General features: G+C 50.9%; 3 protein-coding genes across 6 annotated transcripts; 2 read left to right on the top strand and 1 right to left on the bottom strand.

Moving 5' to 3' along the window:
• Positions 1–7,249: 7,249 nt before the first annotated feature.
• Positions 7,250–14,569, bottom strand: MPST (mercaptopyruvate sulfurtransferase). 2 transcript variants are annotated; one of them, XM_027107535.1, is made up of 3 exons: positions 14,446–14,569; positions 10,067–10,688; positions 7,250–7,837 (listed from the first exon to the last, which is right to left on the bottom strand). In XM_027107535.1, the coding sequence occupies exons 2-3, from the start codon at positions 10,659–10,661 to the stop codon at positions 7,539–7,541; spliced, it is 894 nt and encodes a 297-aa protein (XP_026963336.1). In that variant the 5' UTR covers positions 10,662–10,688; positions 14,446–14,569; the 3' UTR covers positions 7,250–7,538. The 2 variants fall into 2 exon arrangements, with proteins under 2 accessions (XP_026963336.1, XP_026963335.1); XM_027107534.1 differs by having other exon boundaries at positions 14,350–14,455.
• On the top strand, positions 13,783–22,358 carry TST (thiosulfate sulfurtransferase). Of its 3 annotated transcripts, none has more exons than XM_027107538.1 (3): positions 13,783–14,324; positions 15,487–16,102; positions 21,889–22,358. In XM_027107538.1, the coding sequence occupies exons 2-3, from the start codon at positions 15,508–15,510 to the stop codon at positions 22,185–22,187; spliced, it is 894 nt and encodes a 297-aa protein (XP_026963339.1). In that variant the 5' UTR covers positions 13,783–14,324; positions 15,487–15,507; the 3' UTR covers positions 22,188–22,358. The 3 variants fall into 3 exon arrangements, with proteins under 3 accessions (XP_026963339.1, XP_026963338.1, XP_026963337.1); XM_027107537.1 differs by lacking the exon at positions 13,783–14,324 and adding an exon at positions 14,718–15,048; XM_027107536.1 differs by lacking the exon at positions 13,783–14,324 and having other exon boundaries at positions 14,718–16,102.
• A 12,349-nt stretch (positions 22,359–34,707) lies between these two features.
• Positions 34,708–46,177, top strand: CIMIP4 (ciliary microtubule inner protein 4). Its single transcript, XM_027107532.1, has 4 exons — positions 34,708–35,747; positions 37,615–37,759; positions 45,722–45,832; positions 46,028–46,177. The coding sequence occupies exons 1-4, from the start codon at positions 35,118–35,120 to the stop codon at positions 46,117–46,119; spliced, it is 978 nt and encodes a 325-aa protein (XP_026963333.1). The 5' UTR covers positions 34,708–35,117; the 3' UTR covers positions 46,120–46,177.
• The last annotated feature ends 14,771 nt before the right edge of the window (positions 46,178–60,948 follow it).

Raw genomic sequence — 60,948 nt, 5'->3', positions numbered from 1 at the left:
AATTTTGCCACTGACGGGGTGGGGTGGGGTTGGTGGGTTGGTTCAGGCGGTGACTTGAGCGATGGGGAGCGACGGGGAGCGGCAGATGAAGCTTCACTGGCCCATCCACCGCTCACCTCCTGCTGTGCCGCCCAGTTCCTAACTGCGGCCCAGGGGTTGGCGACCCCTGCACTAAACAATAGCTTCCCCTCCCCCCTTTTCTGTATCCTTTTGACACCTGCCCTTCACTTTTGCTGTGCCAGAACTTCCTTAGCTTCTGGGCAGCAAAACGATCCAGGCTCACACTGAACTTTCCCCACCCTAGCACCTCCCGTTCCTTTCGATGCTAACAGTATTTAGAGCCAAGGTAAGTTCTAGCTAGGCTCTTTGCTTCCAGGCCCTCTCATGGAATAGTTCCGGTTAGGAAACATGTGCGCATGCGTGCACGCGTGCACACATGTCTATTCGTATCTCTATCTCAGAAATCCTGAGTTCACACTGATACCTCCAATTCCAATCAGGCACCACGGATTTCATTCTAGCCTTCAGCCTTTCCGTATTTGTTTTCCTCTCTCCAATACGGAAAATGTCAGTTCCCCGTATCTGCAATATATTTACTTATTTGCTCAGTTGTAATAGTTTCATAACTGGTAACCCATAACGCTGTGAGAAACAAACTTACTAACAAGAGTTCAATATTTATTTTCAGGTTTTTTTTTCTCCTGTCTTTTGACTGAGAGGATATATATATTCGAAATAGCCAAAATACCACATTCAGGGAATTCCCTGACGGTCCAGTGGTTAGGTTTCAGTGCTTTCACTGCAGTGGTTCGTGTGCAATCCCTGGTTGGGGAACTAAGGTCCCACAAGCCGCGTGGCACGGCCAAAAAAAAAAAAAAGCCATGTTCAAGAGTTACTTGGATGGGTGGGGGGAGTTACTGGGTTAGTTCTCTTCCCCTATTCAGTGTGGTTATATTATCCATGTGAAGTAGAGGTAGGTTTACTTGTTCTATTGGTATTAACATTTTATTCCACCCATCCTTGTTAATCTAATAAATTTTTGAGTGCGCAAAACATAACATAGTTCTCAAGGTCAAAACAATGCAAGAGGGCTTCCCTGGTGGCGCAGTGGTTGAGAGTCCGCCTGCCGATGCAGGGGACGCAGGTTCGTGCCCCGGTCTGGGAAGATCCCACATGCCGTGGAGCGGCTGGGCCCGTGAGCCATGGCCGCTGAGCCTGCGCGTCCGGAGCCTGTGCTCCACAACGGGAGAGGCCACAACAGTGAGAGGCCCGCGTACCGCAAAAAAAAAACAAACAAAAAAACAATGCAAGAAATCATATACAGAAAAGTAGAAGGTGTCCCCCCCGTCTGTGCCACACTGTTCCCACCCATCCCCATAGGTAGTCAGTCTCATTAAATAGAGTTTCTGGTTTATTCTTCCTGTATTCTTTTTGCAGGAATTACAGATACACGCATATTTTCTTATTGCCCCTTCTTTCTTACACAAAAAGTAGCATCTTTTCCACTGCCGTTTTGCACTTAACAATACAGCCTAGAAATCAGGCCGCATCATTTTGTAGAGATCTTCCTCACTCTTCTCACATCTGTACAGCTCTCCATTGTGTGGATGTACCAGAGTTTATTCAACCATTCTCCTATACACGTATATTTAGGTTGTTTCCAATATTTTACAATGACAAATACTGTACTGCTGTAACAAGTAACCCAATTCTGCATAAGTGTTTTCCTATTGTTGGAGGTGTATCTTCAGGGAAAATTCCTGGAAGTGGGATGGCTGGTTCACAAGGTAAAGGCATATGCAGTTTCATTTAGTACCTATGTGATTTTTCAAGCCTTTCATGGTTCAGAAATGGGGAAAAGCCGCAAGAGGCAGGAGTGAAAGGGAGTGGAGGCTGACAGGGGAAGAAGGTGAGAACAAAGAGTGGACAGGAACCAGCCTCCCTAGGGGGCTGCACCATTGCACTGGCTCCCAGAAGCCTCCCTGGTACCCAGCTCACCTAGGAACTTCTGGAAGCCCCTCCCACCTCATTCTGGGCCACAAAATTCTGCAGTTTATCACATGCTTGCGCCTAATTATTGTGCATGGTTTTTAGCACTCAGTGATTGCCTCCATCCTTGCATTCTTCTCTACCAACTGCTACTATGTTCTTTAAAGAGAGGAAGTACATCTTTAAAAAAATATATTTATTTGGCTGTGCCGGGTCTTAGTTACAGCACGCAAGATCCTCTTTGTGGTCTGCGGGATATTTAGTTGTGGCATGAGGGCTCTTAGTTGTGGCATGCAGGATCTAGTCCCCCGACCAGGGATCAAACCTGGCCCCCCTGCATTGGGAGCGCGGAGTCTTAACCACTGGATTTATTTGGCTGTGCCGGGTCTTAGTTACAGCACACAAGATCTTCATTGTGGTCTGTGGGATCTTTAGTTGCGGCATGAGGGCTCTTAGTTGTGGCATGCAGGATCTAGTCCCCTGACCAGGGATCGAACCTGGTCCCCCTGCATTGGGAGCACGGAGTCTTAACCACTGGACCGCCAGGGAAGTACATCTTTTATAGAGTCCTGGAGAAACGTATCAGAGTGACATGTAGCCTGGCAAGCCAGTTAGGCTCTGGTTCCATTATTCCTCGCCTGTGAGCAGAGGTGTGAGCATGTGTGCATGTGTGAGTGTGCTTGTACGGGGCTTCTGAAACTCCCCACCCGGACAGAACCCCCACTCCCGCATCTAGGACCCCCTCCCCAGTTCTGTCTCACAATGATGAAATCATTCCATCCAGAATTCCAATCCCAGCCCTACCCTTCCTGGGACCTCAGGCAAGTCACCTGACCTCTCTAAGCCACCATCTTCCTTACCTGTAAAATAGGGGATATGATAACACCCATTTCTCAGGGTTGTTGGATTAAGTGGGTACAGAACACTTAGCATCCTCCCTGGACGTGGAAAGTGCTAGATAAAGAGGGATTATTAGGGTCTTTCTTAGCCTGGCCGGGATATTTATGTATAGGTCAAACAGGGACTTCCCTGGAGGTCCAGTGGTTAAGAATCTGTGCTTCCACTGCAGGGGGCACAGCGAACTAAGACCCCACATGCCATGCAGCGAGGCCAAAATATAAATAAATGAATATGTATACGTCAAACATCTGTGAAGCCCTAACCTGTCACTGTGCTGGGCCAGGAAGAGAACCATGAATAAAATATGTTACTCTCAAGGCGTCCAGGCCAGCACAGGGAGGCAGGAGCGACCTGAGGAGGACAGAATCTTAGCAATGAATAATGCATGTATGTAGGGCTTACTGTTCAGGCTCTGTTCTCAGTGCTCGTATGAATCTGATCCTGTAAGGTGGGTACTGGATTATTCCATTACAGATGAGGAAATCAAAGCACACTCACAGCCAGGGAGCTGGAGGTCCAGATCCCTCCAGAGGCTGTGCTTTGAACCTTATCCCCTGCTGCTTCTCTGCATGGAGTGAGGCGGAATGGTCCAGGGGATTCGGAAAGGGGCTACTGGCCTGTGCAGAGCTGCTTCTCAGACCCAGAACAACCGGCTCCACCCTCTCCTGTTCCATTTCATCTCTGATACCCCTCGCCACACCTGCCATGGTCTGTCTGTCCGCCCCTCTCCACTAGGACAATTCCCCCCTCAGAGTCTGTCTTTATCCTCCATGCCCCAGATCCCGGTACAGGGCCTGTCCCTGTGGGTGTGTGCTGGAATTAACAATTGGACAGGTTGCATCTATGTGTCTTGGGCATGGGGCCGGGGGGCGGGGTGGCGGTGACTCGGACCAAGGCAGTGGGAATAGAGGCGGAAATCACGGGCCGGGGTGTTGATTGGCTGTGGGGAAGGGAGACCAAATCTGGAGAACTGGCTGCCGGGTCTGGGCACAGGTGACCCCTGTGTGGTGGCCATGCACACTGAGACAGGGGACATGGATAGAGGACCAGGGTGAGGGGCCCAGCAGGCTGCTGGAAGCCCTGGTTCAACACAGCGGTTTAAGGCCTAGAATAGGGGGCATTATACCGGGGGAGTGGGCCCACCTAGAAGCAGGTGGAGACTCTGCAGAACACAGATAGTAACTAGGAAGGACAGTTGGCAAGGATGATTTGGAGTTGCAAGGATTCGAGGACTGGAAAGTCACAGCAATGGGGGCCATTTAGCTTAGGGGCAAACTGCGGCCACAATAAAGTGATGAAACAGAGCTACAGAGAGTTCGGGTAACCTCAGTACACTGTGTCCCACCCTCTGTTAAATTTGGGGGTGCTTAAAATTATAAAGCTTCAGTTAACCTGAAAATTTCATCTTTTCCCGAATGACTCATTCTCCATGTGTTAAGGATAATAAGCTCCATGCTGCTTATATAATGACTAGCTGGGGTTATTTCCAGTAGGAATGACCTACAATAGAAAACGCCTTAAAGCTTTCCCTTATCTGACATCACACCCACCCTGGGTGTGACAGGGCAGTTTGCTCCCATTTTCCAGATGAGATGACTGAGGCCCCGACCGGAAGGGGGCCTCGAGCAGTGCCAGGACCAAATAAGCGCCTCGCTCTGTTGTTCAGCCCACTGTGTGGGGTGGGGGCTTCTTCGGGCCATGATCCCTGGAGGCAGCGAGCCAGGGAGTGGACACAATCCAGTGCAGCTGGTGAGACAAGGTTGGCAATCTTCTAACTGTTCCTGACACCGAGGGGGTGCTCAGCAAATATTTGCCAAGTAGACAAAAATTTCATCATCCCCGCTGTCCGATGTTGCAAGTTCCTGCCTGGAACACATGGGGCGGGTGGGACAGGTGCTGGCAGAGGCCTGGACTCTGCAGGGAGTGGTTAAATAATTATTCTGGGAGTTCAGACATGCAGGAGGCAGGGCAGGGCTCAGGGTGGCCCTGGGTCTCTCCTAGCCAACTCCTGCAAAGTTAAACCAAGCACAGCTCCAAGAAACCTAGAAAGGCACGTCTCCATCTCCCTTCTCCCGCTTCTGAACCTGTCCAGATCCATGGAGAACCTTCCCAGGAGGAAAAAGCCCCAGCTCAAATCAGCTGGGGTTCCTTGCTAGCGGGGTAGGGATGGTGGGTCTGGGGAGCGGGGTGGGGGCCTAACCGAATCTCCTTGCTTCAATCTCATGACTCAGCTCAAGGTGTCTCCTTGTGGAGGCTGGGAGACACTTGGCCACCTTCCATGAGCTTGCCATGTGTGTTTCCAAACCTGAGTTCCACTCCCTTCTCCCTTTGATACTGAAATTGGGAAAACCAACTCAGGTTTTCCTAACCCACTGGAGAGGCTCCTACCCTGAGAATTCTAACTCCAGTTAGGCTCCTCTCTCAAAATAGCTATGTGCCCTTAGGCAATCACTCAACATCTCTGAGTCTGTTGTAAAATAGATCATTTCACGATTTCTCTCTAAAAATATACCACGGGCCAGTTTCTCCTTCCTGGCTGGGAGGCTTTTCCAGGGCAGGGACACAATTCTCATACTCACGTTCCCTGCCCCGCCCCCCGCCCCCCGCCCCCCCCCCCCCACACAATGCTGGAGGTACAGGAGGCACTGAACATGCTGAATAAGTAAAAGCCCTTTAAAAAATAACACGAACACTTGATACTGACTCTGTGCCTGCCACCAAGCTAAACAGTTTCTATGGATTCTCTCACTGAACCCCCATATTGCTCAAGGAAGGTACGATTACTCCCATTTTAAAGATGAAGAAACTGAGGCTCAGAGGCTCAGCCATGTGTCCAAAGTCAGGCAGCCGTGCGTGGGGCAACAGAGCCAGAAGCCAGATCAGAGCCTCACGTGTGTTTGCTGACAGACCAAGCTCCTTGAAGAGGCAGAGACGTTTCCAGCAGAGAAGATGAGGTCTGTCTGAAACCAGTGTGAAAGGAAGGAAGTTTCTAAACTGTCAAATTCAGCCCCCAGGGGAAGGGGTTTATGATGGGCAGACAAGGGTCCCCTCCACGTGGGGATCCCTGTCTACAATGGTCCCGACTGCTGTGGTCAAGTGTGGCCACTGCTCCTACAGCATTGGTGCTTAACTGGGGGGTGAGTTTTGCTTCTCGGGGGATATCTGGTCATATCTGGAGACATTTTTAGTTCTCACAACTGGTTGGCGCTGCTGGCGTCTAGTGGGTAGAGGCCAGAAACACTGCTAAACATCCTCCAATGCACAGAACAGTACCTACAACAACAAAGAATGATCCAGTCCAAAGGTCAGTCATCCTGGGTTTGAGAAACCCTGAGCTGGAAAGATGGGACTCAGCACGGGGCTCCTGGCCAAGTCCTTGTCTGAAATCCCTTCTTCTGAAGTACGTATTGTTCCCATTTTATAGATAAGAAAGCTGAGGCTCAGAGAGGTGGGGGACAGGATTCTGTCCTGTTGGTCCCCCACAGATCCTGTGGTCTTGGGAGACACAACTCAGCCTCAGAGGAAATGTGCTGGGGACTGTAGGTGAGAAAGAGTAAATTCTGAGAAATCTGGGTCTGGTTCCAGCTCTGTTGTGAACCCATCAAGTGACCTTGGGTAAGTCACTGCCCCCTCTGGTTTTTTTTCCTTCTAGGGTTCCCCCCAGTACTGGCTGACACCTGGCCCTTTGCTACCAAGAGGGGCCCCGGGAGCTGGAAGATGGGGAGGGGTAACCCAGAACCCAGGTTCTGACAGGGGGACCCTGGGGCCTTCTCAGACACCCATGTCTACCTCTGCACAAAGACAAATGCAGAGGGAGAACAGAGCCCCTACTGGGGAAGCCTTGGGGGAAGGGTTCTCCTTGAGCAGAAAGGATCAAACCCCCAGACTGCCCACCCCCGTGGAGCTCCCAGAGCTTGGCCTCCAAGTGTGACTCTCAGAGTCGAGAGCTAGATTCTCCTCCGATTTGGCTAAACTCTGCCCTTCTCCGGAACATCCCGGCTGGGCTGACAAGTACTCCACAGCGTGGGACAGCTTCCCATTAAGTTCTGGAACCATCTCTGTCTTGAAATGAGATGTATGGCTTACCTGCAGGGGGTGTTTGGGTGTGATTCCAGACAGAGCACAGCAGATGCACCTTAAATAGCCCAGAAGCCAGAAGGGAGACCCCAGCCATAGAAGGAGAAGTAGAAGACAGTTCGCTGGGAGACATTCAGTCACAGGACTGGAAGGGCTCTGGGACCCCAGCACCGCTCAGAAGGCAGGGACAGTGTCCTCAAGACCCTCCGGCTCCACGAAGCTCCCTTGCTGGGCATGTTGGAACCACTGGCCAAAGAGCCGAGGACAGCTGAGGCAGCCTCAGTTAGAAGGATTTAGCACTTGACTGTTTTATTTCCTCAATAGAGGGGAGGTAGGGCTCCAGCTCAGCACCACGTGGGCAGCTCCCCTCCCCCTGTTCCCGCCACCACCTTCTCTGCTGCCTCCACTGAGAGCCCACGAGGCAGCGGAATTGCTGGCCTCTGGGATGTCACCCTATGCGCCACCTGGGTTGGAGGAAGAAACCCTATACTGGTCAAAGCAGAGTCAGAACCACCAGGCTGGGCACTGCTGGTGGCTGGGTGTCACCCGAGCTTCCTGTGTCCCGCCAAGCCTCAGTGGGTCTTCCCCCGGCCCTCGGAGATGACATCCTCGGGCTGGGCGCGCATGTACCACTCCACCCAGGAGCCGTCATAGAGGGGCACATCGGGCTTGCCGCAGAGGTAGGCCCCCAGTGCCACATGACAGGCTGTGACGCCGGAGCCGCACGTGGCCACCAGGGGCTGGGACAGGTCCACCTTCTTGTCCTGGAAGAGACGGCGGATCTCCTCGGGGCTCTTCTCCAAGCCCTCCTTGGTCATGAACTCCGTGAAGGGGATGTTGATAGTGCCAGGGATGTGGCCGGGTTCGATGCCTGCAGCGGGAGAGCGAGATGCAGGGAACAAATACAAGGGCAGTATGAATGGCCCCTGCAGTACTGAGAGCCTTCCATGCGGCCGCGGCCCTAAACCCTCTGTAAGCATCGTCTCATGCAGTCCTCACAGCCAGGAAGCCGGGGCACTGTTTACAGGAATCCCCGTTCTACAGGCGGAGATGCTGACGTTCGCAACTGTCCAAAGTCACGCATCTAGCAGACTGCTGCCTGGAATTTGAACCCAGGCCTCAGCTCCGAACCCAGGGTGGCTACTGTCAGAGGAGGGCTGTCCCCATACCTCGAACCCCACCAAGCAAGGGAACCTCCCTGCCGGACGGATGTGGCAAATTAGAGGCGCGCTTGGCCAGGTCTGAGGCTGTGGAGTGGGGACGATGGGGACGGTGATATTCTCCACTGATTCAGATGGAGCCTGTACACAAGTCAGCTCAGCCACCCTGACAACAGGCCTGCTGGCTGTTTACTGTTAGCTCCCGTTTTACGAATGAGCAAGCCTGCTTGAGGTAAGCGTTAAGCACCCCTGTAAAGAGCCAGAGCCAGGGAAGCACATGTTAATTTTATCACTTCCCGTTTCTTGAGTGCATCCTGTGTGTGCAAACACGGAACTAAGTGCCTTACACACTTGCTCTCATTTGACCCTCACTTCATCCTTTAAGCTCTGTGCTCTGCCCTGACTTTGACATGCAGAAGCTGCAGTTCCGAGATTAGGTGACCTGCCAGACTTCACACAGCCGCTGCGAACTGGGGCAGGGTTCTGAAGCCAGGTCTGGCTCTGGTTCGCTGCCCTATGTTGCTCCACCCCCCCCAGCCCCATCCCCACCCAGGAGGCTGAGCTGAAGTGCCCCACAGGTTCAAGGCGGCATCCCTTAGGCTGAACCGTCGTGAACTGCCACCAATGTAGGTTCTAAAATGGTTGGCTGGCATAGCACGGGGAGATCAGCTCGGTGCTTTGTGACCGCCTGGAGGGGTGGGATAGGGAGGGTGGGAGGGAGGGAGATGCAAGAGGGAAGAGATATGGGGATATAGGTATACGTATAGCTGATTCACTTTGTTATAAAGCAGAAACTAACACACCATTGTAAAGCAATTATGCTCCAATAAAGATGTTAAAAAATAAAAAATGGTTGGCTATCAGCCGTTTCCTGCAGTTTGACCTTATGTCAACAGCTCTGCGGGGTTCCGTGTAGCAGGGACCTTGTGAATTCACCAGATCTCTCTGGGGTATCGACTCCGTCCAGCTACCGGGTTAGTCTTCAGGATGCGCTGGGAGCATGGTGGCCCTCAGGTCACCCCAAACGGTGCTAGGACAGGGTGAACCCAAGCTACTCTAGAAACAAAACAGAAGCTCCATCCGACCCCAACGCAGGGGAATGGGGGATGCCCTTCAGGGAGAGCTTCCCAGAGGAAACGGCAACATCCTCGCACCCGCCTCGAAGCAGACACGAGACAAACGGCTGGGGGATTACTGGCTGTTCACTGCAGGTAAAGGTACTGGAGTTCAATGCCTGGCTGCTTCCTGAGATCTGGGGCAAGGCAGCCATTCTAAGGTTCCATTTCCCCTTCGGTATGATAACAGTACCCGTCTAAAAAGCTCACACCAAAGGGGCCACTGACCCACCTGCGTTGTGGGGACCCCTCCCCACCTCTGCTCCTTGCCCGGGGAACCCAGCCCATGGGCAGAAGGCCCTGCCCCAACCCAGGCGGGCAGCCACACTCTATTCAGTTTCCGCTCCAACCTGGGGCAGCTACCTCTCTCTCTACTTAGCGCCCCTCTATCCTGCCCTCTGCAAGGCTCTGGTCCCTCTGAGGGCCTTTCACTCTCCACCCCAGACTCCACTTCCCCGGCTTCATCCTCCTCAGAGATGGTCCTACACCCGGTCAAGCCCCCTCTCTTTGGGGCTCTTCCTCAACTGGGCCTGCCCACCCCTCCTATTTGGCAGTGACCCCTATATCCATAGGACTGGGGTGGGGCTGTTTGGGTTCTCACACTTATACTGGGCCCCCTGGGTTCCCAACTAGTTTGGGGTGGAGGTGGGACAAGTATTATTGCCCGTACTTTAGAATAACGCCAGTGAGGCGACTAGAAAGCAATTCTCGGCCCCCACCCCACACGGTGGGCTTTAAAGGCAAGGGCGAGGCGAGGGCAGTGCTCAGGGTGCGCCTGACCCCGAACCCCAGGGACCTCCCGGGCCCCTCGCACATCGGGGTTACCTTCTCGGGGCTCGGGCTCGGTGCCCCGGAAGCGGCCAGCGGCGCGGGCGTCCACCACCTGGAAGCGCCGGGATTCGAGGTTCTCCTTGATGTCCTCGTACGTCTTGACGTAGGCGGGGTCCAGCACCGCGTGGAACTCTGAGGGCTCTGGGCGGCTCTTGCCTGCACTCAGCGGGAGGCCCTGGCGCAACCAGTTGCGGAGGCCGCCGTCGAGAAGCGACACGGTGCGGTGGCCGAAGGCGCGGAACATCCACCAGACACGCGGCGCCGAGTAGAGGCCCTGATCGCTGGCGTCGTAGACCACGACGTGGGTAGAGGCGCTCACGCCCAGGCGGCCCGCGTACTCGGCAAAGTGCGCAGCCCTGGGCAGCATGTGGTCGTAGGGCGACGTGCGGTCGCTGCACTGGTCGATGTCAAAGAAGGCGGAGCCCGGGATGTGTCGCTCCTCGAACTCGCGGTGCGCGTCGCGGCCCAGCTTGGGCAGGTACCAGGAGGCGTCGAGCAGCTGCAGGGGCTGCCCGGCCCGCGGGGCCCGGAGCGCTTCGGCCACCCACTGCGCCGACACGAGCGCGCGGAAGAGCTGCTGCGAGGCCATGGCGGCGGCGACACCGGGGCTGCAGGTCTGGCCGACAAGGAGGATGTCAGGAGGGAATCGAGTTAGAGGCCGGCCGGGCCGGGGGTGGGAAACGCCTGTGTCGTTGGGACTGGGGCGGGGCTGTGGCCAGGGCCGGAAGGGGCGGTGGAGCCCAGGGAGGTCAGAGTCCAGGGAATGCGGAAAACCAGCGGTGGTGAACCCGGAAGCAGACGTCGGTCACCGGGACCTCCTCTCTGTTTTCCTGCCAAGCCTTGTATATATACACAGAGCAGTGACCGAATGAACGTGACCCCTTGGCGGGGGCCCTCACCGGTGCTTGCTGCAGGGTGGGTAGGGAGAGGGCCCAAGCAGGGGAAGGCCCCACTGGCACTTTAAGGCAAGTAGGGGCAAAGTCCCTCCCTAAGACGTAGCTCAGCTTTGCTTGCAGTCAACCAAGGTCCCTGGTGGAATTCATTCATTCATCAATCATTTATATAAGCAGCCTCAGAGGAATAGCAGCTGGAATTGCCTGAGTCCTCCCTATGTGCTCTTTAATTCTCACACCTTACACCACTGCAGGACACAGGGTAGGCTCTCAATTATCTGCTGCATGAGTAGCCTCAAGAAGGTTGCTTTTCTCCTCACTGTTTCACAGAGGGGACACTGGAGTTCACAGAAGTGCACTAACTTGACCAAGGTCAACAGCTAAGAAGTAGTGGTGGTGCCAGGCTTCACACCAGGCAGTCCAGCAAGGTCAGATTTTGCCCCTGGAGTTTCCTCTCTGGAAATAGTGACTTAGGGCCTCACTCCCTCCCCGCCCCTCCTCTCCCTTGCGGGCCAGTAGCGCAGAGTACAGCAGTTCACCAGCGCACCATGACAAGTCAACTCACGGCCTTCCAGGGCAGAGGTGCTCCAGAGATGCCCCAAACGTGCAAAGCGCCTAGGCAAGCACCTCCCCCCACCCCCCACCCCGCCCACCGTCCGCCCTGTCCAGTAGGTGCCTTTGGGCAGGGTAGAGAAAGGTGCCCCTTCAGCCAGGCAGAGGCACAGCCTCACCAGGGCATGGGGCTGGATGAGTGGAGTGTGAGCTGCAGGTCAGCTCCACTCAACCCCCAGCCATGCACCCCCTGTGCAGGGCGCAACCTTGCATTTGTACCGGGCAGCCCTGGCGCCAAGGGGAAGGGGGTGGGTAGAGAACAGAGCGTGTTGCGGAGTGCCCCTGCGGGCCATATACTAATGAGCACCACAGCCTTCAGTAGTGACTGTGGGGTTGCCTGTTTCTGAATAAGACCACTGGTGGCTAGAGATATGCCTTGCCCTCGGTCACAGATCTGGTCAGGGGCAGCCTCAGGATTTGCAACCAGGTTGCAACTTCTCAGGCTAGACTTCTTCCCCAGCCCCAGGTCAATGACGACCAGGGCCTAAGGAGTCCACGGCGGATTACCTGGTGCCCAGCGCCCTCCTGCAGTCTCGCTGCAGCCTGGCTTTTGGGAACCATGTTTTCCACGTGGCCAGGCCCTATGCTGGACACTAAGAAACTCTTGACTTTGTCCGGCCCTGGGAGTTAAGGCAGCCACAGGCCTGCTCAAGAGACAACATAATTGCAGAATTTCTGGAATTCAGTGGGAGCACAGGGGGGCCGCTAGCTCAGCCTGGGGTGGGAAGGCGGGGGAAGGTGGGAGGAGGGGAAGTCCAAACTGATTTGCCGCAGTCAAACTGGAAACCACAGTTTGACCTTCAGGGTGAGGCTGCCGAAGAGGCTTTGGCTAAGGGGCGATCTCAGTGCAGTGCCTGTGGATTCCGCCGCAGCTAGATAATTTTGGGGGATACAGCGGGCCCCTACTTGAAGACCCCATTGTGAACCACAGCGGCCCCTGCCCCCTCCCCATTCTTGGGGCTCCTTGCTGTTTTCCCCGAGGATCCATTTAGAGTGGAAAGAACCCTGATTTTGGAGCCAGAGCCCCTCCAAATCAGTGCAAATCCACTCCCCTGCTTAACTAGGAGTGTGAAAGCGGGCATGTGAGGGTCCTTGCGCCATTTCCATTTCTTATAGTGGAGCTTCCAACCTTCACCTCTTACAGTGAGGGTTAAATAATGAACGTTGAGGCGCCACCATAATGCCCTGCATATGGCTGGTTTTAATCATCATTAAAAACAGCTTCGGGCTTCCCTGGTGGCGCAGTGGTTGAGAGTCCGCCTGCCGATGCAGGGGACACGGGTTCGTGCCCCGGTCCGGGAAGATCCCACATGCCGCGGAGTGGCTCGGCCCGTGAGCCATGGCCGCTGAGCCTGCGCGTCCCGAGCCTGTGCTCCGCAATGGGAGAGGCCACAACAGTGAGAGGTCCGCGTACCGCAAAACAAAATCCCATTATTTCTTCAAAGTTACTTCATAGGTGGCTCATCCTGCCACACAGACACACAGACACACAGACACACAGACACACACACACACACACACACAAACACACACACACACACACTGCCCCCTATGCTGGATTGGCAGTTCTCAGAAAGGACCGTGGGAGGTAGAGGAGGTTCCGGAAGAGCAGGCTGTGTGTGTCACTGAAGGGTGTGGACCAGGTCCCCAGGCCCTGCTCCGGGAGTCGAGGACCCCAAGACAAGCAGGACAGCCCCAGGCCCGTCTCCAGAGTGTACACAACTGTGCTAGGGGAAGGGTGAGTCCCAGGCTGCCATCTGGGGTGGGCCCTGGAATAAGAGGGCTCCAGTCAGACTGGGCATTCTGCAAGGCCTTCCCCAGTCTCGCCCTTCCTGGCACCCTCTCTCCCTTCACTGCAAAGCACAGAGCTCAGAGGACTCCCTGGGTAAATGCTTATCAAAGTATGAATGTTTGCAACTTTCGGTGAGAATATAATTGTTTCAGAATAAAAAGCATTTTTTAAAGGGGGATGAGAAGAGCATTCCAGGCATGTATAACAGCATATGTAAGAGCTGAGTAGGGGCAGTGGTGTCCCCGCCAGCTCACAAGAACCAGTTGTTAGATTTGCAGGAATTAGGCCAACTGGCTGTTAAACACAGCCACCGTTAAAAATTAAATTATGTACATTCACAATGAAATAGGTTAAATTAAGGACAAAGGCAGTGTTTTAAAAGTACGTGGCTTCAGGGATGAGCAAGGTAAACAAAAGTAGCCCCTGCCGGGTGGGTTTCCCATCGGGTTTAACAAGCAGCCTGGCCTCACCGCCACCGCGGGCCGCTAGGCAACTCGCTGGGCCTCTCTCTCTGGTCTTTAAATAAGTTTCTGGCCTACTCCGCAGGGTTGTTGTGGGAAGTAAGCGACACCCGTGGGAGTACCCAGTGAAGTGCCTCGCCAAGCAGGCCTTGACAAATGTTAGCTCCGTTTCACTCTAGCAAGTTCTTTGCCAGTTTGTCCTCCTGGAGCCTCTGGGTCAGCTGGCCTCCCTGGCTTCTCCGTCAGGCTTTATTAGTCCTCCTCCCTCCTACCCTCTCCGCTAGCACCAGGTGATCCCGCCCCCCCGTCCCCCTCCCCCTGCCACTCACCCCGACCCCACCCTGCGGGCCGCCCCCAGCTGCCGCGGACAGCCGTCTTTAGAGTGAAGCCAGGGGCGTGCCTTCCCTCCGAGACTGCGGCCCTCTGCTCCGCTCAGGCCCCGCGGGGGAGCCCTGAGCCGCGCACCCGGACGATCGACCTCCCCCTAAAGAAAGGCAAGCGCAGCGCCGCAGCAGTTACCCCAGTCTCGGGCTCCCGGCTTCCGGGTTCGGCCATGGCCCAGCGCAGAGCACCCCCTCCCCGCGCTCTCAGCTGTCCCCCGCTCCCGCCACCAACCTGCGGCCGGCCAAAGGGAGGAGACTCCGGCACAGCCCACCCCGAGGCCACTCGGAACCCTCAGCTGCCGGCGCCTTCCACTGGCCAGGCCGTGGGGGGGGGGGGTGCCCGCGCCGCCCAGCCCCGCTCCGCACCGCCCCCGCGCCGCCCGGCGCCCCCGGCGCATCCTCGGGGGTCCGAGAGGCGGCACGAGCCCGGGGGGTGGCCGGGGGCGGGCGCGGCGCGGCGTCGGGGGCGCGGGGCAGGGAGGGCGGCGCGCGATCCACCCCCAGGCGGCGGCGCGATGGTGTGGGCCTGCCGGGGAGTTGCGGGCTCAGGGTTTGAACCTGCCAACTTCTCCAGCCCGCAGGGGTGAGCGCCGGGGCGGCGGCAAGGGCGAGTGAGTGCGGCGGCGTGGGGCGGAGGCAGGCGCCCGGGCCGCTCGGGATTGGGCCGCCGACCAGACCACCTGCCACCCGGGGAGGGTCCCGGTGGCGAGATCGGGGTGGGGTGGTGGGGTGCCCCGGGAACCCTGGACCCAACTGGGGCAGAGGGCACTGGACCGGGCCGGACTCAGGCATTCAGGAGGCGGGCGAGCCCAGGTTGCTGAGAGGCCGCAGGAAGGTTTGCTAGACGAGAGGCGGGGGCGAGGGCGAGGGCGTGTGCGAACCCTTCCCCATGCGCCCACTCCCCTACCCTACCAGGAAAGGGGGCTCGAAGCCCAAGATGCCTTCTTCCCCCATCTTGGACATCTTTTCGCCGCACTCTCTGGCAGGATCCTGAGGGCGAGTATTGTAGCTTCTGGGGCTAGACACCCTCCCCGCCAACTCGTCCATCTGGAGCCCGCTTGCCCCAGCCCCTTCTGCGCGGGAGGGGGTAGCAGAGAGCGGCGGAAGCAGGCTTTCCTTAGGGAATCTGCAAACCTAACCCCACTGCCTGATTGCTGTAAACACGACACCCGTGGGGGAGTGCAGTGGGCAAAAAGCTCCTCCTCCCAGGCCCCACCCCACTGAACCCACAGTCCTCATTGCCGGTCTCTTTCCTGGTTCCCACCCGCGCCAGGTGATACGGGGAGCTGAAACCATGGTTCAGCAGGTGCTGTACCGGGCGCTGGTCTCCACCAAGTGGCTGGCGGAGTCCGTCCGGGCTGGCAGGCTGGGCCCTGGCCTTCGAGTGCTGGACGCCTCCTGGTACTCGCCGGGCACCCGCGAGGCCCGCAAGGAATACCTAGAGCGCCATGTGCCCGGCGCCTCCTTCTTTGACATAGAGGAGTGCCGGGACAGAGCGTCGCCCTACGAGATGATGCTGCCCAGCAAGGCGGGCTTCGCCGACTACGTGGGCAGCCTGGGCATCAGCAACGACACGCACGTGGTGGTGTACGATGGTGACCACTTGGGCAGCTTCTATGCGCCGCGGGTCTGGTGGATGTTCCGCGTGTTTGGCCACCGCACCGTATCCGTGCTCAATGGTGGCTTCCGGAACTGGCTGAAGGAGGGCCACCCGGTGACATCGGAGCCCTCACGCCCAGAGCCAGCTGTCTTCAAAGCCACACTGGACCGCTCCCTGCTCAAGACCTACGAGCAGGTGCTGGAGAACCTCGAATCGAAGAGGTTCCAGCTGGTGGATTCACGGGCCCAAGGGCGGTACCTGGGCACGCAGCCGGAGCCAGATGCAGTAGGTAGGTGTCCCCGTGGTGGGGATGGTCCCTGGGGAGCAATGCCCAATGGAGAGATGGGAAGTAGGATGTCTGAGACCCTCTCCAGGTTTTGCCCTCAGTACCCCCATGCGGGCCTCAGTCTTTCCATCTGTAAAATGAGAGGGTAGAGCCCAACCTAAAGGCTTTTCAAGCTCTGATGCATGAGGACGTACACATGTGTTCCCATAGCCACATGCTAAGGCGCGACCTAGCATCTGTGTGGAGTGGCATCAGCAGAGGTGACTGATGACACATCCACCCACATCCATGCCCAGGCGCTAGCTCCACCACATGCCCAAAAGTGTCCGTGAGCCACACATGCGTCGCTGAACAGAAGCTTCCTCAGGACCTCTCTAGTTCTTCAGAAATTCTTAGAGACATGAACAATGCTCTTCCCCAGCACCCCATCCCTCCCTCCAGCTCTCCTGGACCCCCTGACCTTCCTTAAGTTACTTGCTCAGTTAAGTGGCAGTGTTAGGATTTGAACCCAGTGCTGCCTAGTTTCAAACCAGTGCTCTAAACCAGAATGTACCATCATTCTGTCCACTCCCCACCTCCCAGGGCCAGTAGGGAGCCCTTCTGCTAGGCATCTTTAGGGAGATGGCTCATGAGTTCTCTCCTTTGGACAAAGGGTGTGTGTGTGGGAGGAGGGTTCTACACTGCTGGAGGTGGGGGGAGTCTCAGGAGAGGAAATGCTGAGTTCTAGCTAGAAACTCCTAACAGAGAGAACCACAGAAGTCTTGCCATCACCCCTTCTGGGCACCCTCCAGCCCCTGCCTGGACACCTCTGGTGGCCAGGACCTCACTGCTCTCAGGGCCTCTCGGGGCCCAGGCTGGCTGAGCCCTCAGGATGGCTGGAGGGGGCTGCGGCTCTGTCCTCAGTCAGGGCGCCTCTGTGGAATCCAACTGCTGTGCCACGTTTGGACTAACTTGTTGAAAAATTCCTTCCTTTCTGCGCCTCTGAGGAGAGAGCGCTGTGAAAGCTGCTTCCAACACTCTTAGAGCTGGAGGGCCTGAAAGGTCACCTCATCTGTCAGAAGAGAGGCTGCCGTGCACAGAGGAAGGAGGAGGTCAAGCCCACTTGGGTAGTTAGTGGAAAGCGCAGGGCTCTGCCCTCCTCATCCTGGCTTTCTCCGAGCCCCGCGTTCTTCCTGCCCAGCTTGCTCTCTGAAGTTCTGGAGTTGAAGATTCAAGTTTGTTTAGCACCTTCCAGAGACTCCTGGCACGGAGCTCCTACGGCCTCCTCCTGGCCTTGGTTCAAGGCACCTTCACTCCTTGGGACTTAAGCTGCCGCTGGAGGGAGGAGAGGTGGAATTGTTTCTCTGGCTGCTCCCCATCTTGCTCTGAAGCAGACAGAATAAGTAAAGGGAGAGTTTAGAGATGCCAGATCCCATCTCCTTACTCCCATTTTAGAGATGAGGAAACTGAGGCTCAGAGAGGGGAAAAGCCTGCGGCTGCAGGTAAGACCTCCTGAAAGCCCCGAATTCTAAAGTCCCTCCCCGTCTCCGTGGCCCGCTTCCCCCCTCCTCCAGTTCCCATCTGGAGACCAGGGAGCATGGACCCCAGTTTAAGCCCTGCTCCTCCTCTGTGCTGGGACCTCAATCAGTTAATTGCTTGGCCTCTTTGGGTTCCCTTATAAAATGAAAAGAGTAATGCCAGCCCTACCCACCTGGCTGTGTATGTATTAAATGCAGCAGTGGCTGGAAAGGTATTTTGAGAAGGATGAGGACCTGTGCAAAGGCCGGGCTGCTGGAAAGCCTCCCGTACAAGACATTTGGGGAATATTAGGGCCCGTGAGGCTCTGCTGAGTTCACAGTCCCCCGCTTGTGGTGGGATCACAGAGGCACCCCGTGGGCTCAACTGTCCAGATGTAACATCCAGGGAAGTGTGGGTGTCCCTGGAAGGAAAGACCCCCAAGAGGAGCTGGAAACAGGGCCTTAGAAACCCGACAGCCACTTCCTGCCGCTTTCAGGCGAGTAACTTCCCCTCTGGCCTCAGTTTTGTGCCCCCAGTGCCTTCAGTCCTGTTTGTAAGGGGCAAAAGGTGAGAGTCAGACAGACCTGAGTTTACATCCTGGTGTGGCCTCGGGCAGTTCCCTCCACCTCTGAACCCTCCTCCTAATGAAAGGGACACCACTTACCTTGTAGGAGCCTTGGGGAAAGGGAGGGAACAGAGGTGGGAGTTGATCCAGCTCAGTGTCTTTATAAACTTATTCTCTTTTCCTCCCCACCGCCCACCCCAGGTGGGGGGTCCATGAGGGTGAAGAGGGAGGGTATTGACCCCCTAATGCGTACTATTATTTGCAGGACACTTTATATACGTTCTCCCCCGGGTACCTACAGCAGCCCGACAGGGGAGGCAGGCGGGGGTTCAAAGTGGTCCCACTTTGCAGGTGGGGAAAGGGAGCAGAAACTTCTCTGTCCAGACACAGAGGCCAAGACTTGACCCCAGTCGCAAGATCAAAGTGGTGTTATTTCCCAAGGCCACTGCTGTGTAAGCAAACACGGGGATGGGGTTGGAGGGTGGCGGGGAAAGGTCATAGCTTCCAGGTGTTGCTTCATGTTGCATCATGGGGTTGTATGGCTCCTGCCTGTGTCTCCTCCCAGGGATGGGGACTGGGGTGGGGGTCAGGGAGAGTGCGGAGCAGCTTCCCAGCCGCCAGGGTTGGGGGCTGCCCACTGGGGCTGCCTGCACTGGGTTCCTTAGTGTCTTTAGGACGAAAGCAAGAAAGAGCTGCACAGGTTTTCCTGGCCTTGAAAACCCATACCTGTCAGTGACCCGAGGGATGCTAGTTCACCAACTAGACTAGCATCTCCTTGCCCAAAGCTGGAACATCAAGTCCCAGACCTCTGAGCAGGCATCAGGAGAGGTCATCTCAGCCATTCCCCTGCTTCAGCCACTCTTTCCAGGAAGGCTCAGGCTTTGGGGTTGGGCACACCTGACTGCACATCACACCTGTGCTGTGTGTCATGGGGCAAGTTACCTCACCTCTCTGGGCCTGGGCCCCCCATTCGTGCCAGGAGGCTCATCTCTCTCCCCAGCTCAGTGAGGATTGAGGACGATAAAGTTCTTGAGCTAGCCCATTGTCTGGTGCCCGAGGTTTTGAGCGTGGTGGCACGCCTGCTGGGCCAGGGAGAGCCACAAGCCTGCAGCTGGAGCCCTTGTCCCTGGGCGCCAAGCGCCTTTCCCCTCGTTGGCTGTTGGCTGTTCTCTGAGGTTCTCCGGCCAAGTTCATCTCAGCCCTCCCCCCATGAAGGCGGCCAGTTCCTGCTCATTTAAATTCCTCAGACAGGTCCTGAGCCTTCCCTGGCAGAAAGGGAAGGCTCCCACCTCCCGATGCTGGCCCAGTGTGGGGGCTGGAGTCTGTAGAACGCCCTGCCCCCAACTTCTTTACTCAGAGTGGTGCCTTTTATTAATTAGAAGAAAACAATAAAACTGTTTCATCAGGGATGGGTGGAAAGAAACAAAACAGCGTTCAGGACTCAGCAAACACTTGTGCTCTTCAATGCACTTAAATCCAGCCCATGGCCTGGGTACTGAAACTTTTTCTTTTTGTGGTGGGATTTCAGTTCCCCGACCAAGGGTTGACCTGGGCCCCAGCAGTGAAAGCATGGAATCCTAATCACTAGGCCACCAGGGAACTCCTTGAAATATTTTAAAGTTGGGTTTCTTGGAAAAGAACACCTTTGAAGCCAACAGACCAGTTGCCCTTCATTGGTAGGGTCAGTACACATCTGATCTTAGATCAAAGTTTCCTGACAAAAAGTGAAATCACAACAGGAAGAAATCACTATAATTTTATAAGTCAGGGGACTTCCCTGGTGGCACAGTGGTTAAAAATCTGCCTGCCAATGCAGGGGACATGGGTTCGAGCCCTGGTCCAGGAAGATCCCACATGCTGCGGAGCAACTAAGCCCGTGCGCCACAACTACTGAGCCTGTGCTCTAGAGCCCGTGAGCCACAACTACTGAGCCTGCGTGCCACAACTGCTGAAGCCCGCACGCCTAGAGCCCATACTCTGCAACAAAGGGAAGCCACTGCAATGAGAAGCCCGCGCACCGCAACAAAGAGTAGCCCCGCTTGCCGCAACTAGAGAAAGCCCGCGCGCAGCAACAAAGACCCAATGCAGGCAAAAAAAAGGAAAAAGTTAAAAAAAAAAAAAAGGGAAATCCTTTTAAAAAAAAAATTTATAAGTCAGGACATCTAGTCAATCAAACGAGCGCTTGATTCGCGCCAGCAAATTTTGAATCGTCTTTGGCCTCGGGGTGAGGAGAATGGGACTTTGCTGGCCTGATTGCTCGCCTCCTGGGTGCCCACCGTCATTAGGGGTTTTCATCTGCAGAAGCTGACTTCCCAACAAGCCTGTGAGGAAGGTGGACTTATCTCCCCATTTCAAAGGTGGGGAACCGAGGCTCAGACGTGCAGGACATGCCTGGCTGCACGCTGGTGCCCTGATTACCCCCGGTCAGGTCCTTTCCCTCCCACTGCTGCCCAGTCTGGTCCTGCCCTGCCCCACAGTCTGGGTTAAGTGGGGAATTTTGGAGGAAGGGGAGCCCAAAGAGACACCCCAACCTTCCTCGGGCCCCCCTCCCAGTGCCCAGTCTGCCAGGGTGTAGGGCGCTTGGGGACAAGGAGTGACCTAGGCCTTGGGTCTGCACGTGGCACCAGCTCTGGCCATGGCCCAGCCCCATTTGCCCCACATGCTGGCTATTCTGAAGCCAGATTTGGCAGGAGGCCTTCCTGGGTGCAGAAAAGGTTCTGGAATGGACCCTGGAGCTAGCCTAGCCCCCATTCTGCTTCCGTCAAAGCCTCTCAGGGCTGCTAGGAAGGTCCTGAAGGGACCACACTGCCCCCATTCTCACCTGTCCCCCGTCGTAGGTGGGGAAGTGGTAGAGAAGCAGCAGCATCTGAGGGTGGCTCGGCCAGCTGTAGTAAGTCTGTGCTTTACCCTATACAACAGCCCTTACACACGCAAACACTCATTCCCACTTTACCCACGGGGACACTGATGCTCAGAGAGGTTATGTGACTTGCTTGAGGTCACCTTGCCAGTAAGTGGCAGAGCTGGGATTTGAACTTACGTCTAAAACCAAGTCACAGGCTCTTTCCACACTGTGTGCTTGACAGGAAAACCACGGGCCTCGGTGTAATCTTGGATTTGCCTTTACCTCTCTCTGTGGCCTCAGGCTAGCCTTTTCACTTTGCCAAGCCTCGGTGTACTCATCTGTAAAATGGCGTGACATTATATTTAGTGAATTATGTGGTTATGTGTTTAACCTCTATCTTCCTTGCTAGACTAACCTCCCTGAGAGCCTGGGCTGTGTCTCCCCTTCACCACTGTGTTCTCAGCAATAGCCCATAGCATTTGCAGTCATCATCCCATTTGCTGTTCTCCACAACCCTATGAGATAGGTACGTACCACTGAGCCCATTTTACAGATGAGAAAACTGAGGTTCAGAGAAGTGAAGCAATTTGCCCAAGGTAAAGGTTAGTAGATGGTAGAGCCAGGACTCCTCCCTGTCCTCTCAAGCAGGTAGGACATTCCTGCTTCAAGGCAGATTTTGGTGTGGGGGGGTGGTGTCATGAGCACTGGATGTAGGTAGCGCTGGAATAAATTGAGCTCTGAGAAGGGCAAAGATGTTATTTTTATTTGCAAAGCTCCCTCTCCTTATAGCCACGGTTGATTGTGACCTCCAGGCCCCACTTACCCCCATCCACTGTGTCGCTCCTAACCCTGTCCTTTCCTTTGTCCTCTACCCCTGCCCAGGACTGGACTCGGGCCACATCCGAGGCTCAGTCAACATGCCCTTCATGGACTTCCTGATGGAGGATGGCTTCGAGAAGAGCCCGGAGGAGCTCCGTGCCATGTTCGAGGCCAAGAAGGTGGACCTCGCAAAGCCCATCATCGCCACATGCCGAAAGGGTGTCACTGCCTGCCACATCGCCCTGGCCGCCTACCTCTGTGGCAAGCCCGATGTGGCCATCTATGACGGCTCCTGGTTCGAGTGGTTCCACCGGGCCCCCCCGGAGACCCGGGTGTCCCAGGGGAAAGGCGGGAAGGCGTGAGCAGTGGCCTCTCCTACCCTCGCCTACAACTCCTGCCAGTGGAGTGACCCCAGCGTGGCCCACAGCTGGTCCATGCCTCATCGGCTAAGGAGATGAACAAGTTTTTAGAGTTAATGGGTAGAGCGCTCCTTTTCCCAACAACACTGGAATAAAACTGGCCTTTTCCGAGTAGCTGTGTGAGCCCGTTTCTCCCTTGGTTCCGTCCTTACCCCATGTTTCCTTCTCCTTCAGATTCCTTAGAATCCACCGAGGAAGGGAACCTCCACACCCACCCACACGCTGGGGACACTGCTTTATTACTTAGTTTTGGCAAAGGAAGCCGCCTGTCAGATGGAGCACGCTGGGACCTTTCCTGGAAGGGGTACCAGGAAGCCAGACAGAGTGAAACCTAGGTTAGCCAGTGCACCATCCCTTCCTGCTGTGGGTCCAGCCCTCTAGGAGGAGGGGGTGGGAGGGGAGACAGCTGGTCTTCACCTGAAATGAGTGTTCAAAGAGGTGTCCCACAGGCCCTGGGGCCTTTCAGAAGAGGCGATGCTCAGAAGCAACTCGGTGTTCACTGCAGCACTATTTACAATAGCCAAGACACGGAAGCAGCCTAAATGTCCATCAGCAGAGGAACGGATAAAGAAGCTGTGGTACATGTACACAATGGAATATTACTCAGCCATGAAAAAGCATGAAATAATGCCATTTGCAGCAACATGGATGACCTGGAGTTTATCATACTAAGTGAAGTAAGTCAGACAAAGACAAATATCATATATCACTTATATATGGAATCTAAAATACGATACAAATGAACTTATTTACAAAATAGATACAGACTCACAGTCTTCGAAAACAAATGTATGGTTACCAGAGGGGGAAGGTGGTGGGGGGATAATTTAGGAGTTTGAGATTAACATATACACACTACTATGTATAAAATAGATAATCAACAAGGACCTACTGTATAGCCCAGGGAACTCTACTCAACATTCTGTAATAACCTATGTGGGAAAAGAATCTGAAAAAGTGGATATATGTATATGTATAACGGAATCACTTTGCTGTACACCTGAAACTAACACATTGTAAATCAACTATACCCCAAAATAAAATAAAAATTCAATTTTAAAAAAAGACACAACATTGTAAATCAACTTATGCCAATAAAATTTTTAAAAAAAGAAAAAGAAGTAGGCCAAAGGAAGGTGGTCTCCACCTTGGGTGCCCTTCCTGGATCAGAATAAGACCCTTTGGGGAGCGATGGGGGGAGGGGCTGGAGAAGCAGCATCAGCCCCTGGGAGAAGGTCTTTGAGCTCTGGCAGCGGGAATCAGGAAGCTACAGGGAAGCAAGTAACCTGGTAGACTGGGACCTATGTGACTGCATTTGGAGTTTCCCGGAAACAGGCTGTCTAAACCCTCCTTTGGGGCTTCAAGATGATTCCAGGCCCCACTTAATGGGGATTCTCTGATCCCAGCTGGCCAGTCTTCCTGGGTTAAGTTTGGACAAGAGGAGTAGGGCCAGGGACCGAGGTTGTCAGTGATGGATCCCAGCCCCTAACCCAGCGTTGGGGCAATCAGGTGCTCTGTTACTGCTGCGGGTGTTGGGTTAGTGGCAGGGGGCTGAGGGCCCATGGGGTCTGCAGTGGAAGAGGGCTAGGGCAGTCTGGAACCCTCTTGCCTCCATGCCATCCTTCTCCTACCAGCTTTAGGTCCGTTATTGGAGCCCTTAGGGGCCAAAGAGCCAATCTCAGGGGATGAAGACTCTCCCCCCACCCCTTCCTCCTTCTCCAGTCCCAGAGCTCATTCCATCAACATGTTTACTGAGCACCTACTGTGAGATGGGCACTGGTCCAGGTGCTGGTGACATGGCAGTGAACACAATCTCCCTCCTCATGTGTGCTTCACATCCTACCTGGGGGAAAGAACAAATGTACATATATATATATATATGATATAAGATGGTGACACAAGTGCTGTGGGAAAAAAGAGTAATAAAGGGAATGGGGAGTGTGGGGTGGGTTACGATTTTTTGTTTTTAAAGGGTGGTCTGGAAAGGTGAGCAGAGTCCCAAAGGAGGTTGGAAAAGTAAGCCACATAGATATCTAGGGAAAGAAAGTTGAAGCAAAGCGAATGGCCAGTGCAAAGACCCTGAGGCAGGACTGGGCTTGGTGTGTTCAAGAAACAGAGGAGACCAGCATGGCTGGGGCCAAGGGAGTGATCAGGAAAGGGGGAGGAGATGAGGTCAGAGAAGGGGGTGGACATCTATGGTAGGGCCTTGCAAATCAATGGAAGGACGACAGGTTTTACTCTGGTTGAGATGGGAAGCTACTGGAAGGTTTTGATTAGAGGGGTGACATGATCCAAATAAGTTCTAACAAGATCACTTGGCTGCTGAGGTAGGAAAGAGACTTGGTGGATAGACTCTAGGGTTGTCCGCATAATCTCTGCCTCCTGACGTCCACCCCCTGTGCCATCCCCTCCCTTGAGTGTGGGTGGAAACCGCAACTTGCTTTTAACCAACAAAATATAGCAATGGTGTGGGATGCTGTCTCATCTTGAGCTGCTATAACAGGACTGGCTGGCTTAAACCACAGAGGTTTATTTCTCACAGTTCTGGAGGCTAGAAGTCCAAAATCAAGGTGCCAGTGGATTTGGTTCCTGGTGAAAACTCTCTTCCTGGCTTCTCATTGATTGTGTCCTCACATGTTGGAGAGAGAGAGGGGAAGAGCGGGAGAGCAGTGCTCTGGTCCCTCTTTCACTTCTTCTAAGGACAGCAATTCCGTCGTGGGGACCCCTCATGACCTCATCCAAACCTAATTACTTCCCAAAGACCCTACCTCCAAATACCATCACATTGGGAGTTAGGGCTGCAGAACATGAATTTAGGGGGGACACAAACGTTTAGTCTATAATAGTTGACACTTCTGTGATTACAGTACGTGAGATTATAATGCCCGTCTTGTGCTGGGCATTTTCCTTTGCTGGCTTGGATGAAGTGAGTGACGTGTTGGAGGCCCACATAGCAAGGAACCGAGGATGGCCTCTGGCTGAGCCCCTCAGTCCAACAAACCATGAGTAACTGTGTCCTGCCAACAACCTCATGGTCTTGGAAGCAGATCCTTCCCCAGTCGAGCCTCAGAGGAGAGCACAGCCCCAGCCAACACCTTGACTGCAGCCTTCTGAGGCTCCAAAGCAGAGAATCCAGTTAAGCCATGCCCAGACCCTGACTCACAGAAACTGTGATAAAGTATGTTAGGCTGCTGAGCCTGTGGTAATGCTGTTACGGAGCAGTAGATAATCAATGCAGGGCACAGGAGCAAAAGAAGGAGACCAGGGAGGAGGCAAATCTGTTAACCCAGGCAAGGGGTGGTGCTGGCTTCTACCAGGGGCCAGGGGGGATGTGGAGGTGGGTAAAGGGGTCTGAGTTTGGTGTATTTTGCAGGACTTGCTGATGAATCACTTATGGGGTTGGCTGAGAATTACAGGTGACACCTCACTCTGTGCCAGGGAATGTGCTGGGCATTTCACAGAAATGACTAATCACTCCCTCTACTTAATGCTTTGTAATCCCAAGAACATCCTTCACACCTGATGGCGTCTGAGCCCTCTCTGCCTGGCACGGAACCCGGCCTGTGGTTCCGTGGGATGAGGACATTTCACCACCTGACATTTTTAGGGGATGAGAGAGTAAACAACACCTGAAGCCCCCTGTTGCCCTCTTAGTACTGGCTCTCCCTGGCCTCTGTTCCCCAGGGTGGGCCTATCATTCCGCTGAGGTAACAGAGCCCTGTGTACAGTGATTGCCATGGCAACTCCAGTGCACGTGGGGGGCTGCCCTCCAGCAACCATCCACTGGTCTCCAGCAGCAGTTGTGCTGCGCAGATCTGCACTCCTGGGTTTCCGCACACACCAGGGTGGTTCACGGTTTTCTGACATTATGAGAGAGAGTGGAGAGGTGAGGCAGGGACCTTGAGGTGGGCCAGGGGTCTGCCAGGACATGGGGCTTCATCTTCCTTCTCTCTATTCAGAGTTGCTTGTGAGTGGAATGCTCAGACCGTAACAGGATCTACTTTCCCTCCCTCCTTGACCCGACGTCTCTTGGGATTTTCTCTCCAAATCAGAAACTGACGTGAGTCTACACTTCCGTTCAAGCCCGTCCAGGCCACTCTGGACTGAGGGTGCTATTGGGGCAGATGGGCAGCTCCTGTGGACACACCAGGTGGGTGGCTGGGGATGGGGAATGGGGACAGGAGCAGAAAGAGAACTTGAAGGAGATAGAGGTGGGGCTTGGTGTCAGCACCACCTGGGTGAGGTCCTATTTCTCTTCTGAGCCTCATTTTCTCCAACTGTGAAAGAGGGTGAGTTAATACTTTCTCCAAACACCTCACTGAGTCCTTGTGAAGAGAGACTAGTCTACTAGATGTGAGAATACTTAATACATGAGCTGTATTTGTCATCTCCTGCTGTATAACAAATCACCCCAAACTTAGTGACTTAAGAAAGCATTCATAATCTCATAGTTTCTGTGGGTCAGGAATACAGATCTAGCTTCAACGGGCCATCTGTCTCAGGGTCTCTCACAGCCTGTGATCAAAATATTGGCCAGGGCTTCGGTCTCATCTCAAAGCTCAACTAGAGAAGGGCCCTTTCCATGGCCAGGATTAATTCCTCAGATTGTTGAACTGAGGGTCTCAGTTCCTCTCGAGTTGGTGGCAAGAGGCCCTCAATTCCTTGCCACGTGGGCCTCTCCAGAAGGCGGCTCACAACAAAGAAACTGCTTCCATCAGTGCAAGAAGAGCCGAGAAGAGCCAGAGAGAGTGTGAACAAGACAGAAGTCACAATCTTATAACCTCATCTTGGAAGTGGCATCCCATCATTTTCACCATATTCTACTGGTTAGAAGCAAGTCAGTAGGTTCAGCCCATACTCAAAGTGATGGAATTACACAAGTGTGTAAATACTGAGGAATTAAGGGTCACTGGGAGCCATGTTACTGCCCACCTCAGTCCACCCTCTAGCCTCCGATGATAAATATCCCTTCCACATGCAAAATACATTCATCCCCTCCCAAGAGCTCCAAAAGTCTCATCCGATTACAGCATCAGCTTCAATTTTAGAATCTGGCCCTAGAAATCGGGTCCGGGTGTGGATGAGGCTCCTTGTGTGTCATTCTTCTCTATCAGTAGATCTGTGAAACTAAGCTATCTGCCTGAACGCACCCAACGTACAATGGTGTGGCAGATATAGGATAAGAACTATAGATATTCCTGTTCAGAAATGAGGAAAATTCAGACGTGAGGTATCCACTGGTCCATAGCAATTCTGAAATCCAGTCAGGCAAATGTTGGACTTCCCTTGATTTGGTTTCAAGGTTTGGAGATAATTGTCCACGGCTCTCTGCTCTGCCATATGTATGGACTCTTGCTTTTACTTGATACAATATCTTTTTTTTTCTTTCTTTCTTTTTTTTTTTTAAGGGAGCACATGTTTGCAGCTGAGTAGTTTTCTCAGACTGTTTTCTGCCAGTAGAATTTGGGAGTTCACTGATCTCTTTTCCTTTTGTACTCTCTCTGTCCCTTTCACTCCATGTTGTCAGTATTTTCACCAATATACTTTTCTCAAAAGCTGTGAAACTTACAGGGATTCTCTCCATTAGCCAAAAGTCACATTCTTTTCCACTGGGGCTTCTGTTGACGGAGAGCATCCTTAAACTTGTGAGAGGCCCTATTCCATTAAGAGGATTTGTGAGGCACGTCCTTATCTCTTTAAAGGGCCTTTTGTGGGACTGAATAATACTCTGATCTTTCATCTTTCTAAGGATATAACAAACAGTCACAGCCTTGGCTACATTTTACCAACAGTCCTCTGAAGCTATTTCTTAATTTTAGCATCTTTTGACATCTGGAGAGGATGAGAATTTCCAGAATGACTAAGTCCTGCCTCATTTTTATTTAACAGTCCTTCCTTCAAATTTCTCTCTCTCTCCTTACATTTCACTACAAGCATCAAGAAGAAGCCAGGAGGCACCTTCAATACTTTGCTTGGAAATCTTCACTGGATCACCCAGTTCATTAGTCACTTATTCTGCTTTCCACATAACTGCTGATGACAGAGTCACCATGTTTCTGCCACTACGTAGCAGGGACCAGTCCTCCTCCAGGATCTAAGAACATCTTCCTCACTTCCTTTTGTGCCTGCACTGGCAGCATCCTCTAAGACCAGACTTCTACTAATAGTCTGTTTAAGGCAATTTGGGCTTTTTCTATCATGTTGCTCAAATTCCTTCCAGGCTCCACTGACTGCTTGGTTCCAAAGCCACTCCCACATTTTTAGGTGTTTGTTACAGCAGCATCCCACTCTTGGCACCAAAATACATATTATCTATTGCTGCATTTAAAAAATCACCACAAAGCTTAGCGGCTTAAAATGGTGGCTTAAATGCTTAAAAAAATACAAATTTATTATCTCACAGTTTCTATGGATCAGGATCCTGGGTGTGGCTTGACTAGGTCTTCTGGCTCAGGGTCTACCATAGGCTACAATTAATGTGTCAGGTGGGCTGTATTCTCATATCAAGGTTCAACTGGGGAGGAACCATTCAGGTGGTAGGATTCATTCATTCTTTTTTTTTTAATTTTTATTTATTTATTTATTGGCTGCATTGGATCTTCGTTGCTGTGTGCACGCTTTCTCTAGTTGCAGTGAGCAGGGGCTACTCTTTGTTACAGTGTGTGGGCTTCTCATTGTGGTGGCTTCTCTTGTTGCAGAGCACAGGCTCTAGGTGCGTGGGCTTCAGTAGCTGTGGCTCGCGGGCTGTAGAGTTCAGACTCAGTCATTGTGGCACAGGGGCTTAGTTGCTCCATGGGATGTGGGATCTTCCCGGACAGGGCTCGAACCTGTGTCCCCTGCATTGGCAGGCAGATTCTTAACCACTGCACCACCAGGGAAGTCCCTCATTCAGTTCTTTGAGGACTATTGGAATAAGGGTCTCTGTTCCTTACTAGCTTTGGCCAAAGGCCACCCTCAGTTCTTTCCACATGAGTCTCTTTGTAGGGTACCTCAGAACATGGTACTGCTTCCATCAGAGCGAGCAAGGCAAGGAGACCAGAGGAAGAGTGTGAACAAGACAGAAGTCACTAACCTAATCCTGGATGTGACATCCTCTCACTTCTGTCATATTCTTTTGATCAGAAGCAAGTCACTAGGTCCAGCCGCCCACACTCAAGTGTTAGGCGGGGAACATAGTGTATGAATACCAGCAGGATAAGGATCATGAAAAGTCATATCAGAAGCTGCACAATCACCAAACAAGTCAGAATTAATAGGGTGTTTTGCCTGGTGATTTTTCAAAATTCATCTGATTCTTAACCTGCTCTGAGTTTACCGGCAGACCAACTTGCTGGGTGACCTCAGACAAGTCACTCCTTCTCCCTGGGACCTCAGTTTCTTTACCTGTAAAATGAAGGGACTGGGGCTTCCCTGGTGGTGCAGTGGTTAAGAATCCGCCTGCCAATGCAGGGGACATGGGTTCGAGCCCTTGTCCAGGAAGATCACACATGCTGTGGAGCAACTAAGCCCATGCATCACAACTACTGAGACCCCCCACCACAACTACTGAAGCCCGTGTGCCTAGAGCCCTTGCTCTGCAACAAGAGAAGCCACTGCAATGAGAAGCCCACACACTGCAACAAAGAGTAGCCCCCGCTTGCCGCAACTAGAGAAAGCCCTTGCACAGCAACAAAGACCCAACACAGCCAAAAATAAAATAGATAAATAAATTTATAAAAATAAATAAATAAAACGAAGGGACTGGATTAGCTAATCTCAAAGATCCCTTCCAGCTCTGACTTGCTGCTTATCCAATTATACAATAAACTGTCTTATCCTAGTTGAATTACAAAATTCACAGAAGCCTTTAAAAAAACACATGCAATAAAATAAGAGAATATGAATAAGAAAAAGATGACCTAGGAAAAAGGAACCCAAACTTGAAAGCTGCAGGGGCTTCTGAAGATGCCAGAGCTGGCACTCTAGTTTGACCCAAAGGCCTGTTCTTTGGAGGAAAGGCTGAGATCATCCCAGAGTCCGTTCCTGCTCTTGGCTCTCCTCCACCTTGGCCAAGCTGGTTCCTTTCCTTGAATGACCAGCTGGTAAAAGAACGGGCAAAATCCTATTTGCAGAGAGGCAAACAGTCACCAGGATGGTGGGCTTGGGGCAATGCCCCTCCCAGCAAGGGGTCTGCTGGGGGCTCCTAGGGGAGTGTTGGGTGGTACAGATGGGGAAGAAAATATTATAGAAGAAAAGGATTGCAAAGGAAGAAGGGGAGTCCCAGGCCCCCAGTCTGTTTGAGAAGGGCCTTTGAGGCACAGGTGATGGGTGTGACCAGGGCTTTCCACAGACAGCACAGCCTGCAAGGGTCGAGGAAGCAGGCCCAGTGCCAGGGGTGGTGGGTGGATGGGGCGGGGGCTCCTGGGTACCTGAGAGCACTGGAAGCAGCACGGAGGGACCTCTGGTCAGGGGCTGGGCAGACGGTCACAGGCCGTCCTGTTCAGCCCTCTCTGTCATCTGAGATGACCGTGTGTATTTCTTTGTCTGCAGAGCTAAGCTTGGAATTACCTGTCGCAGAGCAAGAGCTGATGGAGCTGGACCACAAAGCAGGTAGGACGGGGGACCAGGGACATGCTGAATGCACATGCAGGACTTCCGGAGGGACCCCCTGGGGGCAGCAGAGACCAGCCCCCTCCCCCTCTCCCTCAGTCTTGCTTTGGCCTCCAGACCCACCACGTGGCCCTAACTTCCTCAGGGCTTCCGTTCGAAGACAGAAGGAAAAGAGAGGGCACGAGTATTGCTGAGCTTCTCCCATCTGCCAGGCCTGGGGGTTATGACCCCACTGCAGTGTCCCCTCTTGTAACCGAACACAAGTTCACGTGCCCGAGGCACAGGGAGGCCATACGAACCGCAACATCGGAGTTTGGAGCAGAGCAAGTTTTATTGCAGGGCCAGGCAAGGAGAATGGGTGGCTCTTGTTCAAAACCCCCAAATTCATTGATGGTTTTCAGGGAGAAGTTTTTATAGGCAAAATTTAGGGCGAGGGCTGCAGGGTGTGTGGCTTCCTTCTGATTGGCTGGTGGTGAGGTAGCAGGGCGGTGCTCCAGGAGTCTTGTGCTTGGCCTGAACTTACCGTCCTCCACCTGCGTTGGCACCTTAGTTCCTGAGAAGAACTGGAAGATATTGTTATGTACATCGCTCGAGGAGGAACTAGGACCCTGCTTTAATCACTGCACTATTGCTCTTTTCTTTTTTTTCGCTGCACCACGTGGCTTGTGAGATCTTATTTCCCGGACCAGGGATTGAACCCGTGCAAGGGTGCAGAATCCTAACCACTGGACCTCCAGGGAATTCCCTGCACTATTGTTTCTGGATGGTTCCTCCTTTGTTTCCGCATTCCTTCCTCTCCCTGAGTAGCAGCTGTTTGAATCTGCCCTTAGGAACTCAGGGAAGGTCTAGGGTGGCTGAAGCCTTTAACTTGCAAATAAGAAATGGGGAACCCAGAAAGGCTTTTGTGCCCAGGAGGGCCCTACAGGGTCCTGCTGGCTTCACTCTCAAGGCTCAGGGGCAAAGCAGCAACCCTTTGTGCACCAGAAAGGCAGGATATGGGAGAACACAGCAGGGGCCTGGTCTCTGTGAGTGGAAGGTCCATGTAGGTCCTGAGTGAGCCAAAAGCAGGGAGTGGTGTGGCCCAAGGAGGGGAGAAAAGCGCGTCCCAGGCCTGCGGAATAGTGTGGGCAAAGGTCTGGAAGTTAGAGTGGGCTGGTGATTTGGTGAAGCTGAATGAAATTCAATATGGCTTGAAGGTTGGAGAAGGGAGGTGGGCAAGGAGGCTGGGCTGGGGTCCTGGGACCGATCCCAAGGGCAGGGCCTCTGCCCTGAGGACGAGGGGAAGGGTTTCCATGTAGGAATGACTGGGTCAGGTCAGCTCTGAGAAAGGTCCCCACGGGTGAGGGGCTGGCGGCTGGGGCTGGCGGGTGGGATGTGGAGAGAGGGACGCTGGGGCAAGGCTCCTGCTGGAAGCTCTCTCCAAAGACCCGAATGACCTGGAGGCCTAGTTAAACACTCAAATCCCAGCCTCTCACAAGAAGATTCTGCTGCAGCAGCTCTAGGAGGGGCCCAGGAATCTGTATTTCTAATGAGTGCCTGCCGGGGATTCTGATAAATGACGCAGCTTGGAGAACTCTGATGACTGATCGCTTGATCCTCACAACAGCAAGCAAAGTAGGATGAACTCTGCCCATTGTACAGGGGAAGGGAGTGGAGGAAGCGTGGGACCGCACTGAGATTCTTGGAATGCCAGCTACAGACATTCATTCATTCATTCCACAAACATTTAAGCCCAAGAGGATGGGGGCTGACCCAGTTAGCTCACTGTTGGGGCCCCAGTGCCTAGCACAGCACTGACACACGGTAGGTGCTCGCCTGATGGCTGAATTGGTGAAGGTATTGGCTCTCTGAGCCAGGGGACACGAGACACGGTCCTGGCCATTAGAGCGCTCCTAAGCCCAAAGGGCAGGTGGAGGGTGAGCAGACAATTTACATTCGCTGTGCTTAGAGGCGGGCAGGAGCATAGCCTGGGAGAGATGGGAGCACGGATCCTGGAGTCCTGAGCCCTGAGACCTACGGGCTCAGGAGCCCAGGCTTGCGCTGGGCTTCAGTCTCCCCACGAGCACAGGGAGGGGCCGTGGTTGACCAGGCTGGTGCTGACTGCTCTTAATGCTCTCCGCCTCCATTCTTTTGAGAAGGGTCACTGTCCCCATCCTGGAAGCCTTAGTTGTCCCCAGAAGCGCCCCTTTGCTTGGCTATCTGCTTGTGGGGGCAGAACCCAGGATGGGAGGGAGGGTAGGCAGTCTGGTCTCTGGGGAACAGGTTTTTCCTCTTTTGTGTCTATGACAGAAGGTCAAGAAGAGGATCCTCCGACTTCAGCTCCATGGGGTGAGGATAGGGGGGAGGAGAAGGGTGAGGAGGAAGCGGGCAGGCCTGGACCTCAGCTTTCTCTGTCTCTACTGCCCTGGGGAAGGGTCTGCAGCCCCCACGGGTGGGCAAGGGGGGCTTGAAATAAAAACCTCTGTGGCTGGCAAAACCTGCCATTTCCAGCGGCTTTCTCTGAAAAAGAAACCTGGACATCCACCGGCAGGGCAGTCGCTAAAGCCTGCACGGTTTGAAAGGAAAGTTAGGTGTGTGTTTGTGGCCAAGAAGAGATCCCCAAGGCACAGTGTTAAATTTTTAAACAGCAAGTTACAAAGCAATACATGGAATCTGATCGCATTTGTAAACCAAAGTGAAGCCAAACTATGCATCTTTCAAAAGCGCTAGGACCCACCTAGAACGTCTGGGAGGGAAGCTCTTCAAAGAAGCTTACAGCTATAACCTGGGATTGAGGATTGTGGGCATGGCTGGAAGTGGGGAGAGGGTGGGGACTGACTCGTTTTCTATATTTTGCCCAGTAAGAAAGAGTTTACATATTACTTGGGTATTATAATGTGTAAAACATTATTCAAAATGTGTATTTTAAGTCTCCATCCAGTGGGTTGTAAGATGCACTGTTACTTACCTGTCACTAAGAAAGAAAACATCGCTGGTTAGACCAGGGCCCATTGATTGTCAGACACAGCCTGTTGTCAGCGATGCTAACATGAGAAGGAAGGACGTTTTAGAACTGATGGGGTGCAGGGTGACCCTGGGTCTGACACCCCTGCAGCCATCTATTCATTCACTCGCTCACTGATGGGTGTCACCAGCATCTCTGGTACACAGGGCTCTGGGGGGTGCTGAGGGAGGCCCAGGACTGACTCACCTGTGGACCTGCCTCAGTGACTCCCCTGCCGCATGGAGGAGAGAAATGAGAGGGTTTGTAGCTCACAAGGATGGAGAAGGGGAAAATCCAGACAGACCTGCAGAGCGTGCTGGGGACAGAGTTGTGGAGCTGAGAGGAGGCGATGGCCCTGGCAGCTTGGGGTGGGTGTCAGGGAGGACTTCCTGGTGGGGCTGCGTTGGAAGGAAGCAGTAGGATTTTTTTTTTTTTTTTGCGGTACGCGGGCCTCTCACTGCTGTGGCCTCTCCCGCTGCGGAGCACAGGGTCCGGACGCGCAGGCTCAGCGGCCATGGCTCACGGGCCCAGCCGCTCCGCGGCATGTGGGATCTTCCCGGACCGGGGCACGAACCCGTGTCCCCTGCATCGGCAGGCGGACTCCCAACCACTGCGCCACCAGGGAAGCCCAAGCAGTAGGATTTTGACTTAGGGAAAAAGAGGGGCTGGCCTTCCGGGCAGCGAACTAGCCTGAGCAGACGCTGGGAGGTTGGACATCGCAGGGTGTGGTGGGGAAGAAGTGGCGGTCTGTTTGGCTGGAGCCAGGGATGGGGGAAGAGAATGAGGAGAAGACCTGTAAGCTGGGAACGGGAGATCCTCGGAACTGGGAGTCAGGGCAGGAGTGGGGTGGGGGGAGGGGAGGGGAGCGGTTGAGGTCCGAGAGCCCGGAAGCAGCTGGGACGACACCGCTCCATTAGCTGGAGAACAGAGGAGGGAAGTGGGGCTGGGGAGCAGCTCTAAATGGGGAGCAAAGGCTGGCTCAATCCAGCTCTAGTACTTTTCCAGCCGTGTGACTTGGCCACGCTGAGGGATGCCCTCTGCCAGCTTCCACAGCTGCTGGTTTTCCTGACTGGATTGCTGGGGGGGTTCAAGGTGGGGAAGGGAACTGCCCAAATGGAGCCAGGTTCACTAAAGCACAGAGAGGTCACAGCCCTTGCTGATGGTCACACAGCTAGCCCCAAGGCTGGTCAGGCTTGGGCTGCAGTCCCTATTGTCAGAAACAATGAGGGCTGCCCTGTACAGCGGGAGGCTTGGCGGGCTGAACTACCCTCTCCCTTGGTCTCTCTCCTGATTTCTCACCCATGCTTCTGGCTCCCATGACTTCTTTCCGTACCTGCCTTTTTTCCTGCTCTGGATCTCTGCGGCTCCGTGTCTGTCTGTTCCCCCCACCCCCACCCCCATCACCGTCTTCCTTCCTGCCCTCCACTCTCTACATCTGTCTGTCTCCTCTCCTTCCTTCCTTCTCTCTTCCCTTTTTAGGTACAACCACTTTGACCAGGGCCCATCTGAACAACAGCAAGGAAGGCCAGCAGGACACGGACCCCCGGAGAACTGCCCGTAGCCCACTGGATACCTCCAAGTTCAAGTACCAGCTCCCAGTCTCCCCACAGCCATCCATGTACCAAGGACACAGCCCCCGGGGCAGCTCCCTCGGGCAGGCCTCCCTGGAGGAGATCCGGTCTCCACCCCTGAAGGCTGTCAGCCAGGACTCTCCCCAGAGGGACTCACAGCCGGGGTCCCTGAAGAAGGAGAGCTACAGACCCTCCTCGAGGGAGAGGAGGGCCTCCCTCCGAGAGGGGGCTCAACCGTGCCAGGGGCTGGAGGAAGACCCCAACTTGGGGGCACAGGGCCAGAGTAGCAGCAGTATTCCCAACAACATTCGTCACAAGTTTGGGAGCAACGTGGTGGACCAGCTGATCTCCGAAGAGCAGGTGTCAGAATGGGCACAGGAGGCTAAGGGCGGCAGGAGGGTCATGCATGGAGACTGACAATGAGGACCCCTAGGGAAGCTGCTCTTGAGTACAGAATCCCTGTAATAACATCATCAGAAAGTAGTGTTTACTGAGCACTTGCTCTGTGCCGGATCCCGTGCACTGTTTAGTCGTCACATCTAACCGTTCAATCTTCCCAGTGAGGGAGGTGCTATCATTATCCTCATTTTATGGATTAGAAGCCCAAGGCTTAACAGGCTTAAGTAAATTAACCAAACTTAAACAGGATCCAAACTGGCCAGCAGATTCTGGAGCCTTGGCCCATAATGACTCTGCAGTTAGAAGTCTTGTGTTTGAAATAGATGCTTTTAGCTCAAGTCTCCTAAAGGGGACAGGATTGATTGGAAATCAGAAGACTTGGGTTTGAATCCTGGCTCTGCCCCAGAATACTGAAAGACTTTGGCTAAGTTACTTCTCCTCTCTGAGCTCTAGTCTCTACATCTGTAAAGTGAGGCAGTTAGACTAGATCAGGCTGGCAAATACACAGCATGCATTCCATAGCTCTCCTAGCCCGCATTCATGGCAGACATCACTAATCGATTCTGGCACTTTTTCCCACTTGGTACATCATTCTAGGAACTCAATGCTGATCCACTGAAAGTGGAGATGAAACTTATCTGCCATTTCTGGTCAAATGGTCACCTGCTCTGGCATTTTGAGTCGTATTTTCAAAGCCACTGTCTCAACCCTCATGGTGACTACATTGAGCAGCAGGCCAGGCAGGAGTCATTGCTTCCTTTTTTAACAGATGGTAAATCTGAGACTCAGAGAGGTGATACGATCTGCCCAGGGTCACACAGAGCAAGCAGGAGAGCCAGGGTCACAAAGGCTATGGGCGGGGCCCCTTTTCATTTTGTCACCTTAAGGTGGGGGTACACCCCCGCCTCACAACCTGCTAGTCTGGGAGGTCACAATCCTAAACTCCCTGCCCCACTTGGAGGATCTTGTCCCAACTTGAGGTTGGCTGTATGGTCACTATCTCTCACTGCACCTCCTGGCTTTGGGAAGGTGCCCTTTCTCTCTTTGGCCATCGTGGTCCTGGGCTTAAATCAATAGATCTGTTTTTTTTGTTTTTTTTTTTATTTTTTTAATCCAGCTGTGACCCAGATCACAAGTGTCATCAGGCCGGCAAGTATCAGAACTGGAAGCTACTGCAAAGGCCACCCAGTTCTGCCCCCACCCTCATTTTATGAGTAGGGGAACTGAGGCCCAGAGGGGAGCAAAGACTTGCCCAAACCAGCAGCTGGTAGACAGCAGAGTTGGGACCCAAACCCAGGTTTAATGGCTCTTAGGCCTGAGCTCAACCACTCCGGGCCTTCGTTTCCCCATTGGTACAAGGAAGGAGCTGCCCCTGGTGAAATATTAGGAGCCACCTAGAGTTGACTTGTGTGACGCTCCCATTGTAGTAGGCAAGCCAGGGCTTCGGTCACCGGCTATGTGATGGGCAAGTCCCCGCCCTGAGGCACAGTTTCCTTATTTATAAAATGTAGGAATAATATCATCTTATAAAGATGTCCCCTGGTGATGTTCTACAGTACGTACCCAATGTAGGGAGAAGCGTTCATGATCGTTCTCATGCTTGATGCCCGAGGCCCATGTGGGAGGTGGGGTGGTGTGGGAGTGTGGAGGGACTTCAGCTATGCCAGCTGAAGGGAGTAGGTTGGGAGTAGGTTGAAGGCTGCAGGCTAAGGGTGGGGTGAGGGTGGTGGAGGCAGGGTCAGAGGCAGGAGAAGTTAGAGGGGAGATAGGGGACTTGATGCTGCTTCTCTACCCCTTGTCTCTCCTCCCTCCCTCCCTCCCTACTCAGGCTCAAAGGGCCATTGGTGAAGCCTTGGAGGGCCAGAAAAGGGCAAGCTCACGGCCCAGCAGGATCCAGAGTCCCACTGAAATCACCTCCGTCTTTTCAGGCTACTATGATCTGGGCTACAACATGCGGTCAAACTTGTTTCAAGGTCAGGCTGAAGGGCAAGGGTGGGGGTTGTGAACGCCTATAGTCCCCAAGGCACTGGGCAAGGGAGGACTTGGACCCCCAAAGGAATCTAAGACCCCAGGATACATCTCCAGGGACACTCATTTCACGGCCACCAAGGGCCTCCTCTGTGCCAGGCTCTACGCCGAGTGCTGGGAATGTCCAGTCCCCTGGCGAGTCTGTCCTCACTATACAGTTGGCAGTCAGCCCTTACTCTCCCTGTCCCTCTGGTGTCTTAATCTGCCAAGAGGAGGCCGGGGCACCCCTGATCTGGCCACCTTTGGTTACAGTGACAGTACCAGGCTTCCTGTGTTCAAAGGTCAGCTCAGCCGATGGGTGTGGCCTCGGGCAGGATCCTTAACCTCTGAGCCTCAGGCAATCTTCCTGGTACAACGGGGCTAATAACATGGCAGGATTCTGTGCAGGCGCTTGGCCTGCAGCCCCCAGTGAGTCCTCTTTTTTTAATTTTTTTGCTGAGCCTTGAGGCCTGGAATCAAACCTGTGCGCCCTGCAATGGAATTCCGCTGGATCGCCAGGGAATTCCCACAGTGAGTGATTAGTAGCTGACAGGCCAGCCCTTTTCTTTCTCGGATCCCACTGGTGGCACCTCTGGGCCAAAGTGTGGGTCGGAGGCCCGGACATCTGCAATGTGTCCTCTGGGTCCCCCTCGGTCCTGTTTGTCAGGGGAGTGCTCCTAGCTCCATATCACAGGCAGATGGGAAACAATTTGCCCAGAGTAGTAGGAGGTGGATGTGAAACTCAAATCCAGGTTTTTCTTCTGCCTCCAAAGTCCCAGAGTCTTTTCCCGGGTCACCTCCGGAGCTAGGACCCCGTTCCCAAGCGTTTAACCGATTGCTCGGATGCCGGTCCTTGGTCAGCAAGCGGTGGCTTCTCTCCGGCCCCACGTTCTAGTTTGACCTCATTGCAAAAGGTCAAGTCTTCCTGGCCCCCTTCTTTCCTCCATCCTTACTCCATGCCTTCTCCAGTGTCCCCAGGGCTTGGTAAACCTCCTACCTGGCTCAGAGCCCCATCACCCGAGGAACCAGACAGCCACTGGAAGCCTTTCTGGGTTTTCCTTTGAGCTTGAAGAAGGGGTGGTGCCTGGGGAGAGGAGAGAGAATACAGCTCACATTGTCCCGTTCTGGGCCTCAGGAATCGGCCTTCCACTTGTCTTTAACAATGATCACTCAGTAGTTCTCACGTAGGCCTTTATATGGTGATGTTTACATACGTTTAAAAGAATGATATAAAAAGCGTCTGTGTACCCCTCACCCAGCCTGAGAAACACAACTGTGTCAAGGGGGCAAACCCTGGGAACCAGTGCAAACCAGCTTGCTCCAGCTTCTAAGAGTCGATTGTTAAATTTTACTGAACTGTTGGCATCATGAGCGATCTTAAAATTGGCCGTGGTCGTGCAATTGACCTTTGAACAACGGGGGAGTCAGGGGTGCCTACACCACCCCACAGTCAAAAATCCAAGTACTGCTATCTCTGACTCAAAAACAAAAGAACTGATAAATGATTCACCCAAGGCCAGGAAGCTGAGATAGTTTGGATAGAATCAGGACTCAAACCCTAGTTCTTCTGATCCCATGTATTGTGACTTCCTACCAAACACAAACTTTCCCCATGCCTAGTTAATTTTTAAAGATCTATAAAAGGAACATACAGGTACTATATTTATTGAAAAAAAAATACACACATAGGTGGACCCGAGCAGTTCAAACCCATGTTGTTCAAGGGTCAACTGCATTGACACTCCACAAATTGGCAAGCGCTACAAATTAGGGCGTTGCTCTCTGCACCCAACTGTCAGTGTGCCTCACCCATGTGTCCCCCTCCGTTTCCACCCGACCAGATCTTGGCATTTGCTGCTCCAGGTTGGGGAGGTATAGCAGTGGCTAGACAAGGGAGAAGAAATCAGAGAGGAAACGGGCTAGGTGGGGAAGGCCACGGGAAGGTCTTAAGCAGAGAAGGGCATTGTTTGACTTAGGTTAAAGGATCACTACTGTTGCTATGCTGAGAAGAAAAGTAAGGGAGCTGGACAGAAACAGGGGAACCAGTGAGGAGGTGACTGCAAAAATCCAGGTGGGGTTAATGATGGAGGCTTGGTCTCGAGAGCAGGGCTGGTGCATTGCACGACTCTAGTGGATACTATTGTGCAGTATGGCGGCACAGGGAGATAATGGTGAAGGTGACCTGATGCAGGAGGAGTCTGGCCCTGTGTGTAAGGCAGAGCAAACAGAATGTGCTAATCAATGGATTTGGGGTGTGTGAGAGAGGAATTAAGGTTGATGTCAAGGTTTTTCTTTTGTTTTTCATAAATTAAATTATTTAATTTTTTGGCTGCGTTGGGTCTTCGTTGCTGCGCACGGGCTTTCTCTAGTTGCGGCGAGCGGGGGCCACTCTTCGTTGTGGTGCATGGGCTTCTCGTTGTGGAGCATAAGCTCTAGGCACGCGGGCTTCAGTAGTTGCCGCACGTGGGCTCAGTAGTTGTGGCTCGTGGGCTCTAGAGCACAGGCTCAGTAGTTTTGGTGCACAGGCTTAGTTGCTCCGCGGCATGTGGGATCTTCCCAGACCAGGGCTCGAACCCGTGTCCCCTGCATTGGTGGGTGGATTCTTAACCACTGCGCCACCAGGGAAGCCCAGATGTCAAGGGTTTTGACCTGAACAACTGAAAAGATGGAATTGTTATTTACTGAGATAGAGAAGGTTCCAGGAGGAGTGGGTTGAAGAAATCCTATGCCATGCTGAGTCATAAAGATAATCTTTTACATCGTCTTCTAAAATATTTAGCTTAGCTTTTCACATTTAAGTCTTTAATCCATCTGGAGTTGATTTCTCTTTTCAGTGTGAAGCAGAGATTCATTGTTAATTCCTCCTTTATGTGGATTAGCAATTGTCTCAGTACCTTCTATTGAATAATCTCATCTTTCCCCCCACCCCAGTGACCTGCAGTGGTACCGCTGGTATCCATCAAGTTTCCCTGTGTGCATGGATCAGTTTCCAGGCTCTCTATTCTGCCCACTGGTTTAATATTACACTTTTAATTATCAAGGTATTATAAGTAGTCTGATATCTGGTTGGGCTGTTCCCACCCCCCACCACTCCATCACCAGCAGCAGGAGCAGCTAATGTCTTAGCTACTCTAGGTTCTTTGCTCTTCCATATAAATTCTAGAATCAGCTTGTCAATTTCCATGAAAAAACCCTGTTGGTATTTTGATTGGAAGAACATTGAACCTGCAGCTCAATTTAGGGACAGTTGTCAGCTTTTTGATAATGAATTTTCCAATCCATGAGTATGGTCTACAACTCCGTTAATTTCAATCTTCCTTCAATATCCGTCAATAACATTTTGTCATTTTTTTAATAAAGATTACGCAGCTTTTTGTTAGACTTGTTTTGAAGAATCTCTTATTTATCTATTTTTTTGCTGCTTATTGCAAATAGTATCTTTTTTTTTTAACATCTTTATTGGGGTATAATTGCTTTACAATGGTGTGTTAGTTTCTGCTTTATAACAAAGTGAATCAGTTATACATATACATATGTTCCCATATCTCTTCCCTCTTGCGTCTCCCTCCCTCCCACCCTCCCTATCCCACCCCTCCAGGTGGTCACAAAGCACCGAGCTGATCTCCCTGTGCTATGCGGCTGCTTCCCACTAGCTATCAATTTTACGTTTGGTAGTGTATATATGTCCATGCCACTCTCTCACTTTGTCACAGCTTACCCTTCCCCCTAGTAACTTTTTAAAAATCACATTTTCTAACTTTGCTGCTTGTATACATGGAGGCAATTTTAAGTTTTGGTCTTTAATCTTAAATCCAGAAGCCTGACTCAGCTCACCTATTAATTCCGATAATTTGTTTGTAGATTCTTTGGAACTATTTTTAAATAATAATAATGGCTACATTTATGGGTCGCATGTAACATTCACCAAGCCCTGCTCTAAGTACTTCATGTACATTTTAATTCTCACAAGAATCTTATACAGTGAATGCTATAGTGCTATAATTCCCCCCCCCCCTTTTTTTTAAAGAAAGAAAAAATGAGGCATGGAAAGGTTAAGTAACTTGCTTAAGGGCACACAGCTAGGGATAGTCAGGGTTGGGATTGGGATTTGAACTCTGGCAGTCTGGGGTCAGAGTTCACATTTTTTTAAAAAAATAAGTTTATTTATTTTGGTGTGTGTTGGGTCTTTGTTGCTGAGCACAGGCTTTCTCTAGTTGCGGCGAGCAGGGGCTACTCTTCGTTGCGGTGCGCGGGCTTCTCATTGCGGTGGCTTCTCTTGTTGCAGAGCACGGGCTGTAGACGGGTGGCTTCAGTAGTTGTGGCTCGTGGGCTCTAGAGCCCAAGCTCAGTAGTTGTGGCGCACGGGCTTAGTTACTCCGTGGCATGTGGGATCTTTCCGGACCAGGGATCGAACCCGTGTCCCCTGCATTGGCAGGCGGATTCTTAACCACTGCCCCACCAGGGAAGCCCACCAGGAGGCTTTTCCCCACCTTTTTTTTTTTTTCTCTGTGGTACGCGGGCCTCTCACTGTTGTGGCCTCGCCCGTTGCGGAGCACAGGCTCCGGACGCGCAGGCTCAGCGGCCATGGCTCACGGGCCCAGCCGCTCCGCGGCACGTGGGATCTTCCCGGACCGGGGCACGAACCCGTATCCCCTGCATCGGCAGGCGGACTCTCAACCACTGCGCCACCAGGGAAGCCCTGCTTTTATTTCTTATAGTGCTTTTGCTTTACAGTCTATTTTGTCCCATATTAGTATAGTATGACCAGATTGCTTTGATTTGTATTTTTGTGGTATTAATCTTTTTCTGTATTTCCATGTTTATCCTCTTTGTGTCCTTTTGCTTTAAATATGCTTTAACGAATATATATCTGGAAAATATTTTCTGTGGCCTGAGCCTCTGTTTTTTAATCAGTTGGCCTACTCCATTTATATTTATTTTAATTACCGATATATTCAGATTTATTTTTATGATCTTATTTTGTATCTTCCATTTGTCCTAATTTTTCTAGGCTGCTTTCTTTCTCCTTCCCTTATTTTGGATCTGAGTGAGCTTCCCTTTTTCCCCAATCCAATTTTTGTCCTTACTTTTCCTATTCTCTCAGTGGTTATCTTTGCCTTTTTTTTTTATGGCCACGCCGTGTGGTTTGCAGGATCTTAGTTCCCCGACCATGGAAGCGTGGAGTCCTAACCACTGGACTGCCAGGAAATTCCCTATCTTTGACATTGTTACATGCATAGTTAACAAATTCTAAAGTTAATCAAGGTATTCCAGCTTTTCTGAACAATATAAGGATGCTGGACAGCTTCACATTTATTCTCTCCACCCCCCATATCAGCTAACATGTTATTATTTTACAGGGTTTTTTTTACTATACATAAGCAAAGTAGTTTTTTTTTTTTTTTTTTTTTTTTTTTTTTTGCGGTACGCGGGCCTCTCACTGTCGTGGCCTCTCCCGTTGCGGAGCACAGGCTCCGGACGTGCAGGCTCAGCGGCCATGGCCCACGGGCCCAGCCGCTCCACGGCATGTGGGATCCTCCCAGACCGGGGCACGAACCCGTGTCCCCTGCATCGGCAGGCGGACTCTCAACCACTGCGCCACCAGGGAAGCCCAGCAAAGTAGTTTAAACTGTGGATTCTGGAGCCGCAGGTCCGGGGTTGCGTCCTCCATCTTTCACTTACCCGCTGTGTCACTTTAGACAAGTGATTTAGCCTTTCTGTGCTTCAGTGACTTCAACAGCAAGATGGGGGTAATAATCACCCCCGTCTTCTTAGGGTTGATTCAGTGAGTAAGTTCTGTAAAGTTTTGAATGAAAACTGTGCTTAGCATATGTTAAATCTTCACTTATCTATCACAGTCATTATTTTGCCCATATATTCAACATTGGTACTGTTATCATAATTGACGTGTATTTAGATTTATTCAATGTTTCCACTTTCTTTGCCTACTACTCCTTCTTTTATCTCAGATTTTCTTCTGGGATTATTTTTTTCTTTCTGATGTATGTTGTTTAGAAGATATTTGGGGTGAGATTCTGTTGTTGGTAAATTTTAAGCTCAGAAAAGTTTTATTTCATCCTATTCTTGGAAGACAGTTATTGTAAACAGTTCTAGATTGTTGATTTCTCTTTGTAAAGCACTTTGATGATGTCAATTAATTTCCTTCTGGCTTTGATGGTTAATCAAACTCGTTATCCTTTGTAACTAACCTGTCTTTTCTCTATGGCTACTTCTAAGATTTCTTTGTCTCTGGTGTTCTAAATTTTACTTGGTTGTACCTAGGTAAGGAATTATTTTCACCTACACTCACTGGGGAATTGTTATTCTTGAATCTAAGGATTCATATATTTCATCAATTCTGGAAAAATTCCAGCCACTAGCTTTCCACATATTGTCCCTCCCCGTTTTCTCCACTCTCTCCTTCAGAACTACAATTAGACATATGTTAGGCCTTCTCATTTAATCTTCATTTAACAGCTTTTTCATATTTTCCACATCATTATTTCCCCACTCTGTGCTGCATTCTAGTTAATTTCTTTAGCTATATCTACCAGTTTACCATTTTTTCTCAGCTGTATATAATCAGCTCTTTTACCTGTTTGTTGAATTTGTTTTTAAACATTATGATGTCAATTTTCAAACTTAGAATAGTTTAATAAATACATGGTGCACTTATCATACAGCTTCAGCAATTATCAATACAAGACTAACCTTGTTTCATCTTTTTTCCCACCCACTCACCCATTCATTCCCACCCCAGTTTATTTATATATTATTTATTTATTTATTTTTATTTTATTTTATTTATTTATTTTTGTCTGCGTTGGGTCTTCTTTGCTGCGCGCGGGCTTTCTCTAGTTGCGGCGAGCAGGGGCTACTCTTGGTTACAATGCACAGGCTTCTCATTGCGGTGGCTTCTCTCGTTGCGGAGCACGGGCTCTAGGCACACGGGCTTCAGTAGTTGTGGCACGTGAGCTCAGTAGTTGTGGCACATGGGCTTAGTTGCTCCGCAGCATGTGGGATCCTCCCGGACCAGAGCTCAAACCCGTGTCCCCTGCATTGACAGGTGGATTCTTAACCACTGCACCACCAGGGAAGCCCCACCCCAGTTTATTTTGAAGCAAATCCCAGGCCTCTTACCATCCATTGCCTTTCAACTATTATGTTTAATTTCTGAAATTCCATTTGCTTCTTTTACTAATCTGTCTGTTCTTTCTGGATAGTTTCTTATTCTTTTCTCATAGATTTATTTATTTATTTAAAATTAATTTTTATTGGAATATAGTTGCTTTACAATGTTGTGTTAACTTTTTTTAAATTGGAGTATAGTTGCTTTACAATGTTGTGTTAGTTTATTTTGTATTTTTTATTGGAGTATAGTTGTTTTACAATGTCGTGTTAGTTTCTTATTCTTTGCTTATACTTTTATTCTCTTTTTCACAACTTCACACATTAAATGATACTTATTTTATATTCTGTAACGGATCATTCAAATCCTTGTTATCTTTTGGAATTTGGTCCTCTGTTTGATGATTTTTCTGACTTTTGATCACGGTAACTTCTTTTCTTGTGTGTGTGTGTTTTCACTTTACACACAGACATAAACATTTTCTGAAAATACAGGTATCAGTTGCCACGTGCCAGCTGCTCCAATGAACGTAATCTTCCCAGTCTCGCGAGAACATTTTATTCCTTTGAATAGATTAAGAGACCAAAGCTCTGAGACGTTAAAGTCTTGTCTGAGGCCACACTGTGCATAAATGATGGAGCTGGTATTTGAGCCTAGGCCGGCCTCCCTCTGCCTAACTCTCCCCACACCCCACCCTTCCACAATCCACCATCCACAGGGGAGACTGACATAGGAACCCTGGAGTACCTGAACTCTGTTGACTTGGGGCTTCTGGGGATTGCTTCATGGGGTTCCACAGGGGCCCCACAGGAGATGAAGAGCCTCATGAAGGCCTCCTACACCCCTGAGGTGATTGAGAAATCAGTGAGGGACTTACAGCACTGGCATGGCAGGAAGACGGATGATCTGGGTAGGTGGGGAGCTGGGGGTGTGGGAGGTGGGCACTCCCTGGGCAGGGTGTGTTGGCCCCAAGGTCCAGAGAGAGACCACAGCAGCAGCTAGAACTCTGGGGTGGGTTCAGAAGACATATGGGTTACCACTGGGGCCTGGACACTTCAGAGGTCCTCTGGGTGATTTGTGCTGGTTCCTTCCCTGCTCTCTGCAGGACGGTGGCACCGGAAAAATGCGGTGAACATGAACTTGCAGAAAGCACTGGATGAGAAAGAAAAGAGCAAAAGCAAGAACTTGAAGTTGTAGATACAACCCAGAAGAGGCGCCCTCCACTCAAAGAAAGCGCTAATAAAGAAAGAGAGACACACATCTGAACCTTCGCCGTTGCTTGGCGCCGCTCTTCAGGTTGGGGGAAGGGGCAATGTGCAGTGCTGGACAGACCTACTGAGGAAGGATAGACGCTCTAAGGACCCAAACTACCCCCAGCCCTTCCTCCTGGGGACACACACACACACACACCTTTCCCCCATAATTCCAGGAAAGGATGTGAGAGCTGAGTAGAACTTTGCTCAAGCCCAGGGTGCCTTGCCCTGTGTGGAGGGCTCCTATAGTGGACACTGCTGGATCTTAACCCTGCATGACCTCCCTAGCAGAACCCCAATTATTTCCAGACATCTATTTCTTCCCCAAGACCCAATGGACTTCAGAAGAACTAGCCATGCCCTCTCCAATCCAGGAGTAGTTTTGATTGGTCTCAGGGAATTCTAACCCTTCCCCCTACACACAAAGTGATTGGTTCAGAAAGGGACATATGACGCAGCTTGGACCAGTAAGATGCAAGGAAAGGTGTGCGCATAGGAAGCGTTCTGGGAAACTCTTTTCTGTACTGGGAAAGCTTGGGAGCCTTCCCTGCTCCTGTTGTAGTGAGTGAAGAACCATGCAGTGCAGACTGCTCCTGGCAGATACCCTGTGACTGGAGGAACTGCAGACACTGCAGCACAATCTGGGTCCCCCATGACCTCACTGAACTGCTCCACCCTCCTGGCCAGAAGTGCCCCCCCCACTCTGGACTTCTTATAATGTGCACCTGGACATCTTCCTACTGTTTAAGACAAACTCACCTTGAACCGATAAGGGCCCTTGGTAACAACAGGGGAGGGACCTGGGAATTGGGGCCCCAAGGAAGAATCCCCCAGAGAAGGGGTTCCGGGTTAGACAGTCACGCCTACCATCTCATCCTGAAGCTTACCACCTGGTGGGTCTCCAAGCCACAGCACGCTCCACCCCCAGGTCCCTGACTTGCACTCTCAGAACATGCTCTGCTTGTGGGTTACTTACCATTTGCTGTGTTCCAAACCAGCCGAAAACCTAGTAGCTTAAAATGACCATACTCATTTACCTACTTATGACTGTGCAGTTTGAGCAGGGCTCCGTGGGTATGGCTCAGTTCTGCTCCACGTGGCATCTGCTGTGAAGGTGGCTGCTCTTCTCACATGCCTGGTGCCTCAGCTTGGGGCTGGTTGGACATCACTTTCTCTTCGTCGGGTGTCGTCTCTTCTCTGTGGCCAGCTTGGACTTCTTCCTGGCATGCTGACTGCGTTCTGAGAAGGAGCTTCTCAAGGAGACAAGACTCAATGTGTAAGACCTTATCATGTCTTAACACTGGTTTGTTAAGTTCCCTGTGGTCAAAGAGACATATGGTCAAACCAGGCTCATGGTGGGAGGTGGCTGCAAAGAGTATTCCTATCAGCAGGAGTGGTTCACTGGGGACTCACCACACTAACAGTCTACCACAGGGACCATCATTCTCTGGAAAAATCAAAAGCACATCTCTGCTAGAAAAAAGGGGGACTGCCCCTCCTCCCACAAAAGTGAATGACTTCTTTAAGGTAGGATTGGAGCAGAATGCAGGGAGGTGAATTTGGCTTCATTTAATATTTATTGAGTACCTGACTGTAAAGCATTGAGTTCAGCTCCACTTCTTTTAAAAAAAAATTTATTTATATTTATTTATTTTTGGCTGCGTTGGGTTTTTGTAGCTGCGCGTGGGCTTTCTCTAGTTGCTGCTAGTGGGGGAACTGCTCTGCTGCGGTGCGTGGGCTTCTCATTGTGGTGGCTTCTCTTCTTGCGGAGCACGGGCTCTAGGCACGTGGGCTTCAGTAGTTGTGGCACATGGGCTCAGTAGTTGTGGCTCGCAAGCTCTAGAGCGCAGGTTCGGTAGCTGTGGCGCACGGGCTTAGTTGCTCCGTGGCATGTGAGATCTTCCCGGATCAGGGATTGAACCTGTGTCCCCTGTGTTGGTAGGTGGATTCCTAATCACTGCGCCACCAGGGGAGTCCCTCAGCTCCACTTCTTAATATTGAGTACCTGATTTCTGCAAGACACTGTTCTTGTGCTAGAAAAACCAGACTTAGGGCTTCCCTGGTGGCTCAGTGGTTGAGAATCTGCCTGCTAATGCAGGGAACACGGGTTCCAGCCCTGGTCTGGGAAGATCCCACATGCCGCAGAGCAACTAGGCCCGTGAGCCACAACTACTGAGACTGTGCATCTGGAGCTTGTGCTCTGCAACAAGAGAGGCCGCGATAGTGAGAGGCCCGCGCACCGCGATGCAGAGTGGCCCCCGCTTGCCACAACTAGAGAAAGCCCTCGCACAGAAACGAAGACCCAACACAGCCAAAAATAAATAATAAATAAATAAGTTAAAAAAAAACAGACTTCATCTTTATTTATTTTAAAAATATTTATTTATTTATTTGGTTCCATTGGGTGTTAGTTGCGGCAGGCGGGCTCCTTAGTTGTGGCACACAGGCTCCCTAGTTGTGATATGCAAACTCTTAGTTGCAGCATGCATGTGGGATCTAGTTCCCTGACCAGGGATCAATGCCAGATGCATATGATTATGTGCCAAACGCTTTATATGCACAGCCTTATTTCATCCTTATACCAGTCCTCACAGCTATTATCATCCTCTTCATGAAGATGAGGAAACTGGGGCTTGGAGAGGCCAAGGAAATTGCCCTGGGTTTTACCAACAGGAAGCTGGGATGGAAAGTCCAGGAATTTCTGACCAAAGTCATTTTCTGATCTACCAGGAAATCATACTGTCATGTCAACAACAGGTACTGAGTGCCACAAACACTTGGCCCTATAAACCACCGTGGGGGACGGTGGTATGAATTCAGTACAGTCCTTGTCCTTAAGGACTTCACGGTCTGCAGAGAACTGATGTGGAAGGAGCTGACCTCGAAGCTCATCCACCCATCCGACGAACATGTACTGTGCATCTGCCCTCTGTCCAGCCCTGACCAATGAACCAGGAGTTCAGAGATGGTTAAGACATGGCACCTGTCCTCAAGGAGTCCAGAGTCTGGTGGGGAGACAGATGAGTCATTAGATGCTCAGAAGTTTTACACATGCAGTGAGAAGTTCGTACGTGGCCAGTGGAAGCACAGAGGTGATCCTGAGATGGGAGGGAGGGCTGGGAGTCATAGAAGACCTCATAGAGGAGGAAGCTCTGGAGATGAATCTTGGGACATGAGTAGGTACATTCAAATGGCCTGGAAGAGGTACAGCATTTCAGACAGGAGGCGCTGTGTGAGCACAAACCCAGCATGGCAGAGCTGCAAGAGGCTTATTAAGCCTGGAGGGTAGGGCTCCAAGGTGGGGCACAGAGGTCAGGTAGGAAAGGCTCACAGAAAGAGAAACTATACCTGGATGGGGCTGTGTTTTGGATGTGGGACCCAGCCCTCCCTCCAGGAACTGAGAACTGGATGGAACACAGAGTTAATAATGACAGAAGAAACCACGCAGCCGAGTTCAAAAGATGCTCAATATCCCCAATAATCAGAGAGATCATTATGCAAATTAAAACAATAAATTCATCGGGTTGACAAACATTAAAATGCAAGTGTAGGTGAGGAGAGAAATGAGAACTCTCATACACTCCATGAATCATGGAGTACAGAACAGCAAGGAAGGAAGAATTTAGCGACGCTGAAATTAAAGTTTACAAGCTAGCAATTCCACTGCTGCGTAGCCTAGAGAAACTCTGAAACACGCACACGAGGAACCTCACACAAAGATAGTCATTACAGCGTTCTTTGCAATAGCAAAACAATGCACACATCTGTTAGGAGAAGAATGGACAAGGGGGGTAATTTATGAGTGGAAAGGGCCAAACCACATCTACATACACCAGCATGGAAGGATCTCCCAATATATCTTAGTGGGTGGAAATGGCAGTCTGCAGAATGAGCCCTACGGTATGAAACATGCCATTTAGGTAACCTTCAAAAAGCATACACCCAACCTCTCCATCACTCATCAGAGTATGGAAGGTGGGTTGGGAGGACACTGCAGAAATTCAAGTTCACATTATATTTAGTTTAGCTCTTTTCAGACACAGCTTTGCTTCCTATAACTGCACGAGAGAGCTGGCAAAATGCCCTCCAAGAGAACTCAGATGCTAGAAAGAGGGACCGAGTAACACAATGCGGGGGAGCTGATTTTAAGTTAAACGAGCAATTTCAATTTGGACAAAATGAACAAATGTGGCACGTTTTATGACTTTGCCTCAGTTAAAGATTTTCCCTCTGGACATTAAGAGAAGCACTTTTTAATTAAACGTTGAATATTTTGGAGAGAGAGAAGCTGTAATCTTGACAAAATAAATAAAACATGCACAGATTTTAAAACTGAAATAAGACCTTTATTTCACTGGTGCTGTTTCCAGCAGCATTCCTTTTTCTTTGTGTTCTTGAGGTCACTGGTTGGTAGAATTCATGGTGATTCTTACGTTTCAAGGAGGTAAAGGGACCAGGTTTTAAGTAGCATTAACACATATAGTGGAAAAGTTATTCATCCTTCAGTTCATGCAGGGCCTCATTTACTCATAGTGATTCAGATCTGTCTTCATATTTTCTTTTCTTTCTCTCTCTCTCTCTTTTTTTTTGCTGCGTTGGGTCTTCGTTGCTGCGCACGGGCTTTCTCTAGTTGCCATGAGCGGGGGTTACTCTTCGTTGCAGTGCGCAGGTTTCTCATTGTGGTGGCTTCTCTTGTTGCGGAGCACGGGCTCTAGATACGTGGGCTTCAGTAGTTGTGGCACGTGAGCTCAGTAGTTGTGGCACACGGGCTTAGTTGCTCCATGGCATGTGAGATCTTCCCGGACCAGGGCTCAAACCCGTGTCCCCTGCATTGGCAGGCGGATTCTTAACCATGGCACCACTAGGGAAGTCCCGGAAGTTACTTTTATAGGTTCCTCCCTCAGGTGGTACTTGGATATCATAGAAAATGTGAAGACGGATCTGGAACTTCCCTGGTGGTGCAGTGGTTAAGAATTTGCCTGCCAATGCAGGGGACATGGGTTCAAGCCCTGGTCCGGGAAGATCCCACATGCTGTGGAGCAACAAAGCCTGTGCGCCACAACTACTGAGCCTGTGCTCAAGAGCCTGCGAGCCACAACTACTGAGCCCATGCACCAAAACTACTGAAGCTTGCGTGCCTTAGAGCCTGTGCGCCGCAACTATTGAGCCCACATACTGCAACTACTGAAGCCCACATGCTCTAGGTCCTGTGTGCTGCAACTACTGAGCCCACACACTGCAATTACCACAGCCCTCATGCTCCAGGGCCTACACATTGCAACTACTTAAGCCTGCGTGCCTAGAGCCTGTGCTCCACAACAAGCCACCACAATGAGAAGCCCATGCACTACAACAAAGATTAGCCCCCGCTCGCCACAACTAGAGAAAAGTCTGTGCTCAACAAAGACCCAACGCAGCCAAAAAAGAAAGGAAAAGAAAAAAAAGCAACTTCTACTGTTCTCAGGTGACCTGCTTTACCTGCCAGTTTCCTGGTCCAGCTTGCCCCCTGGTGGCAGTGTCTCTAAATTGCAGGCAAAGTAGTTAGGCTTTAGAGATCCAGGACGTACATGCTAAAGAGGGGACCCAGAGACCATTTAGTTACATCTTTCCAACCATACCTTTCCTGCTCCCCACTCATATCTCCATTTTACAGATGAGGAAACTAAAGCCCAATTGAGTGAATTTATGTTTAATTTGGAAGTGAACAGTCCACGTGGTCAGCTTTGCAAATCCAATCTGTCAATGATGGTCCAGTGTGGCTGGCAGAGACTCTCCCCCTTCTCCCTCCAGGAATCATGGCCTCTGTGGTAAATGGGAGCTAGCAGGAGCTGAAGCAAGTCCAGAGGAACTCCAAGAAGCAACCAGAGACTCTGCAGCCCGAAGTTACTCTCTACCTGGACTCGAGTCCCTGGGAAGACCAACTTGCCTGTCAGAGCCTCGTTCTCATTTATAGCAGGGGTAATAACATCAATCTCAGGTTTGCCTGAGAAAATGCACATCCAGGACAAGGCACAGCGTGTAGCCCTCTTCCAGGCATGTAATAAGTGCCTATTCTTTTCTTTCAGGACTAGGTTTCCCAACTATGTTTCAAGAAACACTGGGACATGTTAATGGGTATGATGTAAAAAATTTTTCCATTGTCAAATGGAAGATGGTGATTTAAATAACACTGAACAGTTTTCTTTGGTACAAGACTTCTTAGGACCTGGAATATGCTAAGATTCATTGTGTCACCTCAAATTATTGTCTAGTGTTCACTGTCCCCCACTACGCTGGTACAGACAAAGCAAGCCACCAAGAGCTGTGACAATAAAAATGATTTTGTTAAAACTGCACGTTCAGAAACCTGGAAAATCATCTGGGGGAGGGGAGCCTTGTTTTTTGGGGGGTGGTGTATGGACTGATGTGTCAACCAAGATGCTCATTATCAAAGCCTAAGGGCCTGGCCCCCTCCCTCTGGCCAAGCCTGCAGACATTCCACCTAGGGAGCAGGTAAGTAATAAGAGAAGGCGTGTGAGCCTGTCCTCAGGACAAGGTGGTGAGTTGGATGGTGGTCCCATGTGAATCAGGCTGAGTGAGGGCTAGCCTTCTCCCAGTCCTGTATCTCTGGCTTCCCTGGTTAGGGTGACGTGACCCAGGCAGTGGCCAGGAGGCAGGCCTATGTCTCTCCTATTTCTAATCTCTCTCCAGTGGGCTTGTATTTACTGAGCACCTAGTAGGTGCTGGTGTTTGGCACCGTGGGTGGAGACAGGGATGAGTAGTCCTTGTGCTCAGAGGACTCCCAGGCTGAGGGTGATAATAACAGAGGATGTAGGTGAGTGGAATGCTAGGGAGTGTAGAGGGTAAGCCCTGAAGGTTGTTTTTTATTCTTTGTAATGCAAGGGCTTGATTTAAGCTTGGATTGAAGAGGCATCAGCTTCAAAGATGATAACAAATAAACACATTGCCAGCCATACAGCTAAATAAAGAGCTGGGTCACCTCCCCACTGAGCGTCCTGGTTTTAGAGATCTTGATTGATTTCAATCACTGACCCTTTGGGTCACTTGTTCCTATGCTTTAAATTTCCCCTCTTGGGGACTTCCCTGGCAATACAGTGGTTGGGTCTCTGCACTTCTAATGCAGGGGACATGGGTTCGATCCCTGGTCAGGGAACTAAGATCCCACATGCCGCGTGGCCAAAAAATTTAAAAAAAAATTTCCCCTCTTACGTTTTAAATTCACCAATAAAGAGTGAGTCCTCGAACCTTAGGCCCCCACTTTCGACCCCAATAAAAGCAGGACCCCAGGCCCTCCTGTTTTCTCTCTCTTTTTCTCCCCGGGACTTCGCTGTATGGCCCCAGTGTACTGTGTAATTTTCTGGTCTTGTAAGTAATAAATCTTTGTTTCTTCAACATTACCTGATGGTTATTGCTGAGGGGTGCCTTACAATCATAATAAGAACCACAATGGTGTGTCCAACCGCAGCACTGGTTACTGACTGGCTGAGACCGGCACAGAACAGAGTGAGAGGGTCAGGAGATGGTGCAGCAGGGTGCTGGGGCGGGAAGCTCACTGCCCAGGGCCTCCAGGGTGAGCATTAAGAGCCATGAAGCCCGGCCCGGCCCCAGGAGACTTAGGGTGAATGTTGATGGAGCCGGCCAGGGCCCTGGTAGAGACTCGGTGGGGTAGATCGTTCCAGATCTGGGGGAAGGAAATCTGTGAGATCTTTTGGAGGTCAGAAGTGAAGACTTCCACAGCTGCTTATTTGCTCCCCAACTGGTCTCCACAGCCCTTCCCCTTGGCTGTCTCTAAGCCCTCAAGCCCTGTGATTAGAAGGTTCTTCCTTCCCTTGACCTGTTGACTGGGGAAAAAAAAAAGCACAACCTAGAAGTTGAGAGTTGTGTTTTATTTGGTAGACTTTCTGAGGACTTCAAGCCCGGGTGGGGACAGACGCTCAGATCGCTCTGAGGAACTTCTCCCCAGAGGTAAGGGAGGAGCCAGAACACATAGGGGTTTTTGCAACAAAGACCAGGTAGTCAGAACATCGAAAGATTAGCATCAATGAAAGAAAACCAGACATCTCAAGTTAAAGAATTTAGCATTTTTGTATGTATGAGAAGATGCAAGAGTCTGGGCTCACTGAAATCATTCCTTTGATACACACCTTTGATATCTAGGGCCGGTATCCTGTGCTTTCCCATCCTGAGTCCCCTCAGGGCTCACTTTGGGCTGAGGAGCTCTAGTGACTGGATGGCTGCAACACCCTTTGTTTACTGACATGCAGGCAACATTTTTCATTCACAGATCTTAACCCATGACCCCTAAGAGATATTCCCTAGGTTTTTGCTTTCCTTTCAGTTCTGTCTATTTACCCCTTTGCCCAGGGTAACTCCCCACTCCTCAACCTCCTTGGAAAAGTCTACCACAGAAAAGATGAGTCACTGGGGAGAGCCTGTATGTCTTCGAACTTAAGGGACTAGAAACCCAGGGTGACCCCATTTAGAAAATAGCACTGAGAGCTTTGCGTGCATCAAGTCAATCACAACACCCCTACCAGGTAGGTTCCTTATTGTCCCCATTTTACAGATCTGGAAATGGAGGCACAGAGAGGTCCAGTGACTTGTCCAAGGTCACACAGCTGGTAAGTGATGGAGCTGGGATTTGAATTCCAAGGGTCCAACTCTGCAGTCCTCACCCTTAACCACAGGTTACATTGCTCTGAGGAAATGTAAACGGTGGTTTTCTCAGGAATTAGTGAGGACAGGAGTGAGGCTTCTGGAATGTTCGTATCAGAGTCCAGAGGAGGAAGTTCACACAGAGATTTTTGTGTTTGCTGCTAGTCCTTAAATTCTTCCTGATAATGTAATGCCAGTGATCTTTTAAAGCTGGATGAAGGAGGAGGAGAGCTATAAAGTATTTGATCTGAATGAGAGCCAGACGACATCCACAAAGAAAATTAACCTGGGTTATGTTTACAGGCTACCAGGCAGGCAGGGCATCTTGGACTGTGGCCTGAGGTCATCAGACCATGTGCTCCATCCCTAAAAAGGAGCATGAGGGCAAAGACTGGAGGGACTTTAGGTAACCCTTGGACCCCCTTAATTAACAGATGGGGAAACTGAGGCACACAAAATCAAGTGAAGCGATGACCTCTCGGTGACCTTCCTTACCTTTGCTAACTCAGCTCACGGTGGTGGGCAGAGCTGGGACTTGGGTCTCAGGATTCTTCCTCAGGATGCCCAGCTCAGCCGCCAAACAGGTGTGAGCCCCTGGGCAGGTTACTTAAGGCTGCTCTGAGCCCCGGGGTCCTCATCTGTAACAGGAAAGTCAGAGAACAAACCTCCTAGGGCAGCTGTTGCAGGGGAGGGGGGCGTCAAAGCCTGACATTAGTTAAAGGGGTGAAAACAGATTTTACGCAGTGACTACTGACAGTAGGGAAAGAGCTGATTTCTGCAGAGGCAACTGGGCGTTTTAAGGAAGAATGCGGGGGTGCGGAGGGGGGAAATGGAGTTCAAGTGAAAAGTGGCAAAGGTTTGGGTCAGGTAAATGGGATGAGACGGGGGTGTCTGGAGGTGGGCAGTCGTATAGGCTGAGATTCTGTCCTTCTACAGATACTGGGAGACAGGACTGGCCTCCCTGGTGATGGCTTTTCAAAGGGATGGTTTTCATTCCGGTCCTTGAGGAAGATACTCCTGGGTTGTAGGAGAAAGAGACATCTCAAAGGGACAGAGGAGGGATTTGTCATGGTGAGCGCTTTCCGGCAACCTCTCTAAGAAACAGAGGACAGGGACCTACGGTTGGGTGTTGGCTGCAAAGGACAGTACATTCTCCGTGCAGCGTGAACTTTCTCAGGCAGGCCTTTCAATGGGAGGCCTGGGGTCATCCTAGGGGCACAGCCTTACTCTGCCAGAAGGCATGGTAGAGTTTGGTCAGCTCTCTTAGTGCAGGGGTTTGCACGAGTCTTTATGCGCTAAGAGTTCTGCAGTTTTGAGCGGCAGCCCGGCTGCCCCTGTTGTGTGTGGTACCCAGGAAGCCAACCACCCCATTTACCGTTCCCCAGCAGCCCGAGTCAGAGACCTGAGGCTCTCGTGTCCTGGAATACAGAAACCTGCTCTCTCTCACACACAAACACACACAAATACACCATCATGGACATACACAATCACTGGAGCAAATGTGTATTCACAGATGGCTGAACATGGTCATGACGCTTACACACAAATACACGTGTTTGTACACACGTACACATATGCGAGGCATAGAAAAGCATCGCAAACACGCACACATCCAGACTCAAGTGTGCAAGCAGGGATGGCTTCATGCAGTCGCACAAGGCGTCACGCTCACAGGGACCCCACGCTCGGTTTAATGATCTACTGTCGTGCTTTTGAAATGCTTCATAATGTTTGAACACACGCACACACACAAGTGTTCTCTATCTCATTCTGCCTTGCTCTTTCCTCCCGTCTTCTCTTCACACTGGAAGTTCCCACAAGTCTCCATCTTCAGCTCTGAAACCTAAGGACTTGGAATGAAAACTGCCGGCTGGAGGGGCTGCCCCTAGATAGCTGTTGAAGTTATGTCTGACGCTGACCTCCAGGTGGCAGCACTAAGCCGAGCCAAGCCTCAGCTCAGGCCGGGAAGGAAGAAGGGCGGGGCAGGCGGAGGAAGTGGGTGACCTGAGAGCCACCAGGCATCTACCCTATTCCAGAAAGTTTGGAAATTTCCCAAAGCAACAGATCTTCCAAGGGTTTATCTCTTCCATTCTTCTGTGCCTATATTTTCATCCAATTCATTTTTTCCTGTTCACTTTTTTTTTAATAAAGAGATTTAAAAAAAATTATTTATTTATTTAGGTTACGTTGGGTCTTCGTTGCTGCACCTGGGCTTTCTTTCGTTGCCTCGAGCGGGGGCTACTCTTCGTTGGGTGCGCGGGCTTTTCATTGCAGTGGCTTCTCTTGGTGCGGAGCACGGGCTGTAGGCACGTGGGCTTCAGTAGTTGTGGCTCGTGGGCTCAGAGGTTGTGGTGCATGGGCTTAGTTGCTCCGCGGCATGTGGGATCTTCCCGGACCAGGGCTCGAACCCGTGTCTCCTGCATGGCAGACAGATTCTTAACCAGTGCACCACCAGGGAAGTCCTCCCGTTCACTTTTAATATTTTTCTTCTTTTGTTTCTTAAAATTTTCTGATTACAAATTCAACACATTTTATTATAGAAAATCACATGCAAAAGAAAGTAAAAATCATCCATAACTTGACACTTTTTTTTTTTAGCCGCGCTGCGAGGCATGCGAGATCTTACTTCCCCGACCAGGGATGGAACCTGTGCCCCCTGCAATGGAAGCACGGAGTCTTAAACACTGGACTGCCAGGGAAGTCCTTGGCATTTTTTTTAAGGCTGTAAAAGAAAGTGACAGTATCTCCCCTCCCCCAATGACATACTCCTCCAGACATTTTTATCTACTTCAACACAATTTCTTCTGTATACATGTAAACACACATACAAGTGTTTTATTCCACCCCCCCAAATACACTCATATTCTACACACATTCTCCAACTTACTTTTTCACTTAATATGACTTCGTCCTGTTTTCAAGTCATCATGTATAGATAGATCTGCCTCAGCTTTTAAACATTCAGAATCTAATATTCCTAAGTCTGATTTTTGCATAAGTTAGGTATGAAAAGGCCACCTACAAAACGGAGAAAATATTTGCAAACCATATATCTGATGAGGGGTTAGTATCTGAAATATATAAGGAAATCTTACAACTCAACAGCAAAAAAACAAATGGCCTGATTAAAAAGTGGGCAAAGGACCTGAACAGACATTTTTCCAAAGAAGACATACAAATGGCCAACAACTACCTAAAAAGGTGCTCAACATCACTAATCATCAGAGAAATGCAAATCAAAACCACAGTGAGATATTACTTCACACCTGTCAGGATAACTTTTCTCCAAAGGACAAGAGCTAACGAGGGTTAATGAGGGTATGGGCTAAAGGGACTCCTTGTGCACTGTTGGTGAGAATGTAAATTGCTGCAGCCACTATGGAAAATAGTATGGAGGTTCCTCAGATTAAAAGTAGAGGCACCCTATGATCTAGCAAGCCCACTTCTGGGTATATATCCAAAGGAAACGAAATCAGTATTTTGAAGAGATAATTGCCCTTCCACGTTCATTGTAGCATTATTCACAATAGCAAAGATATGGAAACGACCCAAGCATCCATCAGTAGATGAATGGATAAAGAAAATGTAGTATATATACATAGTGAAACATTATTCAGCTATAGAAAGAAAGAAATCCTGCTATCTGTGGCAACATGGATGAATCTAGAGGACGTTATGCTAAGTGACATAAACCAGACACAGAAAGACAAATAACGTATGATCTCACTTATACGTGGGATCTAAAAAGTAGGACTCATAGAAATGAAGAGTAGAGTAGTGGTTGCCAGGAACTGGGGGTGGGGGAAATGGGGAGAGGCTGGTCAAAGGGTACAAATTTTCAGTTTTAAGATGAATAGGTTCTCAGGTGTAATGTACAGCATGGTGACTGTAGTGACTAATACTTTATTGTATGCTTGAAACTTGCTAAGAGAGTAGATCTCAAAAAATGGTCACCATGGGAGCTGATGGATGTATTAATTAACTTGATCGTGGTGATCATTTCACAATGTATATGTCTATTAAATCATCACGTTGTATGAGAAAAGCACACTGTACCACCTAAATATGTACAATTTTTATTTGTCAATCATAGTTCAATAAAGCTGGGGAAAAATACTTTGGGGTGGTAAGATGTGGCAAAGCCTACTGAGGATGGGGAAGCCTCATTCCCATCAGTCATCCAGGGACACGGAGCTGCACCGCAGTACAGATGTTCAGCTGCACGAGACAAAAATATCCAATGAGCATGTAGAGCGTCTGCTCAGAATGCTTCGTTGTTAGGACAAGTTCACAGCAGGACATAATTCGTGATGTGCAAGCACTTGGAAACTGATCAGACTAGCTGGATCTTTCAGGTGTGATCTCCCCACTCCCTGCAACCTCTGTAGCGACACTAAGGGAAGGTGTAACTTACTGTTGGACGATAGGAGAAACCAAATGCTTGACTGAAGGATGTTAGCATCACCGTAACACCTTCTTCTCTTTAGTCTCTTTGCTTCACTTTCTATCAAACAAACCACATGCTCCTAGAGACCTTTGGAAGTGTAATAATCCCTGCTTCAGTGGTGAGAGGAACACAAGCATTCTTAAAAGGCTCCGCAGTGGTTTTCTTTGCAGACCAGGGACAATGGTGGGAGATGCCACCTTTGCAATGGGCTCCCGGAATTCAGTGGGGTTTCATGGGATCCAGGTGGAGTGGAGCCTAGGAGGAAGTACTTGAAAGGTGGGTGTGCTTGGCATCATGGGAAGCAGAGCTGAAATAGTCAAAGGATAGTACAACCTGAGAGGGCTTTAGCAGAAGTTAATTGGTCACGGGGTACTTAGGACTGATGTAGTGGGGCAGCCTATGAAAGTCTTAATCTGTACAAGTGAAAACACTCTTAATGGACAGAGATGTGATTAGAATCACCACACTAGGGAGCTTTACCCCCTCGTCTGGGCCAGTTCACATACCCGGAGCCCCTTGATTGAAGGGAAGGGTGGGTCCCCTCAAGGAAGGACCCTGCTACACTGCCAAATATGTACATAGTAAATGTTCTAGCCCTCTCCAAAGGGACTGTGCATCGGGGAAAGGAAAAGATCCAGACTTTTGGAAAATACTGGTCCAGGAACAAGGGCCAGAACTGGGACTGGCCTTTCTTAATGGTCCACTGGCAAAAATTTTGTTCCTCTCTCTGCCACGTTGGGTTTTAGTGATTTAGAGATCTTACTTCCCAAGGGAGAAATGCTTCTAACAGGGGACATCACACAAGTGTTCTGGAAGCTGGGGCTGCCACCTAGCCTGTTAGGGTTTCTCACATCACTAAACCAACAGGCAAGAAGGGAGTCACTGTCCTGTAGGGGTGATTAGTTTTGACTCTCAAGGGAGAAGAGGATTGTTATTACACAATGTAGAAGGAAGAGAGGCTCTGGAGCCCAGGGCCTTTTGGCAATGCCTCTTAATATTACATGGTCAATGGTAAAAGTTAGAACAAAACTACAGCAACCCAAGAGAGGCAGAACCACCTTCAAGGATGGTGTGAGTTGCCCCACCAGGTAAAGAACCAGGAGCGTGGAAGTGCTGGCGGAGGGCAAGGAAAACACAGAATGGGTGGTGGAAGGAAAGTTGTTAACACTAGTTATGTCCACGTGGCCAGTTGCAGAAATGAGCACTGTGTAAGTGCTATTCAGTTTTTTCTCCCCCCCCCTTTTTTTTAAAGAAAAAACTCTATACTTCATTTTATTATTTATTGACTGAATTGCTAAGTGTCTCCTGAAGCTTCAACATCCACAAACTAAGTCAGTTTTATCTGTGCTCTGATACTTGACTGATGTAAATGTCTTTTAAGAAATTCCTCAGAGACATCTTTGGTTGGAAATGCATTGTCAGTAAGTTCATACGCATCATTTTTTAGATTCTGCATATAAGCAATATCACATGATGTGTGTCTTTCTCTGTCCGACTTACTTCACTTAGTGTGACAATCTCTAGGTCCATCCATGTTGCTGCAAATGGCATTATTTCATTCTTTTTTATGGCTGAGTAATATTCCAGTGTGTGTGTGTGTGTGTGTGTGTGTGTGTGTGTGTATATACCACAGCTTCCTTACCCATTCACCTGTCAGTGGACATTTAGGTT

The sequence above is a fragment of the Aethalodelphis obliquidens genome, unplaced genomic scaffold (assembly GCF_003676395.1).
Source record: "Aethalodelphis obliquidens isolate GAN/ISIS:26980383/991018 unplaced genomic scaffold, ASM367639v1 scaffold8, whole genome shotgun sequence".
NCBI classification, from domain to species: Eukaryota; Metazoa; Chordata; class Mammalia; order Artiodactyla; family Delphinidae; genus Aethalodelphis; species Aethalodelphis obliquidens.
This window is presented reverse-complemented; position numbering and strand designations above follow the sequence as displayed.

Bases quoted from the DNA above. Each gene is read 5' to 3' on its own strand.
- MPST (XM_027107534.1), bottom strand. From the start codon at position 14,385: ATGGCCGAACCCGGAAGCCGGGAGCCCGAGACTGGG. The intron at 10,689-14,349 runs GTAACTGCTGCG...CTTGTCGGCCAG, and splicing joins GCCGGGAGCCCGAGACTGGG to ACCTGCAGCCCCGGTGTCGC. The intron at 7,838-10,066 runs GTAACCCCGATG...CTCCCGCTGCAG, and splicing joins CGAGCCCGAGCCCCGAGAAG to GCATCGAACCCGGCCACATC.
- TST (XM_027107538.1), top strand. From the start codon at position 15,508: ATGGTTCAGCAGGTGCTGTACCGGGCGCTGGTCTCCACCAAGTGGCTG. The intron at 16,103-21,888 runs GTAGGTGTCCCC...ACCCCTGCCCAG, and splicing joins GCCGGAGCCAGATGCAGTAG to GACTGGACTCGGGCCACATC.
- CIMIP4 (XM_027107532.1), top strand. From the start codon at position 35,118: ATGCTTCTGGCTCCCATGACTTCTTTCCGTACCTGCCTTTTTTCCTGC. The intron at 35,748-37,614 runs GTGTCAGAATGG...CTCCCTACTCAG, and splicing joins AGCTGATCTCCGAAGAGCAG to GCTCAAAGGGCCATTGGTGA. The intron at 37,760-45,721 runs GTCAGGCTGAAG...GGGGTTCCACAG, and splicing joins GCGGTCAAACTTGTTTCAAG to GGGCCCCACAGGAGATGAAG.